The sequence below is a fragment of the Homarus americanus genome, unplaced genomic scaffold, assembly GCF_018991925.1.
Source record: "Homarus americanus isolate GMGI-L3 unplaced genomic scaffold, GMGI_Hamer_2.0 scaffold47177, whole genome shotgun sequence".
NCBI classification, from domain to species: domain Eukaryota; kingdom Metazoa; phylum Arthropoda; class Malacostraca; order Decapoda; family Nephropidae; genus Homarus; species Homarus americanus.
The window spans coordinates 1,624,581-1,696,669 of NW_024723484.1; the positions used below are offsets into that span (position 1 = coordinate 1,624,581).

General features: G+C 41.0%; 1 protein-coding gene across 1 annotated transcript; it reads left to right on the forward strand.

Moving 5' to 3' along the window:
* The first annotated feature begins 15,034 nt into the window (after positions 1–15,034).
* On the forward strand, positions 15,035–22,786 carry LOC121863489 (bestrophin-2-like). The gene is made up of 8 exons (XM_042362163.1): positions 15,035–15,237; positions 16,638–17,292; positions 17,849–17,959; positions 19,842–20,013; positions 20,528–20,657; positions 21,045–21,283; positions 21,903–22,136; positions 22,520–22,786. Exons 2-8 carry the CDS (start codon positions 17,225–17,227, stop codon positions 22,679–22,681), a joined length of 1,116 nt encoding a protein of 371 aa, XP_042218097.1. The 5' UTR covers positions 15,035–15,237; positions 16,638–17,224; the 3' UTR covers positions 22,682–22,786.
* The last annotated feature ends 49,303 nt before the right edge of the window (positions 22,787–72,089 follow it).

Below are 72,089 nucleotides of genomic sequence, written 5' to 3' on the forward strand. Positions count from 1 at the left end.
TCCTAAATGAACGGTGAAAATTAAGGCGTATATATTGTGTCTTTCCATCCACTTCTTTCGTATGACCACAAAAAAATAAAGGTGCAGTTTGTTTACTAAGCCCCATTATGTTTGTGATTTTCAGAGTCTCTTGGTATATGTACAGTACTGCTTCGTTGTCTGCACTTAGCTTTGTTCGTCAACATGTCAGACCAATCATGGCTAAGAGAGTGATATGTCGTCCATCTTCCTCTATGTGATCTGTCATGAGGTGTCTTTGTGCGCACCAGCAGTTATTACCATCAAACGGTGAAGGAGTGGCAGAAGGAAGTACAAAGTTGATAAAAATGTCTGGCCAGTGAAAAATCGGTAGAATATAATTACCAAACCCGTAATGATGTACCTGAAGTGATTAAGTAAAGACATTATCTAAATCAATCTTTCGTTCCCTGTCCTGTTTCACTTCACATCCCTCACACCACAGTGACCCCCAGACATGGAAACAATGTATTACACACTCCCAGCTCCCTTAAATGAGGCACTACAAACGCCTAACCTGAGCTCGTTCACTTACAAGTATTCTCAAGTGGTGTAATATCTCTAGTGTGAATATTCATCTTGTAATAGTCACTTAAGGTAATATTAGCATCGAGCGCTGGACATAATCCGCTCTGCCTTAAGTGGTGGTGTCGTTAGGCGAGGTAAAGTGGCAACCAGTGGCGCCTTCCACAACCTTCTTGAACGAATATATATTTTTTTTTAATTTTTATTTTGTGGGGGTAAGAGGAGGAGGAGGTGGGGTAGGGGAGGTGGGGCTGAGAATGAGGAGAAAGGGTAGGTGAGGTTGGGCTGGGAAGGAAGAAGAGTGGGGAGTTGAGGTTGGGTTGGAAATGTAGGGGAAGATGGAGGAGGGGTGAGGTGAGGTGGAGCTGTGAATAAGATGGAAGGATATAGGTTGGGTTGGGGCAGGAAATGAAGGGAGATGGGGACTGGGGACTAGGGACCTGGAGGAGACACTGGCTGGGGAAGATGGCGAGGAAAGACGTACTGGGTGTCATAGAGAGCTAAGGTAAGTAGCGGTGTAGTGTGTTAAAGGTTAGGAACAGGAGGAAACGTATTTAGCCAAAGCCTTCTACTGTTACGTGTCTCCTAAATTGAACAGTTATGAATCCACTCACACTACTTATGTCTTCGTGTATTTTATTAATATTTATTGTACTCAACATTTATTTTATTTTTTCACGTAAGGGTTTTTTGGAAGTTTATACCACTATTAATTCTAATAAACTTGTATTACTCTTCTTGTGCAATTAGTACTGGGAGTTTAAGGGAGTTTTTTTCACTGCCCAAGAACTGTAATTTCTTTGAAACTTTTAATGAAGCTTGACGAGGATATATGACCATCTGTAAATTTCTTTTAGTCTCTAGTTTACTTCAGGTTGGCAACAATTTAACGAATATTTACATTTACCAAACTACAGTACAAGGAAATTTAATTCGAATATTAACATTTGTGTTTGATCAGGGTCTAAGATAAACTTGATAATGAGTTATAAACACACATCCACAATGGAAGTTCCTCCTCCTGTGAACCAGCTATTTATCTGCTTTATTTTGTTGACGTGTATAGCCACAACGCTTATACCTTATATTCACTCTCCGAAACGTTGAGTCAAATACGAAAGAAACATTGATGATGTTTCTTTATGTGTGTGTGTGTGTGATAAGGTTGTAACGATTAATTTAATTAATGTTGAGAGAAGACCTTTCTTTTCTCCTGCGAGGCCGCCACGTTGGTCAATAATAGAGAACATGGTAGCCAGGGTACTCATCTGGCCCAGGTCGTCACACTGGTAGCTTGTAACTGTGTGGTGTTTGTCTGCGTCTACAAAGGAGTATCAATTTCAAAATGGTTCTCTGTCAACAGCTCAGACAGTTGCGGTCACTGAATGACGAGTCAACGTGATACCCATATGTAACTCACCAGACTGTAGTAGACCAAAGTGTAGTAGCCGTCAACAGCGGCTGTGTTGACAGATTAATTAATGATGGTTCGACGCTACCGCCTGGCTGTGGTCCCCACTGCCCTCCCTGGCTACAACTGTCCTCCATAGTAACAAAACTGAGTTAGCGGGTAACTAAACAGGGATTTCTTTTTATCACTGGTCAATTTTATCCAACCGTGGCGGATGAAAACTTGACGAGAGACAAAGTTTCCAGAGGCCTACACGATCCATCTTTCAGTCACTGAACAAGCAACTTTGCCTCAACACACAGGAAGTCGACCCGTCAGTGTGTACGTGTGTGTGTGGTGGGTCATGTACATGATGCAGGCGACCACGACCATTCTTCCCTCCACCCACAAACCATCAGCATACAATACATCCAGCCACACACAACCCACAATCACCCTCTTCACACACTTCAACACCTTTCCTCCTCACACAGAACAGTCTCCAAAACGCACCAGCTATTTCACATCCACCAGCACCCACTCTACCCTTAAACATACCCAAACACACAGACACATACACACCCCTCCCCCCTCCTCAAATAGTTCCCGCTCATCCAGTGGTGGTGGTAGGTGGAACAGGGAGAAGGGGGGGGTGTGGGAGGGGCAGGTGTGGCTCGGGTGTAGTAATGTTTCAGTGTTGTGTTGGCAGGAGTAATACCAGTGAGTGGGCGTCCGACACTCCTTCATTAATTTACCGCCAACAATTAAGCCAAACTCACTCTCGAAGCGTTTTATTGCTCTCGTGACGGCTCGAGGTCCTCAATCTGACGGCCACAGACCTCTTTGTTTACACTCTGGTACTGCGGCATTATTGTGTGCACTTGACCTCTCTCTGTTTTACACGCTACGTTAAAATTGTCATCCCATTTTGACTTTAGTAACCGGTTTTGTTGAAGGTAACTGGTTTCTAGAAATACTTTGAGCAAACGATCACAAATGAGGTGTACTTGAGATTGTTGATGCCGAGGCGATGGTATCATTAGTCGAGGAACACGTGACTGGAAGAATCTAACATGTTTTTGGGTGTTGTTTCCTCTCTTAATGTGTCAGGACCCGGCAGCTAGCTAGTATCGTGGTAAGAAATGAGTCACCAGGTTTCTGTCTTATCCATTAGTTGAAGCCAGGAAGGGGTGGAGAAATCAACAACATTTGTGGATTTTTTTTCCCCCCTCGGGACATGTAACCTGCCGGAGCCTACCCAAGGTTAGTAAGGCCACAGGAGTTTGATTGATGGTAGCAGTGTAGCGACCATCTCCTCCCCTGTGAGAAGAGAAGTTAGTGTTTAGTTCTCAGCATAAAAGCATATTTTAGTGACAGGATTTGAGAGATTGTTAAAGTTGACATTCCATAACTGAGGTCACGTGTGTGTGTGTGTGTGTGTGTGTGTGTGTGTGTGTGTGTGTGTGTTTATGTAATGTATATAAAAAATAATATTACATATATCGTATAATTAGTATTCCAAGTTATTAATTTCATAATACGGATCATACATCATCAGGGCAACAAAAATCACGACCACCATGTAACACAATTAATCATGCCTCCATACCCCCTGTTGACCCCCCTCCCCCATACCCTGTTGACCCCCCATACCCCTGTTGACCCCCTCCCCCGCCCAGGCCACATTAGAGGACAGTAATGGCGCCGTAAAATCCTGAATTTGAGGGAAAATTTAGCATTTTAGCGGGTCATAACTGTCCCGGGGAACAATAACCCCGTAATTACGACCCAGTATTGGAAATGAACTAACTGTGTTATGATGTCTTTTACATAATATATATATTTGTGTGTGTATGTTTGTTTGTTTTTTCTTATTCACTATTAAGAAAAAGACTCCACGTCAAATTATATTTTATAAAAAGTCTTAATAATCTGAACGACCTACAGCACACCTAGTCGAAGCCTCACACCTTCCCTCAGTTTCCTCTACAGAACACATGATATTGACAACTGTGACAGACGGGTGAATTATATTTTAGTTTCATATAGTACAATATTTGCTCTTATTTCCGGTGCTTATATAAGGTGAAAAGAAATATGTCTGAGGGTAAATCTACATCTGACGTTATCACATGTTAGTTCATACGAGCCAAGCCTACAGGAAGACAGAGAACGTGTACACAACAGTCCACTGATCTATTAGCTACAAGTGGACGAAAACCATCAGAGGGAAGGAACAAGAACTACCATCATTGAGAGAACAACAGGTTCCCACTAACAATGTAATAAACTCCACATGACATCTGTTCATCTGCTGGAAACATTAACTTTGTGAACACAGACACCTAAATATTTTTGTTTTACTGTACCGCTGTCAACTAGCACACTGAGCCACATGGTTTTATTCATATAAGTTTTCAATTGAATTACAACCCGTTATTATGGTACAGTATGGATATTACAACCCGTTATTATGGTACAGTAGGTTATTATGGTACAACGTTATTATGGTACAGTAGGGACACTACAACCGGTTATTATGGTACAGTAGGGACACTACAACCGGTTATTATGGTACAGTATGGATATTACAACCGGTTATTATGGTACAGTAGGGATATTACAACCCGTTATTTGGGTATAGAGAGAGAGAGAGAGAGAGAGAGAGAGAGAGAGAGAAACAATCCACTCAACTGGTAGATCATCCATCACTGGTGTGTGGGTCCCGGGGGCCAGGCCACTCTCACCCACGATGTGACTATCACCACCGTACTTCAATTTCCCTCCCTCCCTCCCTCCCTCCCTCCTCTCCCCAGGCTCTCCATCCCTCCCTCCATCCTTCCTCTCCCCAGGCCCTCCATCTCTCCCTCCCTCTCTCCTTCCTCTCCCCAGGCCCCTTTCCCTCCCCTTTTTCCCCTTTTTCCCAGGCCCACGATCCATCCATCCATCTATTTCCCACTCTCTCTACCGCCCCACCCATCCCTCACCTCTTCCCTCTACCCCTTCCTCCCTCAGCTACAGCCCCTCCACCCCTCCGCCCTCCCACCACCAACATCCAGGCCAGCCTATAATTGTAAACCATTTCTCGTTACTGTTTCTTTGTGTGTGTGTGTGTGTGTGTGTGTGTGTGTGTGTGTGTGTGTGTGTGTGTGTGTGTGTGTGTGTGTGTGTGTGTGTGTGTGTGTGTGTGTGTGTATTCGTGCAAATTAATAGAACACAAATAAATTGCATAAATTCGTGAAATAATAGACGAATCATTTTTGTTTCAACAGCCATCAAGCAGCGTGTAAAAAAAAAATGGTGTACTTGTAAAATTACCTCCAAGAAATAAACACAGTCGCTGGTACGGATCTGCTTCTCGTGTTGAATATACAGTACACCTAACCTACACTAACTACCCTAACCTACCCTAACCACCCTAACCTAACCGCACCAGATGATCAGTTCATATTGCTCGTCAGGTAACATGACTGGTTTACGCCCCTTTATACTGTATTATATTTCATCGTCTTTAATTATTAATTAATCTATGTATTAATTCATTTATTTTTTATTTCTTCGGTTTTAATATTTTTTTTCTGCTTCATAATTCATCTTATTCTTATGCAATATTCTGTTTCTAAAAAGTTGTGCTGACTTGTGCCAAATTAAAATTATAATTGTTAGGTGGATGCCCGGCTCACATGGCCTCAATATTCTACAAATTTCCCGTTGATCCAATTACTGTGTCGTTAATTAATGATTAATAAACGTATATGTTATAATCCTCCTCACGTGATATTATTAATGACTTCTTTATTATGACAGGCCACAGAGGTGACTCTCAGGATATGCTGTGGATAAGGTCAGGCGAGCTGAGTAAGGGAAGGGAGGCGAGCTAGTAGGCTAGGGAGGGACAGTGTGAGAGAAGGGAAGGTGGGGTATGGTGGGAGGGGAGGGGGTTGAATCCCATGCGCCCCCATGAAGAGTGACATGAGCTTGTTAGTGAGATACTCTCGCTTTGATCTCTCTGATACCAGAAAGAGAGAGAAAGACAGACAGACATACAAACAGATATACAGACAAACAGACAGACAGACAGACAGACAGAGACCTCAGAACCCTCAACGACTTCAGCTTCTTCCAAAGACTCACAAATATTTTTCGATGGGGCGAGACAGTGCCCAATTCCTTCAAGGCGGTACCAATACCTTATAAAGAACCTCCAACCCCTTCCAGATGGCCCTCAACCTCTTAAAGGGGGTCTCTGTACTGCTTCCAGGGGGACTTTTCTCCTTTTAAAGGATTCTAAACCCCATTCAGGCTGCTCCCAAGGGTATTCAATCCTTCCAAGGGAATCCCAACCTTTCCAGAGGATCCCAATTTCCTTCAGGGGGTTTCCAACAGATTCCAAAGAATCCTGATTCCTTCTAGAGGTATTCTGGTTCTTCTCGACTGCGACTTATTCATGGAGCCCTAACTCTCTCTAGAGGGCTCTTACGTCCTCCCAAGGAACTCCCAGCTTTTTCCAATTAGCTCCCAGCTCCTCCTAGGCGTTCCAAACTCTTCGCCAGGGGCTTTCATCCCGCAGGGGGGCTCCCAATCCCATCTAAGGGATCTAGCTTTTCCAGAGGACTCCTAACTCCTTCAAGTGATCCCAGTGTCTTCTAGGGAGTTCCTACCTCCCTTAGGGTCACATCTTCAGGACTTTGTGTATCACCCTGGCCCTAAGAGACATCTCCTCTATCTCACGTTATAGCTCTCCCTTCACGTTATCTCTCTCTTTTCTCCTTCTCTATGACAAAAGACGTGCCTTCCTACTCATATGAACATAGCTAGGTAGGAGGAAGTGTAGCTTAAAGGAGTAGCATAATGGAATAATTATAGTGTTGCTCCGCCTTTGATGACAACTTAGGCAAGAAATCCCGATAGAGAGAGAAGGTGGTGGTGGTGGTGGTGGTAGTAGTGGTAGTAGTAGTGCTAGTGGTGATGGGTAGTGGGCGGGAGGGGGCTGTACTATTGCTACTATTACGAATGTAATTTCTACTATTACTGTTGTTATGTTTACCGCTATTATTTCTGTTATTATTGCTACTATTATTGCTACTATTATCATCACTATGTTACTATTCCAACTTTTACTGCTACTGGGGGGAAAGCGGAAGGAAGGGAGGGAAGAAGGAATAGAACATAAAAATAAGTAAAAGGAAAGAGTGGAAGAAGAAGGGAGGGTGAAAAGGGAAGGGAGAAGGAGGAATTATGGGAGAGGAACAGCATCAAAAAGGAAAGAAGAGAGTGAGAAAGAGAGAGTAAGAAAGACGAATGAAAGAGGGAGTGAGATAAGGAAAAGAATAAAGGAGAAGAGAAGATTGAAAGAGAGTAGAACAAAGAAAAAAGCAGGGTAAGAAAGAGAGAGAGAAGGGAGAAAGTAGAGAAAGGGGGAAGTGAGAGAAGGAAGAGATTAGAGAAACAGGAAGGGAGATAGTACGCGAAGATGGAGGAACAGAATAAGGGAGAAGAAATGGAGGAAGGGAGATAGGGACGAAGGAGGGAGAGCGAGAGTGTGAGTGAACGACCTCGAGAGCTGATAAGAGGGTTATCTGAAGACCCGCTGCCATATGGTACGCAGGGAGAGTGGGGAGCAGGGAAGGGAGGAAGAGAGAAGAAGAAATAACTGAGGGAAGGAAAGATAAAAGAGGGAAAAGGTGGGAAAATTGAAGAGGGATGAATGATGGAGACGGAGGGAGAAAGAGATGAAAAGGAGAGGGAGAATGGAGTAAGAAAGAAGTAGAAGGAGGAACAGGGAAGGATAAGGAGGTTAGATGGGAATAGGGAGGGAGGAGGAAGAGAGAGAAAGGTGAGTGGGGAGGAGTCAAGAGGCAGAAGAGAGAAAGGTGAGTGGGTAGGAGTCAAGAGGCAGAAGAGAGAAAGAGAGAGAGGAGTCGAGAGGAAGAAGAAAAGAGAGAATAAGGTTGGAGAAGGTAGGTGAAGAAGAAGTTTAGGTGAGCCTTCAAAGTTTGTTTACATATAAGACCCTCGATGGTGTTGTTCTTGTCAGGTGAAGAACTTTGTAAACAAGAACTTCCTCCACAATCTGAGAGACAGAGGTGGTATAACCGTGAGCTGAGGGACAGAGGTGGTATAACCGTGAGCTGAGAAACAGAGGTGGTATAACCGTGAGCTGAGAAACAGAGGTGGTATAACCGTGAGCTGAGGGACAGAGGTGGTATAACCGTGAGCTGAGAAACAGAGGTGGTATAGCCGTAAGCTGAGAGACAGAGGTGGTATAACCGTGAACTGAGGGACAGGTGGTATAACCGTGAGCTGAGAGACAGAGGTGGTATAACCGTCAGCTGAGGGACAGAGGTGGTATAACCGTGAGCTGAGAGACAGAGGTGGTATAACCGTGAGCTGAGAGACAGACAGACAGACAGAAAGACAACCAACAGCAACAACAAAAAACACACACAAGGGGACTTAATTCTATACACGAGAGTACAATAACCCCCCCCCCCCCCAAAAAAAAAATAATCGTTTAACAACACGTACTTTACAAACAGGATGGAGTAACTAATTTACCTCTGATATCTGAAACTTCCCATTACCTCCCTCATAAGTGGCGGAGTTACAGCCAATCCTCAAACTCAACGAGGCACTAAAAACACCCACAAGCGATATTTTCATAGCCCCAGAAATTTCTAGCCAAGAGCAAAGTTTTCATAGCCAGTGTCGGCGGGGCGCGTATGACTCCAGCGGCGAGAAGGACGCCCGAGAGAGAGAGAGAGAGAGAGAGAGAGAGAGAGAGAGAGAGAACTGGAAAGACAGACTGGAAGATAGATGGCTAGATTAAGACATGTAGAAATAAACGACAGATGAGGAGGAGAAGACGGGAGAGAGAAACAGACAGAGATATATAGATAAGTATGACACACAGATACACAGACAGACAGATAGGTAGATGAATACAAACACAAAGTTAACTAACAGAGAATGATCAACAAACAGACAGACGGATGAATATATGAACAATGAGAAGAGCTGGAGGCTAAACTAATTAAGACCATCGGTTAGTCTCCGTCACCCGTCCATGAAAGTTGACTGAGCTTAATAATGTGTGTGTGTGTGTGTGTGTGTGTGTGTGTGTGTGTGTGTGTGTGTGTGTGTGTGTGTGTGTGTGTGTGTGTGTGTGTGTGTGTGTGTGTGTGTGTGTGTGTGTGTGTGTCGTCATAGGTGAAGGAAATGGGCCATGTGTTTTTATTATTATTAGTATTATTAGTATTATTATTATTGTTGTTGTTGTTGTTGTTATCCTCCTCTTGGGACAGTAATTAAGACAAAGTTATAGTCAAGATCACCCGGGGAAGAGCACGATGCCTAAGCTCTTGTTTCGTTAATTGGAAGTTCAGAGTCTAGCAATGTGTGCCCCTGTGCCATCGACTATATCTCCCCCTAACACAGTGTTAACAGCACAGCACAACACAGCCCAACACAATACAACACAGCTCAACACAATACAACACAGCCCAACATCGCCCAACACAGCACAGAAGCAGCGCAACATAACGCAAAACATGCACAGCACAACACAACCAGACAAGTAAGGTACAACGCAACACTGTTCTTCAGAGCACAACAAAGCACAGCCAAACACAAGCCTAATGCTAACCTAACCTAATCTATCCTCATCTAACCTAACCTAACCTAACCTAACCTAATCTATCCTCATCTAACCTAACCTAACGTAAAGATTAAAACACCAGTTTATTTCACCTGAAGATAAACCATCCTAACGATACCTGAGGATGAGGCTGGGTTACGTTAGGCTAGATTAGGTTAGGTTAGGATAGATTACGTTAAGTTAGGTTAGTGGTTGGATTTAAGAGTTTCATGATAATAACCTCATAGGAGAAGCCCCCTTTCCAATAACCGGTAACAACAATAATGTAATGGCAGTTTTAATCTCAGCCTCCCTACAAGATTACTCTACCATAACTGTATTGCCCATAAGTCATTTAATGTAGTTCAGTGTTATTGGTTTTTGATATCGTTCTGTATTAGGGGGAAGAGGAGAGAATGAGTAAAGGAAGGAAGGGAGATAAAGGAAGGAAGGGAGATAAAGGAAGGAAGGGAGATAAAGGAAGGGAGGGAGGGAAGGAAGGAAGAAAGATAATATAGGGAGGGAAGGAGATGTGAGCCAGGCGCCATTACCACCATCTACGCGTCATCCTCCTTCCCTCACCTCACTAACAAAAGCGTACTGACCATTGACATTGTCCCTGTACGCTCTACCTTCCTTAATTAACTCTAGTTGAAAGACCAGCTACACTACAACCCGTAAAAATGGAAACATCACTTGCTCTATAAACTGATTGCGAGTAACTGTGGCGCGTCGAATAGAATAAAGAGTTTTTAAACCTATATGTCAGAGTTCACTCGATTCTAAACTATTTAATTTACAATATCCTTAACATATGGAGTTCCTTTTATGTATTTTACTGTACTCTAATGTAAGTCCATCAATACGAAATCATTCAATGCAATTATTTTTTTTTTTTAACATTTTGGATAGATCGATTTGAAACTGTGTGTGTGTGTGTGTGTGTATGTGTGTGTGTGTGTGAGTATGTGTGTGTGAGTATGTGTGTGTGACTCTTACCTGGCATGCAAATCTTGTAATGGATTCGATCGGGTGGTACCGAACACCCCAAGAGTCGACCCACACAGTCTGACCAACCCACTCTTGGCTAATGATGTACACAGCGTATATATTAACCTCCGTCTTTCTACCTAGTGACATGCGATATGTATAGATAGAAAGGTAATATTACACACCTAACCTAACCTAACCTGCCCCCCCCCCGCAGTACTTATTGTTAAACTTTTCGTGGTGAGGTGTGGTGGTAGTGGTAGTAATTTGCCTGTGTATTATGTTATTATTAGATAGATAGATAGATAGATAGATAGATAGATAGATAGACGACTTTATAACAACGACAGGTATTATTCACTCCACGTTAGATGAATGAAAAGCGTCCATAATACATCAGTTAATCTATGTAAACGTCGATGTGTGTTTGTGTGCGTCAGTGTCTGTTTGTATACATACCGTACAGAGCTATAGGTGTATAAACAGTACAGTATTGTGTAAATCAACAAAACTATTGGTACATACAGTCTTACTTCGTTTTATTTTATGAGAAAATATGGGCTAAAATATCTGGCTAAATTTAGCATATAACACGAAGAATGACTCCAGTGTGTCATGAGTTGAGGAAGGGGTCGCCTGAAGACTGAATTAACGCCACACTCCCTAATATAGTTGTTGTAAGGTTTGCTCTTCACATAGTTTGCATTGAGTGATGGCCGTGTGTGGCTTGTCTATGCCACACGTAGCGAGTTCCCCATCCTGAGGGAACACATGTTGAATTTTGTTGCACGACAGCCCAAACTTGGCAGATAATCCATTTTGTCATGTTTTCCTGTCGACTTGCACCAGGATGCAGGCTATCAGCAGCGATTCAGTTCTCCCTTACTCCTTCAAATTTGAATAACAATCAGTCTTCCGACTTTATGGTATACTGCCCGGTCTCCCACCTCTTTTATTTCATGTCTTTAGCAGCTGTAAGTAACGTGCTCGAGAAAATGTTCTTGTCAGGGAAAGAAAATTTCATGACACTGCATGCTCATGTAAATGCCAAGCAACACAACTCACGCTCCAGAAGAAAACAAATCCTATGTAAGGGAAGACTGTTGTCCCGTCGAGTATTTTTTTTTCTTCCTGGACGTAAATTGAAGTTAACTGTTGTCGATGTAGGTACTGTATTCCCATCCCTACCAAGGTAAAGTTTGTGTGGTGCTGCTGTAGTATGACGATAGGATGATTAAAGGCGTAATATGCGAGTGAAACACTTTAGTACTCGTAATGAATATAAGCTCTGATCTCTCTCTCTCTCTTCGGTGACTCATACTAATATATTCTGTGAGTGCTGTTGCCGTTTTAACAAGCTTTTCAAATTGTGTGTATATATATATATATATATATATATATATATATATATATATATATATATATATATATATATATATATATATATATATATTGTATATATTGTATATATTTCTGCAGTCTTCACCTTAAACTCATTAAGGTCTGGGAACAACTAACGTGGGTCACCGGTGCCAAAGCGAGCACTAAGATAAACGACGAGTACCACTTGTTGTCAGTGTTTTAACTTCTTCCTATATAAGGACAGCGAGTTCCTCTGAAGACTTTAGTATGCAAAATTCAATGAGCTTTCACATGATTTTGGCTGTTGTACTACGTGAGTGTATTGTAGTATTGTTCCTACATTTATCACCATTTCACTCGAGACATTTACCACTTTACCCCTTTATACAGTAATAATAGCTACTGTAATAAATTTTATGAGAAAATATACAAATTGCATTGACTTACCATGAATTAGAGAGATTGATCCATATACACAGTAGCCACAGGTCACCATTCTATAAGTGGTCTATACGTGTCTAGTTATAACGTGAGAGGTTTTATGTACCTAAAAAAAAAATACACATTATTTCAAATCATCAAAAGCTATTTCCGGAAATTTTACTGGGAAAAAATGCAAACTAAATCTAAGCAGATATGTTAGTTTCTGTGGGCAAACGCCATCTACCTGTCTGTGGCCGTGAGTCTCTTCCTGGCCCCGTGAGATGTCTGAAATTCTAAAGATGGGTTGTTAATTCACTTACAGTTGATCCGGAGAGAATAGTATTCGTTCTTGAATCTGTAATGAAGATTAACAAATTTACAAATGCTTACTCAATACAGGTGAACAATGTATACTGGAAATCATAGAATTTCACATCCAAACAGCAAGTGCCAAAACAAGAGTCATTAGGCTCTGAAATTATATTGTAAAGTTAAATCACATGTTCCAAACTAACACAACCGTTTGTCTTAGAATGAAACTGTTTCCTCGTGTTTCCTAGCAGAGTTAATACATAGGTGTAAAATACAGCTACTACACACAAATATTTTAAACGTCAAGATACTCACAGAAGCATGAAAAGGCGAATATATGACATAACACTTGATACGGGAGGAAAACGAATGAATATGAGTTCAAAGTTCAAGCTAAGGTAACACACACACACACACACACACACACTAATATATATGTGTGTGAAGCAAAGGAATTGATATGATAGCTGGGTGGCCAAATACATCTGTCCTCTGAATTCAGAACAGGTAACACTGTCTCACCTTCCTGACTCTACCGTTATAACACATGATAATTAACACCTTCATATTCCAGTCATCAAAATCCGGTTGCTCGCTGTGTAATGTTAGTGGATATTATTACAGTGAGCGACAACAACTAATTGGCAGTGTTTTACTCTCCACCAGCTGACGCCAGACACACGCCGCTCGTCCAACTCATTTTGCTTATTATGAGCTAAATGAAGTGTGGTGGCCAGTGTCCCGTGAGGCGACCCCCTGCGCCTTTGTCACCCTCCTGCAGCGACTCTCAAAGACGCCTCACCCACCCACTGTGCTGATACTGCCTCCTCTAATATAACAACAGTAAGGAAATAATTTTAATCCCCTTACTATTTTAAGTGTAAAATTTTTTATTGTTATTGTTCTTCCTCATCTTTCTCATCATCCTTAAACATCTTTCTCATCATCCTCAGCATCGCCTCCCCCACCAGGTTGTGATTCCTTCTTAGGATGCCAAACCCTTGAGTAACGACAGGGAGTCCGGGGCTGGAACTCAGTAGATGGCGCCACTACTCCACCCCACAATTTATGCTGTGCTTGAATCATCCACTTCCTATCTCTCGTATGTAGTCTTTGGTGACTAAGGCAGAGAGAGGGAGACTGCGCTAATGTAGCCGCAGGCCGCCACCTGCTGCTCTGAGAACCGTCACTTGCTTCTGTTTTCTGTTATCGTTAATGACTTACTGATGAACAATGTGTAATATATTTCTCTATCTTCATCGGTAGGAACGTAATCGTGAATAAATTAATAACTTTGTGACACTCCTCTTGAAGTGACTTACCAATGAGATTCTAAACATGAGCAGTAATTCCTCTTGTTGTTCATTGTTGTTGGTAGTGACGTTTTATGTTCTCTATATAAAAATGAAGATCGCAATTCAAGCTACTTTGGTCATTACTGGTTTACTCCTGGACGAATGAACGAAACTCGAACCTTCGAACGATAACTGAGAACAACTCCACTAGTTATCAACAATCACTGAAATAACTTGTGGGAGACGAGGTGTCGAGTGAATAAAACAAATTCATTGTATAATTTGCTAATATCATGCGGGCTTAATTATACAAACCATCAAACTAATTATATTTATAATTATACTTGTATGTGCGCTTTTAATTAATGGCAATCTGGTTACGTATATTAAAATTTATTTATAATATATATATATATATATATATATATATATATATATATATATATATATATATATATATATATATATATATAGGAAACAAATACCAGTAATGGTAAGTAAAACAGTGTCTGGTGTACTCATCAGTCAACACCATGTAGTTTGATACTATCATGAATCAGTCACACACTAGGATCGGGAACACGGCTGACTGAATTAAAACTTTCCATTCACACCATTATACCATATACAGTAATGCGTACCAGCTTGTAAATACCACAATTTTCCGTTAATTTGGTTACTACGTGGATGCAATGGTGTATTACAGTACTGTCAGTGTTTCAGTAAGTCTGTCTATTAAGTAGTGTTAATGTATAAATGAATTCAGTGTTCATGTATACGCGCCGCATTTTATGGGAGTTGAAAGTTAGTTATAAAATATATCGACGTCAATGAGCATTATTCCGAAGAAAAACATAGATTTGGAACTTCAGCAATCAGAACATGACGACACAAACTACAAACACAAACAGTGGTAGCCAAAGGTAGGCCAGTCGTCTTAGACCACCTTCATTAACAGCTCGATATGCTGACACCACTGTGGGAACCTTAAAGCGATAAACAAAATGTAAAAATGCATAAATATTTGAGATATGTCTGAAACAGCCGAGTGAGTCCGAAACGCTTCGAAGCTCTTTGGGTCGTATGTCGGTGTGGGTACGTGGGACAGTCGCCGGTTGGTGAGCAGAGCGCTGCGCGTCAGTGACACAGGCCTCAGTGACCTAGTAACACGAACAGGGTGAAGGTGTTGACCGGAGAATTGAACATCGTCTTGCCTACCAGTGATCCTCCACCACCAGCCCCCTTCCTTCATAAGAGTAGTCAAACATTCACGTCATCGCCCTAAGGTTAGTAATTTAAGGTAATGTTTCTAAAGCTGACATTTGAAGGTATACCGAGTCGCCATTTTTATATTAACGTAGCTCTGTGGAAGATTCAAACACTTGGTTGATGAAGGCTTATGAAAGAGCAAACTGCCGAGGGTTAACAGTGGTGAGTGTGCAAACTGAAATAGTGATCCATCTTTTATGGAAGATATTTTAACGGCATCAAAATATATAAAAAAAAGTAAGGCATTTCCTGTTGTCGAGTCAGGCCATCCTCGACTTAAACCACCATACTTACTAACGCGTAACTTTAAGATTGTCTACTGAGCTTTTAACCCAATTTGGGCAACGAAAAACATATACTCTGGGACACCGTTTTGAGTTGACCAGCAGTAATGGGAAAATTTTTTGGGGAAGAAAATTTATTGATAATGTTTTGACGGTTGTGCGCATGAAACAGCAACTTGAAGCAAGTATCACCTGAAGGAACTTACGGAATTACACGAAAAATTCTATAGACAATGCACAGAACTTAATATAACCTGGCCAAACGTACCTAACTTCCTAGATGGGGGGGGGGGGGCACCAACACCTGGGTTTCTCGCCATATAAAGTGTAGCTAAATTAAGTTGCTAACGCCCCCATGGACTCCCTCATAGCAGGAGGAACTTACCTTAATAGTGAGGTCGGTTGTTACGATGAAACAAATAATGTCGGTTGAATGTCGCTTCCCTGCCACACTTTGGGCACTTACACATCCATCCAACTCCATGGCCGCACATACTGATACTTTTTAATGTTATCTTGTGAATTTAGGTAACACTAACCTAAACAGTAATGACAATGGATAACTTTAAATGAGCACATGGTTATACCACAATGAGGAAGTGTTCACTGGCAACCTACTTGAATGACCACAAAGCCCAAATATAAGCGGCAGATAGACGTAATTTGATTTTTTTCATAAAATCGTCTGGTTAAAAAAATACTGAAACTGTAATACCTGCCGTTAAGGAAAACAATTATCCTAAATATAAAACTTGTTGGAAATAGCTGGATTAGGTGCTCAAAAACGGAGAAATGGTAGAAAATGTTAATTATACAATTTTCACTAAACACACTTCCTTTCGACCCCTTGAAGAACCATTAAGCACGAAGAGGCAGGTGAGGCTTAGGTTGACGAGTGTTCATTCGACCCCATTGAACTACAATAGATTCATTTATATACCACTAACTCATCACTGGACATATTTTAGATGGTTGGGCGAAACTTTAAAATAGTGTAGTAATGTGACTTGTGTATCAGTTTTTCACATTTGAATTGAGTGTCGATCATATTTAATGTTTTTTTTTATAATACTATGGCCATATTTGTGTTAATTTCAAAGTTCATCCTCTGTGATATGATGTATTGGTTTCAGAGCCTTTGAGGTTGGAGTCGCCTGCGGACCACCAACTGAACACAATCTCTGGACGCCCTCGTGGACTGACCTCTAATAGTGTTCATAACCTGATCGATCGACTCCTTGTATCCTATCTTCCAAGCTTCTATAATCTGCATCTAACGCCATAAAACTGGATTCGAAGGACCTTGAAACCCTGATCTCTTCATACTTTGAAGTGAACTGCGTCGACGGCCCTATAACTTGGTTAATTAGAGATCGGAGCTGTAAAAGTCTTACACATGTGGTGCTTATTCTTTTGGAGTACTTATTTTCTAGTTTTATAAATTACCTGATATCTAGCGATTATAAACACTTGATCTGCACGATCCTCGGTGGTCTGTCCACTCAGCTTCTTGGAGCCCCTCGTACCTTTCAAGGGGACCTGTTCTCTTGGCTCCTTAAAAAATTGACCTGTAAACTCGTTCGGATTATTGTGTAAAAGTCCTCTGTCCCTTATCACCGACTAATTTGTAAACGATTAACCTCACCGTTCGCTCGATTTTCTTGGGGCTCCTGCAAGACCACGAAGAATATAGGGTCTCTGGAATAGGCAGAGCGCAGCAATGACCGTGGAGTATACTAAGGAGGTGGGCAACACTCGCTGCTGTATCTTCGCCAGGCTACTGTTCAGGTATGTTAAAGTGGAGTTGGGTCTAAAAGTTAAGAACTGAGTGTATTGAGTGGAAGATTTACAGGTATGTACCATTTTTCTAAAAGTAATTGTTTTAAGGGAACATTTAAGAGTAAAGAAGAGCAGACAATATCATCTTTGGGCATCAAATCCGTGGCATGAAAACATTAAAATACTGAACGTAAACCTGTAAAAAAATATAGGTTACTTGGAGATGTTTATCCCCCAAATACACCTGAATTTTAGTACAGTATGTTAAAGTTTGCCTAAAGATAGTTCATATCCAAAACACTACAAATGTGTTCATTTTGCAACTGGGCACAAAGGTTCACTAAACAGTATCGCGCCAACTTTAGATTAAGAGAAGACTTTAGAAAACAGAGGCTTGTTCGGTGCTTGCAGACTGAAAACTTCTATGTTTTTCATTAGAGTTACTAAAGCTGTCTTTATACTGTAAAAAAAAAAAAGCATACAACTCACGTTCCCAGACTGTTTAAAAGTCTTCCAAAACTATTATTTACAAACCTGTTTGTTTATAATGTGCGTATTGTGGCAGGTGGCGAGGCAGCGTGTACAAGTTGTTGTGGCGGGACGTACTTGTGTACATAGTTCTCTACACCATCATCTCCTGCTTCTACCGCTTCTACCTCAAGGACCCTCACAAGAAGTAGGTGCTGGTTCCCTATCCCTAAGGGCTGACCTGGCTCACATACATAAAGAATATCCATTACATAACTGGGCATTCTACCACTGCTGTCACTAAGACTTTTTTTGCTGCATTGCGGTAGTGATTTTCAGATGTGCTTCCTTGTGTGGCTGTAACTTTGCCCGCATGATTTTGTATGTTTTGTGGCATGTGTGAGTGCAAGACTGCATAAGCTTTCAATAATTGGGTCTGTTTGAGGGCCCGTTTTGTTTATGCTTGTGATTTTTCTTGTTTGTTGGTATTTATGATTGTGTGGTATTCTCGTGTTTGTTGATAACAGTGCTAGCCCAAACGACCTCCAGGAGATTACAACGGAGGTGTATTCCTCATTAGGTATTCCCGTATGGCCTGCCCAGGCTTCACAACGGCCACTAGAGGCTGACGAGTCTCACACAGCCACCTGTCGTACCGAGACCCCAGTCAGTATGTGATAACTGTCTGAACCCCCTGGCTATGAAACTTTTGCTGGTTGTGTGTTAGTCTGGGGGACCTTAAAAGGTAACATATCTTCTGGACTCTGGGAATGGAGGGTTACTGCCGCCTATCCTTGGGTCTTAGAGCTCACCTTCTTTAACAGAATACCCTTTACTTTCTTCTTCGTTTGTCTATCATAATATATCATGATAATGTCAACTCTTTAATCGAGTTAATCTACATGAACACTGAGCAAAGTGAAAAGAGTTTTTATTCTTTTCTGTAACGAAAAGAAAGGTTTCTTCACATTGTATTTATAAAGCGATGCAGCTCCTAAATAATAGAAAGTTTAACACTAAAACATGTCAGCTTTACTCCAACGCTGCTGTAAAATAAAAGAATGCCTCTAAATTTTTTCAAGCTGCTTCCCCGTGTACCCCAGCATCACTACTGTATTTCGAAACTTGTATGAAGACTTTATACACCTTACTTAATGCTGTTATACCCAGGAGACTTATTACACAGCCGTGGCGGAAAGAAGGAATTAGGCATTGGATGTTAGTAGGAAGTATTGGCAGTAAATCAATAATGTGTAGTGGTGTAAATGGCAGATTGCAGGGTGATGCTGACTGCCAAGTGTTGTGTGTGTGCTTAGGTAAAAATGTGATCTCAACAATGCTGGATAAAACCAACACGTTATTTATCCCTGGATTGTTGACGAGTTCTCTCTGGGTGATGTCAGTGTTGGGTAGAGAAGTGATGATGTATGACAGTGAAACATGGACGGTTAAAGAGGATGACATACACAGGCTTGAGCGAGTTGGAATAAGAATGTTGAGGTGGATGTGCGATGTGTCACTGAAAGATAGGAAAACTGGTTTGAGTTAAGAAGGCAGCTGAGTATTGACAGTATTGGTGACGTCTTGCACAAAGGTACCCAGAGATGGTTTGGGTCAAGAGGTACAGGAATCTAAACGAAGAGGGAAAAAGAGCTTGAGGTAGGTTAAGAATTATATGGGGATATTGTAGGAATATTATATATATAGTTGAGAACCTGACTAGAGGCTGCAAGTGGCAACACTGCTCAGGGAGTTTCAGTTAAGTAATCAGGGCTGACTCAAGCAAGATTAGATAATTTTAATAATTATTAGTTACCGATTGTAAGTAAGTTTTATGAAGTGGATAATTACAACTCTTAGGTATACAATTGATCTGCTGGGTTTTTTAAAGATAGAATTTCCATCAGGACTTTAACGCATCCAACAGCTAAAAGTAACATCATTATTAATACTAAACATGAAATGGTATAGGAAGTCATATTTTGTTCTTGATTCCAACCAAACCATTTGAATGTGATCTATATAGTAACTTCCAATGCCTGTATACTTAAGGGTAAATTGAACCTGATGTGACCATTTTCCTTCTACAGGATTTTCGAGGAGCTGGTGATGCACAGCGTGAGGTACCGTAACCTGGTGCCTGTGTGCTTCCTGCTGGGGTTCTACGTGTCGCTGGTGGTGAGCCGTTGGTGGGGTACTTGCCTCGCCCTCCCTGACAACACCAACACCGCTGTCCTCCTCGCTACTCACATCCCTGGCAATGTTAGTATATGTATCACTTTTCGTTCTTGTTCCTGGCTAGTTCTCTCGCTTTTACTCGACCTTTCACTCGCTTAAATCACTTTTTTCCTGGTATCAACTGGACTTAGTGTGGTAGAGTTGCATGTAGTCAGTGTGAACGATAAACTGCAATCTGGATATTTAGCAACAGAAAGGACCTTGAGCTCTTCCTCTGGTGTCCAGATACCATTGCTCTCTCTTATCTGTGCACATATTAGTACGCAGTTGCCTTTCTACAATAGGTGATCTCTCACAACAAAGCTTAAACCCCTGCTCACTACAACACATTTATATCTTAAATAACTTCTTAGTGGAACCATGTTTTCCTCATAGTAGATTTTCATTACTATGGGAGCTTCTACAAGAAATCCTGGCTATTGTTTTTATTTATGCTGGCAGACTTCTCGGTGAATAAACAATTACAGGACTTTTATTGTCTCTTGTTAAGTTGATTGCCAAGTTTCTTAGACCTACTGATGGAGTCCTTACCCTACAGGACCGACGAGCATTCGAGATACGGACGAGGATTGTGCGATACATCAACCTGACCTACTGCATGGTGTTCTCCCAGGTGTCTGCCCCCGTCCGCGTCAAGTACCCAGATGTTCAGAGCCTCGTGAACGAAAGTAGGTCCCCACACACCATCATAGGTTCCTACCACTACCTTAGATTTTGACACACATCCAGCGTGAACCAAGTGGGGTTATGTAATGAACAAATTGTGATGTCTTGTGTAAGATATTACCTTAGTTATTTTTTATTTAACCGGCAAGACGTGACGATACAACGTTTTTGTGGGACATGAAACGCTAGATTTTTCAGCAAAATTTATTAAATGCATTTGTGGCAATTAGTTTAATGTTGTTCTTGATACGCATTTGGACAAGATTGTAATTGCTCTTACTCTTAACTTATTAATCCAAACCACTAATAACGATAACCAAGCCAAACGATCACTTGTAAGTATTTATTACCAGACATTTTTAGAGATAATGGTTTACTACTGCCGGCAGACTTGGCGACGGAGTTGGAGGGGCGGGTGCTGGAAGACGCAGAACGTCACGGGTGTCGGGACAACAAGTGGCTGCCCATTACGTGGTGCTGCCAGCTGGTGCAGTGTGCCAGGGAGGAGGGTTTCCTCATCACAGAGACCGCCAAGGAGACGGTCGTCACGGAGCTCCTTAACCTCCGTCGGCAGTGTGGGGCGCTGCTCGATTGGCACCAGTATAATATTCCCCTCGTGTACACCCAGGTGAGAGGAATGACCTAAGGAGGATGGATGGGGGCTGGAGAAAGATGGATGTAGGCAGTTAGGGGCTGGAGGAAGGGACTGGATGTAAAGGGGTAGAGCTTCATCCGAGATGGGAGGGGGGGGGGAGATTTTGTGATGTATATATAAACCATTATTACTAGGACATAATTTTGTACATTATGACTTTGATGATGGTTCTATGGCAACATGTCGCTTAATTTATGCTCTTGGTATTCATGAACTTAATCTGAATGATACGCGTTTTATGGACTTTTATTAACGTATACAGAATAAAAAAATAGAAAACTAAAACAAATTGACTCAGGACTTTAAAGTACAAAAATATGTGGTGAAGCAGGTGTTGAGGAAGTGCCCTGTCGCGTGCCCCTTCCACTCTTCCATCCATTCCCTCCTCTCCCCTCCAATAGTCGGTGCCACACACTGCTCCCCGTTCCTCCCTCTATATCCGATGCCCCCCTGCTCCCCAGTACAACTAGTAACTAACCCCCCATCTGAAGATGGTGTCCTCAGCTGGCCAGTAAACCATTTTCACCCACAGGTGGTGGCCTTCAATCCTCTCCCACACACTAATGCTACAGCAAACCTTCTTCTCCCGCAGGTGGTGACTTATGGGGTTTACACCTACTTCCTGTTCTCCTTGATCAGCGAGCAATTCCTAGACGAGGCGCGCCATTATCGTAACTACGAGGTGGACCTTGTGGTGCCAGTCTTCGCTCTCCTCGAGCTCGTCTTTTATCTTGGCTGGCTTAAGGTGGCGGAGTCACTCCTCAACCCTTTTGGAATAGACGACCACTCCTTCGAGTTCCTCAATATCCTGGAGGACTCACGCTATGTAAGTTCCTCCCGACTGGCAAACGTACTACATCACAAGTTGTTAAAGGGAAATGTTTTCCTAGTTTATCTTTAAAAATTTATTGCTTCAGGAGCATCTAATGTGTGCAGTAGGCACAAATGTGGGAGGCAAATGCCCTCAAATTATTAGAAAGTATATAAAAGTGCTGCCGTATAACTTTACGCTGTTACGTAGACAATATAATTATTTAAACGTAGGTCGCAAAAGGTTTCCTTCATAAATCCTGGCTACATTGTTATTGTAGCCAAAAATTATTCTTTCTCCATCCTCCCTGTCAGCGGTGGTCAGTGGGTGTCCAGTGTCAGATTTTTGTTAAACCTTTTGTATCCTTTATTGAGGAGGTTCTCGTGTCTCCCCTACAGTCAGCCTTCGTGATAAGTCACACCCGCTACGGCCAGTACTCGCCCGAGGCACAGTGGAGGCCGCCTGACGAAGACCGCCTCGAGATCGTCAACCTGGGGGTGCTCCCAGGGATGATTGGCGACATAATCACCCCCGACACTGTGTTGGGCAGCTCAATTTAATTAAGGGAGCCGTCATTAGTGCGCCGTTAACAGAAACCTAACTTGTTTACTTTTATTCAGATGTATATATCGTATATTTTTTATAATTTATAAATTCAGCGGTTGTGGTGGCTGTTGACATAAATCAAATGATATTTCAATGATATTTTAATTACCCTGTTATAGTAATATCATTTACAAGTGTTTCTAGATATGATCAATCCCGAGTCCTAAAGCTGAGAACGGAATATTTTTTTCTTTTTCTGCTTAGTACAAAGACTGTCGCAGCTGGTCAGTTTTTTCCTCGGTCTGCTGTTCTTTTCACTTTGGAATATATCACCACACCATTCGCATCTGTTGTTGGTGTATCTGGTTCTAGTTGTTTCAACACCACAGGAGAATTATCCAAGATTTTGCCTCGTGTTGTGTTCTCTGCATTCTCCCATATTCAAATACTGTTAAATTCGCCACCGTTCTCGACTTGGTCTATATGTTTGCCAGTGTATTTGTTTTCGTGCGTTAGTCTGTTGATGCTTATCATTAAATGTTCTCACTGTTCTCGTGAATTGTTGGTATGTAAGCATCGCCAGAGCCAAGACAAAATACAGGTTACATCAGGCGTTCGCGTATTATACCGTGAACACCTTACCAACAGCTCGTCTCTTGTCAGGTTTTTCCTCTTCTGTATAACATGGAGCAGACTGTGAGGTGGAAACGTTATTTTGCCGAGCCATTTACATAGTCATTTGTTTTCCAAGTAAATATGTTGAACAGACCGTGGTACTTGATACTCGACTGCATACTACATTATATAAATGTTCAATTGTTTTAAAATTTTGAAGCAACATTAACAAGACCTTATATACAATGGCGAACTTCTCCTAAAATGTTCCTTTGTAATGAATAGATGACCTGACGTGAAAACTGTTGAGACGTAAAAGTACCGATTTACATTGATTTCCTGGTCGGTTATACTGCGGGGGGTAGGGGGGGGGTTATGCAAGTACTCCTTGTCTTATTGTCTTGACATGATCGTTGAGGAAGACCCTTGTCATAATTTGGTAGTTAAGAGTCGCCTAGAAACCACCTATTCTTTATAATTTCACTAAGGGTGCCGTTTTAGTTAAGCTCAAAGTATTTTAGTCTACAGGAAGGATTGCTAAAACACATCAATAATGATTACATAGTTTACAGATTTTTTTCTAAACGAGGGGTTCGTTTTTATTTAGTGATAAAAGCGATAACCACAGTCAGTAAAGCGATAACACAGATAAGATTCGTGAATTAAAACTCATGGTCATTCAGCTGAACAGATAAGGTGGAATTTGTTTATTGGCTTAATATGTATTAACAACTCTGCTTATCTTTAATAAAAACTGCGCAATTATTATATATATATAAATATATATATATATATATATATATATATATATATATATATATATATATATATATATATATATATATATATATATATATATATACACATGCATACATACAATATTTGGTGTTGGGATGCAGACGAACACTAAAACATAGGGACCGAGTATCACAAACTATTAATCAACCTTTTATTAATGGAAAATCCCGTAAATAATTAATTTAGGTGTTATTATGGAGTTTATGAATCACTTTTTACGTTATTCAGAATCTATACTTATGAGCCACAGCTAGAGAGGGTAGGCAGGAAGGGGTCAAGTGGAGGAGTGATGGGTGGGTGAGAGGGAGATGATGGAAGGTGTCACTGGTGGGTCTGAGAGGTTATCTGAAGGATGTACTCCCGTTTCTATGTCAACAGGTGTACACAAGCTAATCTATCTTATTTAATCCTTACGTGCAGGTGTTTGCTCGAGTCGTCTTATTCCTTGTCTTCTTCTACACACTCATTCCGTTTCTTCCTACTACCTGTCTTTTGTTCCCTCATTATACCTATCCCATGACCTACACACACCTGCCCAGTTGGCCATGAATATTCCTGCTATCCTTTCAGATGGACATGAAAGTCCCCTTCATCTCTCCAGCTGGCTCAGAACTCTACCTGTCCAGACCAGAGAGTTCCACCTGACACTACAAGGTCGAGGACATTAGTAGTGACTGTAGTCGACCCTCAGCCATAAGGGGACCATTGGCACCTCCGTCTTATGCAAACTCCCCGTGACCCACATTGGTCCGGGTGATCCACGGCAGGTGTGAACGAGGCCATCCTCCCCCAAATTATGGAAAAGATACGACCCTATCGGTTTTCAGCATAACCAACCACTCCCGTCGCCTGGAAGATGAGAAATTGGAGCATAAATCATGGTATATTTGATAGGAAATTGGATATAAACTGGAGGCGGGATGAGGGCTCTCGTTTTCTCGGGGAGCGATAAAGAAGAATAATGATAATGTATGTTGGTGGTCGCCAGGGAAGAGTTAGCGGCGTGACCGTGTCTCCTCCTGCTGCTGCTGGATGTTGTCGTTACCAGGAAGTAGAATGTGGCAAGTGGTCACAGGTGTCATCTTGGTAATATAGATTTTCAAGTAAATTTATCTTTGGCTATCATAGAAAGTGAGGCGACAGGTAATTACTGCTGGTGGTGGTTATACTATTGTGATGGAAGGCGAGACGTCAGGTAACTATAGCAAAACTGTCACCATGTTTTCTTTACAAATGTCCTCTTGTTAGTTACCACTGAGAGCAGGACGTTAAAGTCGCTGGGAATGTTGACATACTGCCTCGTGCTGGTAGTTGCCAGACACCCAGTACCTACAGTAGGAGTTTTAATAGGTGTAGTTGTTACAAGGTATTCCATATACAGTACACCTTGTGTTTAACATAGAGATAAAAGTAGGTGTAAGTCGTAGATGAAAAAGTAAACGTAAAGGTAGAAGCAGACGTAACAAATGTAGAAGTAGACATGAAAAGTGGAAGTAGAGGCAAATATAAACGACAAGTAGGAAGAAAGAAATAGTATTAGAATTAAACCGCAATAGATACAGAAATACACAAAGGTAAAAGAAAATGAGACAATATTAAGAAACCGACACAATATTAAGAAACCGACACAAGTAAAAACATAGAGTAGGAGAAGAAGTAGAGATTGAACTGGAGGAAGGAAGGGGTGGGATGGGGTAGGGGGGTAGTGAAGTACTCCCTTGGGTGTCTTACAAACTTGTATATGGTGATGGTCAAGGGAGGTACTTTTTGACCCAGCAACACTCACACGGCTAGTTTACCCAACACTTTTTATTTAACGGTCGTGATGGTGTAAGGGGTTGACTCTATTTGTTAACGAGACTCTTTATCTTAATGGTGTTTAGAATCTCTTAATATACCTCGGTGAAAGTCGAAGTCTTTTTATGGTGATTGACTTAGGGTTTATCTTCATAGCGAGATACTCTGAATAAGATCGGTCTGAAGGACCTCTGGCTTCATGGTGTGGTTGAAACTAGCGGGATTGTTTTCATTCAGTTATACTTAATATTACACACCTTCAGTAAACCAAGGGCAGTGGCAGCAGGTTAGAAAACGGCAACAAGACGCTAGAAAGCAGTAGCAACATCAGGAAGTAGCAGTTGTTTAGGAAGATCAGTAGTAGGTTAGAAAGGAGCCGTAACAGCAGCAGCATATCAGGTAGCAGCTACGACAACAACAGCAGCAAAAGCAGGGGCAATAGAAGAGGAAGGAGCAGTAACAGTAGCAGCAACACCAACAGTAAAGCGGCAACAGCAGGAGGGCGAGGCAGGTGGGCGGTACTTGGTATGCGACCAGAGAGTCAACTTGTTAATTAAGGCCAGGAGTTGTCAGGAGGCACGAAATAAATTCAGTGAATGTTGTGAGTCGGATTCACAGAGCTTCGTACACATGAAGAATCCTCGGAACTAAAAAAATTTATAAAATTTTGTAGATTCTTTTAGCTTAAAAGCTAAATCTACAAAAATTAACACCCCCCCCCCCTCAAAAAAAAAAAAAAAAAAAAATATCCTGAACTAAATACATTTGCTTACCAGGCGAAATTAAGTAAAGAATATTATTTAATAGTTGCTGAGTGAACGTAACTAGATAAGGTAGTCTTCGTGTAATGTTTATCATATAATTTCATTCAAGTACATTCTTAAAACTTCATTTACGAGGTATTTCTGATGTACGATTTTTTTGTGAAGGGTCGAAAGCTAGCTGATTCAGATTCTCATAGGTTCGGAAGTCAAAATTTTCTACCATATGAAGAATGTAAGGACAAGTTCTCTTTAAGCTACGACACAAAATTATCTTGTCAAAATAGGGTCGTTATAGCGATGAGAGACGATTGATGTGTGTGTGTGATCGGGGGAGGGGAGGGGAGTGTTTGTGTGTTAATGCGATTATGGGTGACGGAGGGTGAGAAAAACAAGGTATGGGAGAGAGAGAGAGAGAGATGGTGGAAGTGCTAGGGAGAAAATAGAGAAAGAAAAAGACAACGCGCTAAGAAAAATGGCGTTAGAATGAGGAAAAATATAAGAGGGTGAAAGAGAAAATCGGGGAGAACGATAGATAGCAAAGGAGACAGGCGGTGAAAGCATGAATGAGGGAGAGAAGATACCGAGAGAATCCTCCTCCTCCTCCTCCTCAGTAAGTTAATATCTTGCATCACAGCACAGGCAGGCGCGTCCTCCTCAACTTACACAAGAAAAGTTATTAAAGACAAAGTTTTACACATAATTACATACAGCGAGGGTGACAGAAGACGCCATCTTGCTCTTCCTGGTCGGCGTTCCGGGATGATGCGAGAATTCTCCGACTGGTGAAAATTCTGACCTATGAAATGACGGACTAGAAACAGGCAATCGGAAGTATCATTGAGACGCATTTGTATAAAAAACGAAGAGATTGAAATGGTGTGTAAGTGTACTGTAGTTAGAAAGATGAAAATTAATGTGTGATGTCGTGAAGGATGTACTGTGTACTGATGTGTGTGTGGTGTTACATGCAAGACCTTCAACCCACCGAACGCAAGGTCAGGTCGTGTGTCTACATTACACAATATCTATCAAATATTATGTGAAATATTCGATTCCCAGACCATCTTCACCTAGGCTACTCCTATTGTGTGTGTCGCCTCATTCGTCGCAGTTTTTCGAAAATCCATTACATGTTTACTGCATTATTTATAGGTTGGTGATGCTGGAATATCTAGTAGTGATTAATCTTAATTGTGTTGTTTTTTGGTAAATGTTTGTTACGTATATAATGTTACTTTAATGTTATTGGAGTATTTAAAAGTTTATTATGTAATGTTACTTTTATATAAACGGGAATACAGATGTTTTTGCTTTACTTACATAACTTTTTGCTATCTAAACTCCATCACGATTCGACCATTGATATAGATTTACGGAACTCCTGTCAAATACACTATAAAACACTCCGTATATGTTCAGGAGAAGCTAATCATTTTTTTTACTGTTCCCATAAATTATCTTGTTTAATGATACACTAAAGCTGACGAACAATATATTATTAAATTTAAAACAAAACCTACACAAAACAAGTAATTAATAGTCACATGTTTGTCATGATTAGTTTGACAGAGTTAATATATTAATTGGAATTATATTTTTTGTGTTTAAAATATATCGAGTCTATTGTCCATTTATTGGTGTTTTAAATTAAGTAGCCATAAGTTGTGTATGTGTTTAAGCAAATAGAAACATTTTCTTTCCCGGCTTTGGAATGAAACTAATTGTCATCTTAGTCGTTTTTCCTCTATGTTGTAAAGGACAGGGATGGATAGAGGAGGAGGAGGGGGTGGACAGGTGTAAGACGAATGGTAAGACTCTCAGACCTTTTGATGGATACTGATAAATCTTTAAACCCTGATCAAGTGATACTAATTTGATCAATAAGATTCTCAGGAGATTTATTATACCTTATGGACTAAACCTGTCAGTGTAGAGTCAAACGAACACTCCCCAGAACATGTAGTGGCCAGGTATTTATACAGGATGACATGAACACTTATGAACATCCAGATTTATTTTTTAGGCAATTTGGAGCTTCTCGGTATTTTCTAAGCAGTATGAAACTTGCCCATTAATAAAAGGATTAGAAGTAAACTCAATGATTTCGGCATCCTAGGACAGAGAAAGCTTTAGTAATCTCGTGTCCAATGAAAAATCAACTTTCACATTTCTGAAACAATGAGAAAAAGAATAACGTAACGCAGTTGTGTGTAGCCAATCACAGAGGTGGACTCGGTGGTGACCCATGGCCATTTGCCTCTCATACCCTTTCCAGAACTTTCTGTGATCTTGAGACTGTTTCTTTTTTTCCATGCGTCAGTTCCTTGAATTGTGTCGTGGTGGGCAGACGTGTACATGCTCAGCCATTATTGTAACGTGATTGTGAGCTGCAAGTTAACAAGGATTATAGCAGCGACGACAGACACTATGAACCAAGTACTGAAGGGGAACTTTGACCACGGAAGGAGAAACTCGAGGTGTAGACTGTAGTGGTAAGCGAGTAGCCCCAACGATGGACCGGGAGACTACATGATTCTTGGTATGGTTCATTTTTTTTTTTATTCTTGGTGAAACTTAATAACAGCCTAGGAAATTTGACGACTAAACTAAACTCTAAAACGAAAGTGACAAGAATCGATGTTTTGGCTCCAAGTTAAAGTAGGAAAAAAAAAGAATCGTTTCCTATTGGCTCGATGTGGTTGGTCATTTTGTGAGCTGTGTTAGTCCACTAGTTTAGGAACGATAGGTACAGTGTAAAGAACTACCAGTAATTTAAGTTTGATTCCTGCACAACTGCCAGTTACAAGGTAGTTAGGCTGTAAACAAGTAATTAACGTTCAGGTCATAGCAAGAGAAACGTTAAGTGTATGACCCTTACCTGATAAGTTTAATCATCTTATCATTATATTGTCTTGAAAATTAGTTGTTCATTTTAAGTCGTAGGAAACGTTAATTAACTGTACAAGCGACCAATTTCCTCCCGCTTCAAAAAAAAATACTAATTACCTAGTTAGTTATGATTCACAGCCAACAATACCTTATAAATGACTCCTAATTGCTATGGGAGTGAACGCGTTAACAATTGATATTTTGTATTTATTTTTTTTATTATTCTATCATATTTGTGTTGTTGTTTTTAGAGAAGTTGAAGTATTTCTTTGTTTTTATAGTAAAGGGAGATTATATCACTTGAAGGATTATACGTTTAAGAAAAGAATAAATCAGCTGAATAATCATGAGGAGGGGAGTACGCCATAGGAGTGACCGTGGAGGGAGTAGGTGACACAAATGGAGTGATTATGTGGAGGAAAGTACACTTGTGGAGTGATAGTATAGAGGTGGACAAAACACCATCCCATCTTGACCAGTGCACCTAATACCACCATGTCACTTTCTTACTGTACAACACCCACTCAGATAGTCAAGAACAGGAGAGACTTTGTTGTTTTAGATTTGACTGGGTTAGGCTAGTGAGGTTAACCAAGTGATGTGATTCGTGCGTAATGTTAAAATATATGAACAGGATAATCTGAAAGAGGGAATTAGTAAACAAAGGCGATGTAAAGGGATACTAATATAAAAACAATGGCGAATCGTACTGGAGATCGTCTTGGGTTAACTCTATTGAGACGGACTTGAGAATGTGTGTGAATTGAGTGATGGAGTAAAATGGTGAAGAATGTGAAGAGAGGAGACGAGAATCAAGAAGGGTACAGGTGGTAACTCTACACCTGCACCTGATTAGAGAGTTGAAAGGACGCCATTTCCAAGAAAAATAGGCAAGTCAATTTATCTCTCGTCTCTTTCATCAATTGCTGGAAATGAGAAGCAGCGTTGAGTCTAATAGGCAGTTGGCAGCAGCACTTGTAAGGCTAATGGTAGTATCGGATTTTACATCAATAAAGTACCGCTCCACTTAAAATTATCCGAGTTCTCGAGAGACGACCTGGGGAAGCAATTTCGGTAAAAGATAATATACTACAAATTATCGATCACTGTCCAGACTCGGAATAGCACTTACGTGTTAAAGAATAGACATAATTACTGCCATGCTATTACTCCCCTGTAGCAGTAAGTAACCAGACTAGAGAGGACGTCGCTTACACCACCTAACTTACATACTTACTGTCACTCTTGTTGTTATGACTGTATTTGACTTCTACCAATCAGACCAACTCCAGCACGAGAAGACAGCATCACGGGGGCGTTCTCTCTTCCTCAAGAGACTTAACTTGAAAGCTCTGAATAATACAAGAGGCAGTAAGATGTGGACTCTAGATAATAAACAGTGTACTACGAATAATAGACTGAGGACGACAGGCAATAGAACTTGAACAAACACAATAGAACTTAGACCAACACAGGAATTAAACTGCGACACTTTAATTAGTCTTGTAGATGGAATTATAAAGCCGGCCACAGCGGACATGACAAAGAATACAGATACATGTAGACAATGATGTACATAATGTGTTGTTTACGTAACATACTCGAGAGAAGGTAAACAACTATCATGGGGCTTGGTACAAACGCTGCAAACACATGTAGGTCTGAAGGTTTGGAGGATATAACACGAATTAAGACACAAACAATCAAACACCCATAGCTGAGAGATAAATATGTTAGGTGAATTTTCTCCCAGACATAATCTGTGGATTTAACCTAAATCTGACAGCGGAGACGGTGGGTGTGTTAATTAAAATGCTGAAGCGTAATCTTGACGCATCTCTCTCTCTCTCTCTCTCTCTTGCTGCATATTAGCAACATAGGAGCAATTTTACACCAAAAATTCATTACCTAAATACTTTCCCAAAAAACAAATTAAGGTGAAAATTAATGTACAAACCTTTGAAAAAAAATAGCGATGATATTACACCCAAAATTCCCGTATCTAGATAAGTTCCCTTAACTTATTGTATTCGTGGCGTCTCTTTTGCTGATACCGTGGTAAGGGGGCGTGCAAGACCCGATGGCGTTGATAGGGCAGCTTAAGGACCACCAAGGGCTGCCCTGGTTAGCCGTACCACTCCTTTTGCTGCCTGGGGGAAGAAGGGCATAACACTGTGGAAGAGGGAATGTGTGTGAGAGGGGAGAGGAGTGAGAGGGGTATTCTTTATCTACCCAGGGCTGATATAGTATGCTAAGCACACATATTCGGGCAAGCATACACTGTATTTTGTTGTTCACTTACTCACTCTTGTCTGTCTCACCAAAACCTCTATTCGGTGCCCACCTGTAGTTTTACCACAGTCTTTTAAGCAGGTAGACTCAATAAACTTTCGCAATTTGATGATTTCTCTGCTTGCAACTTCTGTATAGAGACTCGTAGGCTTTACAGGTTAAATTAATTGAAAGAATTATATTTATTTAGGTCTCTTGCCAAAACACCTGATAAATGAAAATCTGAAAATGGATCACAAATGCGTGGAGACTCGCGATTTGTTAGGGTCAGCGGGAATGTAACTCGTACACAATGAAGTAATGTGACTGGCACTGCATTTATTTGCCTTCAATTCCCTACAAGTTGGGTGTACTAGGAATGCCCTTGGCGTGAACTAGCAATTGTTAGGTCAGGAATCGAACTCTTATCAGCCACCACACACTACCCGGAGAATTAAGGTTAAACACAAAATTGAATAGCATTGAGTATCTTTTGTTTCACCGAATATACCTATATGGTTTAAACAAATACACTTTGAAGTATATAAGATGTTTTAATGTGTTTGTTTACATCATTTGGCATAAACTACCTATTCTTCTGTAGGTCCACCACAGCTATATGGGCAACTCCCCCTCCCCCCTCTGTAGGTTCGGTATTCTCATCACGATTATCTGTAGCTATATTTAAAGGCTGTAGACTTACCACACATAAAACTATAGCTTTTACCTTCATGATCAGACTCCTATAGCTTTTGTTCTCCCTCTATATATTCCTGTAACTATATTGTCTCCTTTGTAGAATCCTATGCACTTTTAACCTTCACTATATATACTCCTGTAGACTCTCGTGAGGCTCAGGGTAAGCGGTGGTGGGTCGCCTGTTTTACATTAATTTACATTCTTGATTGACATTATGCAGTCCTAAAAATAAGGCACAGCAGAGACAGATTTTTAGGCCATCTGGTAATTTTAGAAGTTTATTACGTTGGGTTGTATTTTTGTCCTCTATGTGTGAATAATAATAGTGTGTCTATAATAGTTATAATAATGATAAACCGGTTTATTAAAATAGCTACAACAGCCAAAAGGATGAAGTTATACATTGAACAGAATTTACTTAATACATACAATAACATGGGGCAGGTGGGGGGTGGAGGGGTAGCTAAAACTTTCATTACAAAAAGGAAAAGGAGCATAAAGTGAACATATAGATTATTGTTTACAGTGGGTGGCAGGGGCTGCACTCATGCCCAGCAGTGTGAGGTGACGTAAGCCACGTGCACTGAGATGTTGAACAGCAAGTACGTGGTGCAGTAGTTCGTTCACAGGTGGTGTTATCAGGAAGTTCACATGATGTAGCAACTCGATCATTACGTCACAGTGTCAAGAGGACACCGCATAGCCGTTCCTCTCTTGGGTATCCTGGGACCTTACTGGTGACCGTTAAGGTTAACATGGCCTCAACTCTTACTGCTTAGCGTTAATTTTACTTCCATTAAACGCTGATCCCACTCCTTTCCGAAACGAAATTGTCAACTTTGGCCTAATTTTGCTGATATCCAGGTGGGAAGGACGGGCTGAGGGGTGGGGACCAACAGTCTGTCCCAGGCAGCCCCAGGAGCGGGACGCCGATAGGTCCTAAGTCTCTCGTGGTCAGGTATATATATATATATATATATATATATATATATATATATATATATATATATATATATATATATATATATATATATATATATATATAAATAATATAAATTACGCCCTGTAGTAATTTTGCCCAGTTCGTGAAATGGACTCCTAAGCTAACTTAAACCAACTCAACTCTACCAAGCATAACCTATTTTAACCCATCCAAGTCGTACGTAACGTAACTTAGGTAGCTTAAATTATGTTATATTAGGTTATGTTGACTGCCCGGGGTATATATGTGTGTATGTGCATTGTCGTAATGTGCCGCTGTCATGGAGGCGTCGCAAACCTGTCATAGTGGTGTGTCAGGAATCCATCATACGCCTCTCACGAACCTGTCATGAAGCTGTCACCAGCCTGTCATGGAGGTGTCATAAACCTGCCATGTCGTAATAATGAACAAGCCAGTGTAGACAGCAATGCAGGGTACGGAGAGGACCTCCCTCACCCCGTCAGGCATAAATTACCAGAGTTACCCTCGCCCCGGGGGCCTCAACCCTCCAATTGGTGATCACACATGATTAATCGCCGAGTATTGGCATATTGGCAACTGCAATGGGAGGTACACCCAGGCTATATACTTTATATATCCCGGCAACGATGACCCCACGCCAGTGTTGCTTGATGAACGGCAGGGAGAGACGCAGGGCCTCGCTCTTGCAAACACCTGTACTTCACTTAGTTGTAACTGGATGATACTCGTAGAATACGTTTTTTTAGTAAATATTCTCCGTGCTTTTTCTTCACTATTTTGGCGGCCTAAATAGGTATTAGTTTAATTAGCTTAGCATATTAGATGAATGCTCCTTTCTCCGGTCTGAAGAAAAAAATGTTAGACTGAAAATGCAATTTCGTTTTTCATATTACTTCAAGAAATTCTTAGGATAGATGAAAACTAATTTGCTGAGTAAGATAAGACTAAAAAATGGCGGATAAAATGGTGTCAAATTACGTAGAGACTTTACTTGATCCGAAGGTTAAAGCTGGAGGTGTTGATGGATACATGATGCAGGTATATCATGATGTACACTTTCAGTACACTACCCTGATGATATACACAGCTATGGTACATTGTGCTGGTGATGTACACAGTTCTAGATCAACTAATACATTAACCTGGTGACGTACACTCCCCTAGTGATGTACAGGCACAGAGCTCCATCCTGGTGATCACTGTGTAATGACCCCGACTGCTAGCAGGAAAATGATGGCTAATTGATGTGAAGGTGGACTGTTAGCGTTGATTGGTACGTGTAAAAACTTGGTAGGGTTGTTGTGTTTACATTGGGAGACGGGTCCATGTGAGTCGTTGGATACTGACGTTATTGACGTATTTGTTATATGACCCAGAATCGAGAAGTGATTTGAACTGTAGTCTTTTTTTTTTTACTGACATTTTATTTTCTATTTTTTCTCTATGTATTTACCCTTTGTCTTTACTTTTTGTGTGTGTGTGTTCAGTCTTTTTACTTACCATTTTTCCGATCTGTACGGTGTTTTCTCCATTAATTTTCCTGTTTCTCTGTCCATTATTATGCTGCTCGGGTACCTTAATTATCACTGCAGCGTTGCCACATGTGCCAAGCTGCCTGTAAGGAGACGGACATTGCATATTCACCTTGTTCCCCTCCCTCCTCCTTCTTCTTGCTTTCCTCTCGCCTTCCTTCTCACCCTCCTTCCATCACTTCTTCCCTCTCTACCCCCTCCTTCGTCTCCGCTCCCACATCCTTCCTTGACTCCCTCCCTCCCTCCCTCCCCCCTTTCATCACTCACTCCCTTTAATCTCCCTTCCTCCCTCCCTCTCCTTCATTCCCTCCCTACCCCTCTCCTTTCATCTCATCTTCAATTTCTTTCACGCGAGAACCTGCTGAAAAACAAAAGTAAAAAAATTTCTAAGCTATATTTTTGTCAGCAAGGTCAATGTGGGTGACCTTGTGAACCTTGGCCCGAGGAACACTTGCCCCTTCCCTGGTATATGAGGTAACGACGGAGAGAGAGAGAGAGAGAGAGATCAACAAACTCATATCGGAAACTTCGTTTTTTCCCCCCCCCACCCCCACCGTCCCCTCCCTACTTTTCCCTTCCCACCCTCCTCTTGGGATTATCACCTGGATCGATGTATAAACAAACATACGTGCATATAAAATACATTTTCATACATAAATACATACAAGCCGTACATGTATTCACATAGGCGTATTGATTCTTTACACACGCACACACACACGCACACACACACGCACATGCGCGCGCACACCAGACGTACATATAAAATACATACCAATCTTTATCAGCCTACATATTAATATACATACATATGCTACACTAACACTACCAAGACCAAGCAACAATGAAAAATATATAATATTACTCTTAACTGCTGGTCAGTCACCTCTCTTTCGTAAATGGATTAAAAGTTTGGCTTCTGTCGTGATAATAAATTTAACCGAGTGAGGAAGACGACAAGAGATGTATATATCTCCTCCCGCTCATTTGTCTTCTCGCAGTCACTCGTCCTCCCTCAGGATTTTCACAGGTTCTTTGTGTTCAATTTTCCCCGTAACTGCAGGGTGTGTGAACGAATCTAACTGGCACAATTATGTTCGTAGGCAATTTTTCCACTTAACTAGCAGGGTCAGTTTAACTTCTGTGCAACAATTTTTTCTCACTAAATGGCGATGAATCTACGCTGAGACTCTGCCATCATTAGAAGTGATCATTTTCCAAGAAAAGAGGAAATAATTGACTTAGGGATCAGTTGGATTCCGGACTGCCTCGGGAGGGGGGAAGGTAGGGGAGAAGCTTCACTCAAAATCTGTGATTCTGGTGACTGGTCGCCACTACCAAGTGTGGAGAGATGCCTGGGAGTTTCCTTATTTACTAATCGTATATATTTCCCATTGCATAACACTGGGGTGTAGCTGTTATAGGCGGTTTGTGGGTATTATCGTTTGTGTGTGTGTGTGTGTGTAGGCAGTATACTCGCCTCACAAGCAAGTGACTCTGGATTCCATCCCCGTTCCAGATGTAACCATGAACAAGTTTGTTTTGCGCCATTTGCCTCTGTCTACCCATCAGTGACTAGGGACCAGGATGTTATTCGATTAACGGATCGTAATCCGGGCTAATGGTTAGCCATTGTTGTTAATGACTTGTCCGGTTTTCCTGGGTTACACCGGGTCATACGCCTTGCTAATCCAGGGTGTGGTTCTTGTAACAGCTTATACACACAAAATAATTTCCCAGGTAGGCGTACCTGTGACCGACCATACCCAAACACAAGGAATAACCACGACTGTACAAGGAAGCTAACATTTGGGAACAATAGTACCACGATGTTTTGGCCAAAAAAAATACATTATTTTTTTTTTTTTTTACTTATATTGTGTTTATGGCGTGAGGGGCTGCATACACTGGACTCGCCACTACTGTACTTATTTTATAATTCTGTTCAATTACTTGTTTGTGGAAGTGGGTGGAGTTTGTGTGTGTTTGGCGTGCGAGGTTGCGTGGATATAAACATCACTGTCAGGGATACAATTTCTAGTTTTCGTTCTCTCTCTCTCTCTCTCTCCTATTGTGTCTTAGATTGTTTATTGTTGTTTTTTTCTCATTTTCTTGGAAGATATTTGACTTTCTTGAGGGTTCTCCGTCCTTCCTCATCTCCTTTCTTATTTTAATCGTCCCTTCTCTTGCCCCTCCTTTACCTCTTTCTTATTATTTTTATTTTTCTCCCCCCCTGAGTAACTCTTCCTCCTCTTCTTTATCCTCTCTCTCTCTCTCTCTCTCTCTCTCTCTCTCAACTCTCTCCTCACCACATCCTTCCTGATTAATGGTGTCTATAAAGTAAATTTCCGCGACGAGGGTGGAGACTAAACTTGAGAAAAAAGGGTCGATTCTGGCGCTCATTTGCCGAGTGAGGAGACTTAGAGCCTGATCTCAGCCGCTTTTATTTTCCACCTTAATTGTGATCGAGATGTTCCCGAGGCTGGCTGAGGTGCCCTTGTGCTGGGGGTTGGAGGAGGAGGGGAGATGAAAGGAGATGGTGGTCCTGCTGGCTCCTGAGGGAAGAATGGTGGCCCTGTTAGCTCTTGTAGCGTGGCTGAGAACTCTGTGGGGAGAGTAAGGGTGTTGGGGAGGAAGAAGAGTCGTCCTGGAAAGTCCTAAGGGGAGGATTGTAGACCTGGTGGATTCCGAGGGAGATAATAGCTGTCCTGGTAGGTGCTAAGAGAGGTTGAGGGTGCAGAGTTTGACCTTGAGGGGTATGACGATAAATTTTGGAGGAATAAAGACGACCTTTGATAAGTCTAATGAGAAAATGCGGCCAGTGTTAAGGGCCTGAGGAGTCTGTGGGTCCTTTTACTGCCTGAGGGAATCTTGGGGTCTTTGCCAGGTCCTGAGGATTCCTGACCACAGGTGGGCTTTTGAAGAGATTGGAAACCCCAGGGAAAGCTTTCGCAAAGACGGAAACCCTTTTGTGATGCCCAAAGGAAAGGATGGAGGTTGATGGAGGAAGGAATGAAACAAAAGAAAAAAGAGTTGGGACATAATAGTTATTAAAGAGAAAAGTCTGTGGGAGAGATTTCAGGAGGTGTTTTGGGAGTCTTGGAGGAAATACTTGAGAGGCACTGAAGGAGGGACTGGGGAAGTGTTCTTGGGTGCTGAGAAGAGAGTTTGAGGGAGGTGTCTCATTGGGTCTTAGAGAAGATACTGCTTGAGGTTTTCTACATTATAAGAGACGGGGAAAAGAGACGGAAGAGGAGAGGAAGAATTCTTGGGAGGGAGTCAACATAATTCACTGAACAACGGAAAGAGTAATGAATGGGGAGAGGGAGGGAGGAAGGTTCAGGAAAATCTGGGTTCGTTCCTGAAGAAAATAATGAAGGTCTTGGCGGCTGCTGAGTCCGTGAGTGAGCCAAGAAAACCCATGAGATACACCTTTGTTTCTGGATCCAAAAGTGAAATTTATTCAGCATCTCATCACTTCCCGAAGAATTAGTAGAGCTGCTGAAGCCTGTATCGAGGAGAGGCAGTACTCGGGTAATAGTAAAGTAGGTAGTTCTTGTTTACGTGAGGTTCAGCTTTTCCATTTAGCTTCGGTAAAAACACATGAAGGTTCAACGTGGATCAATATCTTCACACGAGATGATGTCGGCATCAGGATCTATTCCAATTAGTTTCAAGGAAATTAAAATGTGATGGCTTGTTTCTCGACTCAGACAAAGATCCATTGATGTGTGTGTGTGGCACGGTGCGAGGACCTCCTGGGACTCTGTCAGGTTACCAGAATGCCTTCGTAATCAGTATAAAGAAAGTGACGAGACTAACTCCCTTGACTCTTGAAAACCAAAAAAAGTTCCTGGGAAAGTCGACGGCGCCAGGAGAGGAGAGGAAGGCTGGGGTAGTTTGTTTTAATTTCTTGAGGAGTCCTGTAGACACAACCTGTATCTGGGAGAGACGTGTTGTCCTTTAGAGGCGCTTCTCGTCTTGTGGAAGGTGTGTGAAGACGTGGAAGTTCCTGCTGGTGCTGACTAGAAAGTATTGGAGGCCAGGGGCGTGTAAGACAAGATTCTCAGAAGATGAATGTTACATAAGTAAAGATGGAGGGAGGAACACTGGTGGTGGGAGGAACACTGGTGGTGGTGGTGGTAGGAACACTGGTGGTGGGAGGAACACCGGCCAGAGACAACGTAGAGTAAGTGAAGTCATTGACCTGAAGTATTTACCGATTTTGCCAATAATATGGCAGTAATTGGAAATGTTTGGTACGAGGGAATAATTAAATTTACCAGTAGTTAGTTTACGGATAGATTAAGGTTAAAAGTGTTTCATAAGCGGAGGTAATTCAGGCCAACACCGTATGTCTTATTTATATTTTTAATTCACTTTATATAGAATATTTATATACAATTGGGCTTCGTGTTTGGATGCGTTTTATTGTTGTCTTTAATAATAATAATAATAATTACTGTAATATTACTTAGTGTTAGTACTATTATTTTATCATTATTATTATTATTGTAATTTTTATTATTTTTAACCTGAATGCTAATAACAGGATTGCTGAGGTTGAAGTATTGACCAGCCAGCAGAAAGCATCCAGCTGGGAGCAGGTCGGAAGTCTGTTGAAAATAGATGAAAGCCTTTGTGAGAATCTGAGAGACGACAGTAAAAACATGAAGAGTAGGTGGGAGAGGAGATGAGGCTGTAGAAGGAAAGAGGAAATGAAACAAACGAAAGAAAACCGAGTGTGTGTGTGTGTGTGTGTGTATGTGTGTGTGTGTGAGTGTGTGTGTGTGTGTGTGTGTGTGTGTGTGTGTGTGTGTGTCGTTTTTCCTGTTCTTGACTCTTCCTCCACTCCATCAGGAAGACTCGAGCTTTTATTGTTCTTTATTGCTTCCTGCGTAGTGAGGCAGCTGGGTGTGGGGTGTGTGTGTGTGTGTTTGTGTTTGTGTGTGTGGGGTGAGTGGTGAGGCGGGTGTCAGCAGTTATGTGTTGTGTTGGGCTGAACGGTGAGTCTGAGCGAGTCCATGCGAGGCAGTGTGTGGAGGAGAGAGTGTGGGAGTATGAGGGAGAGAAAAGGTGTGAGGAAACCTTGTGTACGTGAGTTTGAGGTGTGAATGGGGACAGTATGCTGGATGTGAGGTGAGGTGTTTGCCTGAGGTATGAGAGTGTAGGGTGTGGAACATGAAGTAGTATGAGCGTCAGAGGTGGTGTGTGTGTGTGTGTGTGTGTGTGTGTGTGTGTGTGTGTGTGTGTGTGTGTGTGTGTGTGTGTGTGTGTGTGTGTGATTATAGCATGGAGGTGTTAGACATATGTGTATGGATGTGTGTGTGTGTGTGTGTGTGTGTGTGTGTGTGTGTGTGTGTGTGTGTGTGTGTGTGTGTGTCATTTTTCTTTTCTATAAATATAAATGTTGATAATTTACTCCGTTTATAATATATTTTTTATGGTTTCAAATGTTTCATTATTCTTCTTCTTAAAGCATTTTAGGGTTAGTTTAATTTCAAACTAGGAGGAACTTTAGATTTATATAATTTAAATCGACAACTTTTCATTTACTAACACCCTCCTCTCTCGAGTACAGCCAATCCAAAAAGTATCGAGACCTCAGGCGTCCGAAAGAATATGAAACGTCGGACGAACACCATCACAACCCGACCGATACACGAACACGTCTGAGGTTATCGCTTGTTTGCTATTCCACAGGTCCCCGGGGTCTCGATACTTTTTTGGGACTGGCTGTACACCTGACCAGTCTAGGCTAGATGGGTGATCACCTTCGGGCAATAAAGGTCACGTACCGGTTATGATTTCACAGTGGAGGGAGTTTAGCCATGAAACATAAAACTTTCAGCATAATGATTATTTTCAATTATTTAAAGTGATTAATTATATAAATACATTTAATATACTAATAAGGTATAAGTTAATAACAACCAGAGGAGCAACAGTGCAAGAAACAAACCTTATTGTAAAATATTTCCTGCGTTTCAAGTTGTTACTCATAAACTTTCAAAAATGACGTTTCTCCGACCCAGGTGTTTTGTAGTTGGCTCTTGTCTAATTTAATATAAAGACGACCTAAACGGTTTAACTCCTAAAATGTAACACTAAAACATTTTCGAAGGTTAAGGCTCCAGGAAATGTGTGATGTGAAAATTCTCACCTTTTAAGAAATTATATTTTTCCTTGCATGATCTGAGAATCTTTCACCGAGGCAACAGCTACATTATCGCTTAAAGTTATCATTCAACCTTACGTGTCAACAGCTGTCACCATGTTGTTGTACGAGTAGAGTAACTCAGCGTCATATGATCTCGCATGACAACAACTCAAGAGAAAAATAGTAAGAAATCCCAAAACATAAGGATCTTCATGATATGTAAGAATTATTATCGCACAAATTGGTGACGACCATCGTAAATGTTTGATGCTGTCGTCAAGTCACCATAACTGTCAAAAAATAAGACAACTGGTGGAGGAGGAAGGACACTATACTCTGGCATTCGTCAGGGGCGCCTCGCACGTCCGCCTGCAACTTACTGCAACTTGGATACTCACTAACAAGTTCTTGTTTAATTAAAGGATTCCCGTTGTAGCTGTGAGAAGTTATAGCTGCAGTAACTTGTAGTTTCTGCAGGAAGCAGTAATAGCAGGAAGTTGTAACAGTAGTAAATTGTAACAGCAGAGGAAGCTGTTACAGTTGTATGAGTTGTGATACCAGATTAAGTTGTGACAGTAGAACAAGTTGTAAATTCGAATATTGTAACAGCAGCAAGAAGGTGTAACAGCAGGAGACTGCGGCACCTAAAGTCACTAAAATTTACACCTGGCGGAGGACATGTGACAGACTTTACCGGGAGCCACGTGTGTTGCGGTGATCTGCCGAGGAAGAGATTACGTTTCTTCAAGTCTAGTATTACAACACCACGAGTTTTCATTACACATTCTTGCTCAAGCAGGAGATACTTGGAGTGTCCTTGTTCTCTCTCTCTACCTGAATAGAGAAATCCTACCCCATGCTTAGTTTCCAGTTATTTATTTATTTTTTACACAGCGACCGACTTCACCACCTGAATTAGAAGAGGTGGGATGGTCAGTGTGGTTCTTCCTTACGGCCTAGAACAAGGAGTGGGAGGAGGGAGAAAGTTAAATGTTTTAGTGGTGGTGGTATGCAAAGTTTGCTGTCCCATACACAACACTTACACCTGCCCATAGAAACCCTCCCGCCAGGCACGGTAAGGCGAGTGTACTGGAGAAGGCTTAGCACATACTCTCTCTCTCTCTCTCTCTCTCTCTCTCTCTCTCTCTTTCGTTTCTAGAATTTCTGTTTCTCTGGCTCTCACTTTTCTGTTTGTGTTTCTCTGGTCTGTCTTTTCATCTTTCTTTATTTATTTCGTGTTTTCATATCCTATTGCTTTCGAGTTTTTTCTTGTATTTTCATTGGCTTGTTCTATTTCTCTTTCTTTTTTCTTCTTTCGTATTTTTACATTCTTTGTGTCACTTTCTCTATTTCTTTTCTTGTTTAATTTTTTTGGGGGGTCAGTTCTTTACGTATTGTTTCATCCTTTCTTGTTTACTTTTTCTTTTATCTCTCTCTCTCTCTCTCTCTCTCTCTCTCAATTTTGCAGCTTTTCATTCTTATACCTTGTATTTAGGTAAAACGTTGTGGTTCATAAACAAACAAATAAAGATTAGTCAATAACAAACACCTAGTGACTCAAAAAGTGACTCGTAAACAAACACCTGGTTAATCGTAAACAAACACCTGGTGACTCATTAACATCACTCCTCTCCTCCATGTTACCTATAGAGACATACACCTGAATTTTAACTTATTTCTCCAACCAAACAGAAGACGTTGTGTGTGTATATGTTTGTGTGTGTGTGCTAATGAATATTTGTAATTATATACTGATACATTACGTTGAGTAGTCAAATGATCCCCCGTCTTAATTGACCTTGATTTAACCTGATCTGACCTAATTTGACCTGACCTAACCTAACCTGATCTAAACCAACCTAACCTAATTTAACCTAATCTGACCTAACATTACCTGACTTGATCTAACCATAACTGACTAAACCTAACCTAATCCAGACAAACTTAACCTTGCCGAACTTAAATAACCTAACCTAACCTAACTTAACAAATTAAAACTAGAGGCCACTGCGATTGGGGTTGTTAGAGCTACTGCCCATTATGACTGGGTCAGTTCAGACTGGGGCCCCGTTAGACCTGCAGTCGTGTTCACCTGTGACGATGACACACTGGCACAAATGACGGTGGCTGTCAATATGTCACGTCTCTACCGTCCTGACAACACCTTTTTCATATGACGTATAGATTCCCCAACACTTCTCATGCAGTCACCAAAGGCTTCACCATCCCAAGGTTTACTGTCAAATTCTTGGTGTACATGTGACTGCCTGAGTGGCTGATTGGTTGCCTAGCCAGCTGATTGGATGGTCGACTGACTTGCTAAATAGCTGACCGGTTGACTGACTGACTAGTTGACTGGCTGACTAGCTGGATGACTGGCTAGCTGGGCAACCAAGCCGTGGTGGCATGCGTCCTTCACTTCCAATTACACTCTCCCCCGCCCCGCTTGTAACTTTCCCCCGCGCCGCCTCCCTTCTCCCCTGTGATCCTCCTTTGCTATTCCTACCGCCTTCGTCCGGCACAAGTTTCTCCCAGGCGTAACTTTGATAGCCAGCATCTCGAGGGATATCAGGAGGGAGTTTCTCCAAGTAATGCTGTAAGTAGCAGTCGTCTGGGCGGAACTTTGCTAGCCCCAGGAGGATTGGTCTGGGGTCGGGTGGGGAGAGAGGGCACTGCGGCAGGGGAAAACTAAGGGGCGTGGCTGGGGAATTCTTGTTGTGTCTCGTTTGGTTTTGGAAACAGATGATACGTCTACTGGGACTCTAGACGGAGAAGGTGAGGGCTCGTAATGAAGGATGTTGAGTGGTTTAAAGGAAAAAGAATAACACAAATAAAGAAAATCGTAAGGAGGAGGTGTGTGGGGGATAAAATAATTAAACAAACCACACACGATGATTTTAGGGAAAATAATTATATATTGTAGTCTTTCTGCCACTCCGATACACACTCCTCCTCACCTCATATATCGTCTCTCCACCCTCTCCCCACTCTCCCATGTCTCTCTTCAGCCCACTCATCTCTCTCTCTCTCCCACTCTCGTTTACCCCTTTCTCTAATATACAGTCACTAAAAAAATATATATAAAAAATTGTGTTGAAAAAATATGACACAACGGACGAAGGATTTTGACAACCCTACCGAGACAACAGGAGTCACAGTGTTCATTTTGAAATTCATCGATCATCCCAAGTACAGATAGTCTTTTGAGTAACTGTACAGAATCCTCTTCTTAACCCCCCCAACCCCCCCCCCATATAAACCTCTTTCCTCCCCCTCAAGACCTCCTTAACACAAACCACCCCTCTACCTACCTTCACATGCCCTCTCCTACAGTCACACGCCCTCCTACACACACACACACACACACACACACCCTCACTCCCCCACACACCTCTCACCTCAGACAGACAATATATGTATGTCAAACACTTATAAATAATATCCATCCCTCACATATATTTTCATTTCTATATCAAATAAAGTGTATTTAGTCCAGTCCACAGTTTAATTGGTTAGCAGGGGAGGGGGGGAGGGGGCTCTTTGACCAAACCACCATTACCACACAGGAGCTAAACCCTGAACTGGTCTTGGCTCACCACGCCGACGTTTGGTTTGGAAATTCATGTTAAGTCTACGTCAGGGATTGTCTGTGACGCACCAAACCTGGCACCACTTCACGATAAACATTACCCCTGTTACACACACACCCCCACCCCACTATACACCACCCACTACAACCCCCAACCCCCCACTACACACTACACGCCATAACAAAATTCACAATATAACAAGACCTAACATCTCGTTTTCATTTTAACTTCCACTGACCCATGATAACCAGAGCTTGATATTCATCATAACAAAAAAAAAATCATAAAAATAAAATCATAATGAAAACTTCTGAACAATGAAGTTATGTGTGCGGCTCTATTTCTGGCTGTGATGTATCGCTCTCAATACTAATTGGTTAAAACAAATGAGGAGCGTAAATAATGAATTAACTCTGGGACATTGTATAATAAGGCAGTGGACAGGTTATAGTGGTAGGAAATATTAACATTATAAGATCATTGTAATTCTTAATTGTATGATGTTGACAGTGTTTCTTGTAGTGTTTGTATGAATAGGATATATTTAAGGCAGACTGTCAAAATCTATTGTCGCGTCTGGTTACCTGTCCTTCTTCATCCCCCTCCTGTGATAGCCAAGCCTCCACCTTCACCTCCCACCTACAACATCTTCTTCCTACCCTCACCTACCCCCTACCTCACCCACCCCCCACCCTCACCCATCCCCCACCCTCACCCATCCCCCACCCTCACCCATCCCCCACCCTCACCCATCCCCACCCTTACCTACCCCACTCCCACACCTTCTCCCCTTCCACATGTTATCTTATTTTGTTACTATTCCATATTTTGATTTATCTTTTAATTCCTCTTATTAAATATTCTTTCCTCACCCTCCTTATTTACTTTTAATTCCTTGTTTTTGCCTTTCCCTCTCCTCTGTCTCTCTCTCTCCCACCCGCCTTCCACTTCACCCACACTCACCCACCTCCCCCTCGTCCCCTCCCATATCATCCTCACTTTCTCTCACAGCAAACTCGTCTCTTATCTTTAGAATTCTTTTTTTTTTACACTTCCTACAAAACTTCACTCATCTCCTACAACTCATCTTTGTCTAACTCTACAATTTCCAAGAATCTTCCATGACTCAACTTTCCTCCTCCTCCTCCTCCTCCAACTTATAAAGCCAATTTTAAGTCCTTTTGGTTTGCCTCAAGTTACTCCTTCAACAAAAGCAATAGGGAGTATATTTTTGTCCGAGTTTCAGGGTTATAATACAAGGAGTTGAAGGAACGGTCTTACGGAAGGGAGAAAAAAAAAGTTTCTCAATGCAAGTGCCGAGGTTAGGAGTTTGATCTTGTGTGTGTGTGTGTGTGTGTGTGTGTGTGTGTGTTTTATTATGGTTACAGTAGATTTTTATGAATACAGTAAAGTTTTTGTGGGTTCAGTAAACTCCTTATGGCTACAGTAAACTTCTTGTGGATACTTACTGTTGTTCTTGTGGTGACAGTTGAAATTTTGTCGCTACAGTAATGTATTTGTGCATGTATTAATCTTGTTCTTTCTTCTAACATTTAAAGATCTTGACACTACAGTAAATTATGTATTATGACTACAGTAAAATGTGTATTCTTGCTGCATTTAAGTTATTTAGGATACGTCATTTTTGTTCTTGTGGTAATATTAATTTATTTATTTTATTCGTGCAGGTTAAAATATATAATTCATATCTAATTATAAAAGGGAAAAGACACACACACACTTAACGTACTTTTCGTCTTTGTTAATTATGATGTTGGAGGAGATTAGAGTTAGATTAATTATTACAGATACGACCCTGTGTTCTATTTTGTCTTGTAGTTTTTAGGGGGTCAGATTTTTCAGTGATTTTTTTTTCTCCAAACTAAAGAAGCAAAGGATTTTTTTCACCTGATTTTTATTAATAGTTTTAATTCTTATTCTTGGTTTGTTTTAGTTTTGTATCTCATTTCTTTGTCTTATTCTTCTTCTTTTTTTAAATTGTGGTTTTTCGTTGGGTTTTCCTTCGTTTATTTTTATTTTCTCTGCGTGGATAAAATAAATATATTTAGGTTGGGTTTGGTTTAGGTTAGGTTAGGTTAGGTTAGGTTAGGTTAGGTTAGGTTAGTCCATCAATTGTTGCTGAATAGCTTTTTCACAGATTAGTAACTGACAGCGTATGGTAGGAGGGACAGACAAACGCTCGGATGAACAGACACTCCCCAAAACATCATGTCTCGTGATATTGGACGGCATATTGTGATAATAAAAGAAACAAGGAAAATGTACCACAAAACAACTGGGAAAAATGGAGAATGTCCCTTTAACGTTCAGCTTTAAAATATCATTTTCTTTCATGTCAATGGTACACTTGCGTATTTTAGCCTTTTCCCCTCCACCATAAAAAAAAAACATTTCGATAAAACTATTTGACTCTGATCCTCGTACCACACCCTACCCCTCCTTCCTCTCTCCACCCAACCTCTCACCACCAACCCTCTCCCCATCTCTTCTCTCCACTCAACCCCCTCTACCTCATCACCTCCCAACCTCTCCCCCTCTCCTCACCCAACTTCTCCCCGCTCCTCACCCAACCTACCCCCCTCTCCACTCTACCCCCTCCAACTTATCACCTCCCATCTCCCCCATCACCCCATCTCCCCCAACACCCCCTGCTTTGGACGCCCCAGTTTACAAATCAAAATCGTACTGAAGAACATTTGCTTTTCTATTTTCGCTTTTTTTTGAGGTGGGGAGGAGGGAGGTACTGGGGGAGAGGGAGAGAAGGGGGGATTTTTTTTCCACGGTGAGGCTCTGGGCCGCCTGTACTCCAGCCTCCGCCTTTGAAGTATTCCCGTGTTTGATATCTTTCCACCGTGGTCCAGTGCTGGGGCTTGGCTGACCGTGTGGGTGTATGTGTAGTTTGGTTGTCTGTGTGTGTGTGTGTGTGTAGTTTGGTTGTCTGTGTGTGTGTGTGTGTAGTTTGGTTGTCTGTGTGTGTATGTAGTTTGGGTGTCTGTGTATAGATTGTCTGCTTGTATGTGTATATGAATAGTTGTATGCTTGTATAATAGGTAGCTAAGAGTTACCACGACTAATTAAAGGTGTTCTTGTGTTACCTGACCTAATTACAGGTGTTCGTGTCAGTAAAGGTAGTTGTTTATTATTTGTTGCTTAAAGTTAGTTAACTCATTTTGTTGTTGTGGTAATGTTAATATCGTACACACACACACACACACACACACACACACACACACACGTACGTTTCAACAAAATGTTAAGCTCACTATTACAAGCACACTCATAGAAAACCCCAATTACCCATTAACAGGTAAAAAAAAAACACACAAACACCAGAAACAGGTAAAAACGTTTCTAGCGCTCCCAAATAAAAGAATAAAGGGGTTGAATAGCCAGTGACCGACAGTCTTTTGTTTAATCAACGTCCGCTGGCGGTGGGGAGAGGCGGGAGGGGAGGAGGGGGGGATAATGGGGAGAGGAGGGGCTTCGGACTGGCGTTGGAGGGAGGGGAGATGTGGTGAGGAAGAAGGGCAGGGAAGAGAGATGTGGTGGAGAAGGAAGGGGAGGGAGGAGGGATGTGGTGAGGAAGAAGGGCAGGGAGGAGAGATGTGGTAAGGAAGGAGGAGGAGGGGGAGACAGGAGGTGCTGAGGGACACATGGCTTCCTGGGTATAATTAACAGGAAATAATTATCATTTCCTTCCGTCTATTGTGAAGCAGCGTGACGTCATTACTGTTTCCATTTATTTTTTTCAGGAATATATAGATTGCCCTACCTACCTGGCCCACCTATCTTGCCCCGCCCACCTGGCCCGCCTACCTTGCTCCACCCACCTTGCCCCGTCCACTTGACCTACCCACCTTACCCCGCCCACCTTGCCCCGCCCACCTAACCCCGCCCACCTGGCCCCACCCACCTGCCACCTTCTCCAATCTGTGACTGCACTGGTTGTCATCCTCCACCTTACAATCTAAGATACACCCACCGGTTTCCTCATTGGTTGTCATACTCCACCCTGCCCTCATAAACCCCACCCACTTCAACTACTCTGTTTCCTCATTGGTTGTCATACTCCACCCTGCTCTCATAAACCCCACCCACTTCAACTACTCTGTTTCCTCATTGGTTGTCATACTCCACCCTGCCCTCATAAACCCCACCCACTTCAACTACTCTGTTTCCTCATTGGTTGTCATACTCCACCCTGCTCTCATAGCCCCGCCTATCCCCACCAAACAGCCTTGAGTGGTCCATCATCTTAGTAGGAATTATTTGTAACTTGGTTAAATTGTTCCCTGCCTCGAATTTCAGCCAACAATTTCCTCCATTAAGCTCATGAGAGTTTGTTTTATGAGAAGTTAAGAGACATTTATTTTCATTTCTATTTTAATATTTGTTGTAATTTGTCGTTTGTTTTATGTATATTGGTACTTCTATTGCCAGGGATTTTAAGCAAAGTGTTCGCTAAATCTTAGTTTCTACTCTTAGACATCCTGTAAACATTAAGAATATGATGTTTCCTTTTATTTCTTGGTCTTAACTCTTACTTGCTGTCGTTAATATACAGTACAGAGGTAGTGTGTTCATGTAAAGTGATGTAGTGGAATTTTATATTATAGTTTGTCTTTGTGCTTGTGTAAATGTGTGTGCGTGTGTGTGTGTGTGTGTGTGTGTGTATTTCCAGATTGTATACACCTCTGGTCTAAGTACGTTTATATACTGTACACATATTTCGTGTGCGTGCGTAAGAAGTTCTTCGCCTCCACTGAGTAACAAGAACGTTTGTAAAGGATTAATGTTAACTCGCTCGGTATACACAAATAGGGAGGTAGACTTTAAAATCAGGAATAAACACCATGGGAAATATAAACAGTATAATAGACTGGTGACCAAATAAACATACATTGCAACATGTGATAGAAATTACATTGTTAGAGAATTAGTCTTTTGGTATAGGCTTGTTGGTTAGAATATTTAGGAGAATTTAATATGAAAATGCATGACAAGGAAGACTGAAGCAACAAGTAGTTATGAAGAGAAACAGAGTGGTTGCTGATTTGATACTGACACACATCCTAGTAATATTGACATGCCCTAGAAACTGTGGCAAGTCGCAGTAACCATGGCGACTTCAACCAGATAGAAGACACATGGTGGGCTGATGGTCTAACGCCTCATCAAAGCTGTCGAACTCTATTCACTGTTGAGGGAAGGAGTCAATTAATTTGGACTTGAACATGTGAAAGGCAGTGACCTATTCCAGCCTTAGTAAACCTGCGTCAGGATGCAGGTGGGCAGAACAATTGGTGCCACCCACGAGATAAAAATAGTTTTAGTTGGTTACTATTTTTAATTCATTATTTAACTGTATGGTGGCTAATCAAGTTTCCTTTGTTATGTATAAGGTATTTATATTTTGTAATTCTTGTTATGTGAATCTTATTGCATTACAAGAACACAAAAATAATCTCCAGTCTTTTATTTAATGTCTTTTTTATGTAACGATGATGATGAAAAAATATATTATTAAAAACAAATAAACGCCGGAACTATCATCAGTATTCGAGGCGACCACAAACGACCTTATTCTGTCTTCCAAACGACTCTGTACATCATCCTCCTCCTCCTCCTCGCCAAACTTTATTTATTAATCCTGTTCCTTTATACCTTCCAAAACGACGAGAAATATATAAATATATAAAAAAGACGAAAATCGAAGGTTGTTAATCTTGGTGCAGCTCCTCGCCTCGGCCATTAGCATATGCCAAGGCGTTCCAGGGAGAAAAAGATGTTCGACAGAGAAGCAGATGTTACGAGGAGCAGAAGGGAAGCAAATGTTCCAGGAAGGGAGAAAGATACATTTCAGGGAGAAGTACACGATCCAGGGAATAGTATACGTTCCAGGGAGAAGTACATTTTCCAGGGATAAGCACTCGTTTTAGGGAAAAGCACTCGTTCCAGGGAGATGCACTCGTTCCAGGGAGATGCACTCGTTCCAGAGAGAAGCACACGTTCCAGGGTGAGGGAGTCATTTCATCACCCTGTTAGCTTCACCCTGTAGCACAATACGCGTGACTCTTTCATCCAGTCAGAAGGAATAATAATTTTTACCTTACAGTTCATTTATATGTTAGAATTTAGTCTGTGTCAAGTAAATTGTTTTCATTCATATGATTTATACATTTCTTTATGAATTCAAAGTTCTTCAAAATTTTCATTACTTCATTGTATTTTTTTCGCGTAGTTATATTTAGGGAAGTAATCTGGGTCTTTATTTCTATACTTTTGACCAACACCTACGACTCTTAAAATCTCACTTGTCAACCAAACACAACACACCCTTGAGCCACCTTAGCAACGGTACTCTCGGCGCTACTCGTCTTCAAGGGCTGTAACATCAACACCTTTGAATTATCATTTATAAGCAAAACTCCAGCAGGACAATATTTACATCTGTCTACCATCACGACATTCACAGTGAAACATAAGAAAAACAAATTAGAGTGTAAATAAAAGCTCCTGAAACTTTTGTTAGTCATGAAACTCAACCTCCAACTTGAAGAAAAGACTGAAGGGGGGGTGGGGTGATATGAAGAGAGTAATTGTCCACAACATGCTCGTCAGTATTCACTATCCCCTCTCGTCATCTTCACGACAGGTTCTTGAGTCAGACATAATGTGGTAATGTTATATATGTGTTGACCGCAGCTCTCTCTCCTTCTATTAAGAATATTATTTTTACCTTCCTGTCTCCTCAACACATGACAGCTCGCTTTGTTCCTCTTTGGCCATGAAGAAAAGCAGTGTCTTCTTCCTTCGTCATTTGCATTGGTGTTATACGACGCCCTTTGAACTCTGCTCCTCGGCGTTAGTTGTTATTGTTATAAATAGCCTCGAGAGTTTCTTAATGGAGAAACCCTTCTATTCATGTTGTCACTTCATGCAGATCGCCAAAGCCATGACTCGCGTCGTCTTGCCTTGACAGGGATGCCAAACATCGACCAAATATGAACCACTGAGCCACAATATTGGTCCATCTCTTTCAGTGGTAGATATCTTGGCGAAATTTATCTTACCCTTCAACAGCCAGAAGTACCTGTAATACCTGAGGACCTTTAGGCTAATTGGCAATTTCCCGACGGAGATAACGTCGCAAGGTTGGTTGATCAAATACTTCTCCCAAGCAATCTTTGTATTCTCCTCCTTCACTGATGGCTCATTGCTGTCACTCGTTCAGTCACTGCCGATTGAACATACAAGTGAAGACAGTGTGTTTCTTAGAGCGAGACCTAAAGCTTCTACGAATAACTGGTCTTGTGTATACCCGGTGTCGCTTACGTTCCCTCCGGCAAAATGTGTCAACCGGCTAGAAGTGTTAGTGTTAAAGCTAGACGTGTTGCCCGAAGACCTCTAATGGATTGTTTAGTTGATATTTCTATGACGTAAACCATGCCCAATATAACGATGATAATTATAGACAAACAATAATAGAAACATAGCTACACTGGGACAGACATACAGACAAATTTCACCGGCCTTCCATGGCTCCCCCACCCCCCCACCCCCCCAAATGTATATGTATATGATAAAAAAAAGGAAATTAAATGAGAACTCCGAGTGGAAATAATATGTAAATATTTACTTGAAAAACACAGGTCTATTTTCTCTGACTTGTTGAGTGACAAACATTCATTCGCCGTCTCTGTCTTATTGTCTCATTGTTTGTTTATTCTTCTCTCTCTCTCTCTCTCTCTCTCTCTCTCTCTCTCTCTGCTCCACGCTATCTATCCTACCGTTTTCTCTCTCCATTCCTCTTTCCATCCCTACCTCCCTCCCTTTCTTCTCCACACCATCTCTCCTTCCCTCTTCCCCTCCCTCCCTCTCATTCCAACGCCATCTATCCCAGCTCTCTCTCTCCCCCTCCCTCCCTCCCTTCCTCACTTCCATAGAGTCACCTCCTGGTATCGGATAAAGAAATACGCCGTGGAGGGAACGTGTTACTTGGTGTGATCAGCTGTTAATGGCGCAGCTATTGTGGCGCCTGACAGCCAGACGAACAGTTAGGGTCGTGTGTGGGCGAAGGGGAAAGAGGAAGAGGGTGAGAAAAGTGTTTTTAGTGGTGAGAGGGGGAGGAGAAGTGTAAAGAGAGTGTGGGGGAAGGGAGAGGGTGAAGAATGAGAGAGAGAGGAAGAGAGGAATGGTAGAGAGGTGAGAAGAATGATAGAGAGAGGGGGAGAATTGAAGGAGAGGGCAGAATGGTAAAGAAAAATATATGTAGAGAGGATGTGGATGAGGGGAAGAGAAAGGTGGTGAGGTGATAAAAGAAGAATAAGGAAATCAAAGATAGTTACTCGAGAGAAATGAGAAAGAAGTGAGATAGGAATGGAGGGAGGAAGTAAGAGTAAAAAAAGCAAAAATAAGAGAAGAGAAGTAAAGGAATGGAGTGAAAATAGAGAATTAAAAGAGAGAGAATGGGAAAAGCAAACAAGAAAATAAACAAAAGGTAAGCAAAGTCAGATATTTTCCACGCACTCGTATGTAAACAAGGTGTGTCAGGACAAACTAGAGTGTGTTATTCCCTGCAGCACAAGCGAGGGATGTGTTCTGTGTGATATATAGATTCTTACCGTAAACACGACCAGACGTAGGGAAGGAGAGAAGAGAGAGAAAGGAAAAGGTGGGATATTGAGAGATAAAGAGGGAAAGAGGGGTTGTTGGGAGGGAGGAGAAGGAAGACACAAGGAAAAGGAGAGAGGAAAAACGTAATGAGGAGATAGCAAAACAAAGTAATGAAAAGACAGAAAATTAAAAAGAGAGAGAGAGAGAGAGAAGAACAAAAGTCAAATGGTGGGAGAAGAGGGGGGTGGGGAAGGGATGGGGATACAGTGAAAAAGAAAGGAAGATCAGGAAGATGTAGAGAGGGATGACGAAAGAAGACATGAAGAAGGACGGGTGTACGGGAGGGAGGGAGGAACACCAGGACACAGGACAAGCTGGCGTGGCTAACCTTGTTACATCCACAAGTCATCCTGCTGGGTTAGACCACAGGCTCGTCGTGAGGAGGGTAGAGAGGGAGTGGTGGGATAAGGAAGGGGTCTCAATATAGGGGGGGAGCGTTGCTATAGAGCGGAAAGAGAAAATTTTGCGTGTGTGTGAGAGAGAGATAGGAGGTAGGGACGCGAATTAATAACGAGTATCGCCATAATATCACCAATATTGATTAATGTGTCGGGTATATTTTGCTCTCTAATCGACTTAACGTAAATAGCTTACTGTATTATGTAATAGAAATTAATTTCACAAGCTTACAGCCAATCAGATTAGCCTATGAACGAATGAAAAATGGTATAATCAAGTCTATTAGCCAATCAGAAACGAAGAAGCCGATCTGAAAGTCAACAGTAGTTAAGATATTCAACCGAAGTGAGTTTACTCCCGTGGAACAACAACCTACGTCTTGTTACAGGTAGTTGCGACTGAATAACACTATAACATCTTGTTCTCATCTCCCTCCAAAGGCCCCTTCCAACACCCGCTCCAAGGATGAATATTTAGCCATGTTTACTTTGTTTACTTCGATGATTCTAACCAAACAACCTCGGTGAAAATAACAAAATATGACCGCCATCCGTGTTTTCAGTCTAAATAAGGAGAGAAGCGGGCCTGTTTTGATTAGCTTAGAAATATGTCCCGGGCCAAACAACCGACTCTACGGAATTACTTATGCTTAAAGAAAATATATTTTTAAGTACATCCTCAAAGGAATTAGATATGAGTTGTTGTTTTTTTCACTGTTCTCTCAGAGTATTTTGTTGGAGTAAACAGCCACGAGTGACTTTTATTCCAGAAGTTCGCGCTACGACCGCAGTTTCCAGTCAAGTTGCTAGAAAATAAGTCCCACGGTAAACACGACACTTCACGAAAATGTTGGCGGCCAAAGAGAAACTCGTTCTTTGAAAAGTCCCTTTCCAACTTCCATAACCCTACTTACATTTTTGACCACCCAAAACTTTCTCCGCTACTTAATTTTCTGAGTGAAAGTACATAGACGAACGCGACTTTTTTTCCTTATTTTTCAGCGTAATAACAGTAGCGAAACTTTCACTTCAAAGGGTATGATAATCACTCCACAATATTGAAGGTAAAAATAATGTTTTTTTTTTTCCAGGTGTCTCCTGGTCACCGTTGTCACTTGCCTTGTTCTACCTAGCTTTCACAACTACAGTAAATTGTTTAGGGTCGTGGTACCTGCCTTCTTAACCTGGATTGATGAATGGGTGAAGGACGGGTGGATGAATAAATGAATGGAGGATAGATGAATGGAATGATGCTGAATAGAGTGGGAATGGATGGATCGTTACTGATAGATAGATACATAGATAGATAAACTGACTGGATAGGGAGACGGATGTTGGATAGATGGAAGCTGGATGAATCATCTCCCCCTCCCTCCGTACACACACACACACACATCGATTTTCGCCACCCACAGAAAATCTGCTCTGAACACACAGGTGCACATGCCTCCCCCCCCTTATATTCCATTTTTCCAGATACACTAATTAGGGACCTCTGACCTCACTGTTTCCTCCGTGTTAATTTTACGTCGACTGATCCAACACACAACAGCTGAATTCTGGTTGACGTTAATAACACAATTTCACTTTAGTTCATAACTTATATCATAGTCTAACCTTAATTTGTCATAATATAACTTATTTTATCCATACTTTACCTAACCTTACCTAACCTAACCTAACCTAACCTAACCTAACCTTACCTTACCTAACTTAGCCTTAATTCACTTAACCTAACCTAATTTAACCTACCTTGACCTAATTTCACCTTATCTAACCTAATCTTATATATCCTATCCTAACCTGGTCTTGTCTGATATGATCTAATCTCTCCTCCCACTCCCCCTCTCTACTCCCACTCCCCCTCTCTACTCCCCCTCTCTACTCCTCGTCACACACAAACTTTACTCTCCTCTTACGTCATAACTGAGAGGAGTATCAGGCTTCTGAACGCCCCTCCATCCTACACTCATCCCTCTCCTTACTCTGGATCCATTCATAATCCTTCCCCCTTTCCCCCAAAAAACTTCCTCATTCACCTTTCCCTCCCTCTTTTTTTTTTACCTCCTCTCTCTCTCAATTTTCCCTCTCTTCCTCTCCTCCTCCTCTCTTCTTCCTTCTCTTTCACCTTTTCCTCTGTCCTTACCCTCCTTTCTCTCCCTTATTTTCCCTTCTCCCCAAGTCCTCCCCATAATCCGTCTGTCCCTCCTCCTCTCCCCCCCCTACACATCGCTCTCCCCCACACACTAGCTCCTTCACCCCCCAAAGAAAGTAACAGCTATGAGGAGTTAAAAAAAATAGGTCAAAGAGAAAGGGCGAGAGTATTATTTTCCCGTATATAATGACTTAGTATTATCTTATCTATTATGATTAAAGGAAAAATTTAATCTAGATACATTTGCCTTATCAATAACCAGTCCCTCACCTACTTACCCGCGCCCTGTAAGTCAAATGATCCGTCTTTTCGTTGCCTCTTTACTGTCGTTTTACTGTCGTTTTACTGTCGTTTTATTCAGAGTAACATTACCAGTGAGAGTTAGGTTATAGTCTCCCTTCCTTTACCTCCCAGTCACAACACACGTCATTCATTAACCTGTCATCAATACCCTGTGCTAGTTCCCCCTTACCTGAACTTTATCATCATTCACCCTCTTCATTCCCCATACTTCTCGTCCATGATATTTCCTGCTGCTCTCTTGTGTCACTCCATCAACATGCAATAACAACAACGACTCCTTGCCCTCACGTCACTCCACTCACCTTCAATAAAAAGCAAATTTACTAAATATAGAACATAAACTCACCTATTACTGTACAGGTAAAAGGTGCATATTTTAGTCCGTGTCTTCCACGGTTATGGCAGCCCAACTAACCCAGCTTGAATATAGGTCACTCGTCGGATGCTCGTTTGAGAACACACTGTTATATGGAACTCCCAGATTCCATTGTGCAGTTAGGGACAGACGGAGGGAGAGGGAGGGAGAGAATGATGGAGAGGAAAGAAGAGGGAGAGGAGGATAGCAAGAGAGAGAGGGAGGGGGGAACAAGAGACAGGGAGAGGAGGGAAAGCAAGAGAGAGAGAGAGAGAGAGATTGAGAGAGACGGAGAGAGAGGCACCTTACAGTAATCCCCCTGAGATAATTTCATTCATGTACGTACAAATATTAGAAAAACAACAATAAGAGTAAGAAACCTGCTACTCATTAATAATTCTTAGTTCTTGTTGCTTAAACCAGAGATATGCGGGACCTTGTACAATAGGGAGGCACTACAGATGCTCAACACACCAGTAAAAGCTGTAAATATGAATGAATGATAACAATAAAGTGTGTGTGTGTGTTGATTTCAGACACAGAATTGATAATTGGAATAGATTTAAAAGACTGGAAAAACATCAACACATTTATTATTATTATTATTATTATTATTATTATTATTATTATTATTATTATTATTATTATTATTATTTAAAAGTAATAGTTGTTGTTGTGGAAGTATAATGATGGTAACAGATAATTAACAGGTGAGACGATAAAGACGTCGGGTCATAGTACAGTAGAAAAGGGGAAAAAATATGATAAAGGAAATATTTAGGAAAAAATCAAATATTAATATAAGAAGAAAAAAACCTTAAATCCACAGTAACAGATAAACAAAAATACACCACTGAAAATGTCAATAAAAAAAACCGGGAAAAAAAACTGAGGAGACGTAATTCCGATAACACAGCAACAATAACAAAGAGGGAAAAAAACTCGGAAGGAGGGTAATTACCACGAAGAAAATGTAAAGAATGAAAACAAGGAGTTGGAATTTATAGCCGGGGTCCCTGGTTCACCTTTGTTGTTGTTGTGGGTCACTAATTAAATACCGCGCCACGCAGCAAGGCTCAAAAGAGGAGGGGGAGGAGGATGAGGAGGATACCCCGTATGTTTCTTTTTATTCTAGAGAAACACATTATTTCTCTAGGGGGAGGAACTGTCGCCAGAGAATTTTAATTTGATGAAGAAACGCCTCAAGCAGGGAAGGGGGGGTAGAGAGGAGGTAACGGTGAGGGAAAGGGAGGAGGAGAAAGGGAAGGGGGAAGGAGAGGGGTAGGAAGTAAGGGAGGAAAGGAAGGGGGCGAGGGAAGGAAAGGGAATCAAGGAAGGAAGGGGAAGAAAAGGAAGGGATTGGATGGAAAATAAGGAAGAAACGAGAGGGAGAGAAAACATGGAAGGGAGGAAATGATGGGCAAGGAGGTAAGGAAAGGATAGGGGAAATGAAGGAAGAATGGAAAGGGAAAGAAGAGAGAGAGAGAGTTAAGTGGCAAGTTCCCTAGCCTGTGTTGACGTGGCCGCCATGATTGAATTTCAGAGGAGCGGGGAACAGTGTGGAGACGGCAATACAGCCCTGATGCACCACTCACGGTATAATACTTGTTATTCTTCTCCCTTATTTAGGCTCTCAGTTGACTAATTTTTCTCACGGTGTTTTCCCTACTGGAGAGAAAACCAAAATAAAAAAAAAGTAATATAATTAATAAATGTTTGCCCCTCGCGTAAGATATTTTTTATTACCGGCATGGTGCGATTTTTAGGGGTATTTTATTTTTATTTTGTTACTTTTTTCGTAAATTTGAAGAAAAAAAAACATTACGTGATACCTCGTCTAGGATTTAAATTTTCGTACCTGGATGATTAATATGTGAATACAATTTTAATCCAGTTATTCATTAACTTTTGCATCATTTCCGGGAGGTAGAGGGTTCACCTGCAGGGTTTCTAGGTATTCCATCAAGTCATCTCTGAGGAAATTTTATCACAGACCTGGCAGCATGTGGCCTTATATCCCACTACTCTGTTTCTTCAGGTTGAAAATCTCGGCGAGGGATTTTTTTTTTTTAAGAGTTTATGCAAAGGGAGAATTTGACCTCGATAACTGTGACGTGTATGACCCCAGGATGACCTTTACTCCTTCCTCCCTCGCCCTATCCCTTCCTGTCTATTTTTTATCCTCCTATTCCCTTTTATTCATTCCTCCTACTTTTCTTCCCTTCCCTTCTCCTAATTCTCCCTTTTTCCCTTCCTTCCTTCCTCATTTTCTGACTCCTTCCCGTCATCCTACGCCTGATCCTTCCCTCCCTCCCTCCATCCATCCATCCCTCCATCCCACTAGACTGTAAATGCCCGACTTTAGAAGGTAGTGTGTGTGGTGATACAACCGCCCGCCGCAGGGGTCCCGCCAAATTGGGCCGCTATGAACAACAACGGTGGCTGGGTGGCGGCCGCGAGGCGAAAAATAAATAAAAATAAAATAAAATCTCCACGTCGATACGGGCATGACGTGCGCTGATTGGTCTGTACATACAGTGATATCTATAAGTTTCTCCCGTCACCAGATTTAGGTTAGGTTCCGGGTGAGGTTTTGGAAAAGTTTGGTTTAGTCAGGCCGATGTGTTTGATGTGGAATGGACACAAGCTGACGTCATGTGGGCAAGAACCAATTAACTGGCGACCTAGTTCACCCATTCGGACTCCAGACGCTCAGTTGTTCGTATATTACATTTTGAACACCAAGTGAAGCTGCGAGAACACACATAACTGGACCACTTTTACTGAGACACAAAGATGGCGATCAAAATGTGTTGAGAGAAAGAGGGATATTATCTATAAACATTTGACGATCTAGACCCAGGCAGGATTGTTGGGGAGAGGAGTATCTCTCTCTCTCTCTCTCTCTCTCTCTCTCTCTCTCTCTACTGTTTTTGTATAAGCTTTTATGTCTCATCGTAAAAGAGTTTTATCATGATTTAAAATAATCTGTAAAAATTGTATCATTTACGAAAGACGGTAAACAAAAATACTCAAAAATTTACCTTCAAGTGTGAGACCGCTACCTTCGTCTCCCAACCTGTTCTCTTACTCCTCGCTCTCCCTCCCTCTCCTCCTTCCCTCTCCTTCTCTCCCTCTCTCCTCTCCCTCTCTCTCCATCTCTCCCCCCCTCCCATCCTCTCCCTCCATATCCCTCAATTCACTACACAGATATTCAAATTGTGTTGAGGTGGAGACAGACTCGCTGGTTTCTGTATGTTCACGTATTTCCCCCACTTGCCGTCCTTCCTCCAGGCTGATGGTGGCGGAGATACTTGTGGTGGTGGTTGTGGGGGTGATGGTATTGCGGTGGTGATGGTGGTGACGATTAGTGGTGCTGGTGGTAGTAAAGATGGTAGTGGTGATGGTAGTGGTGATAGTAGTGGTGGTGGTAGTAGTAGAGAGACTCCAGTGATGTCTTGTGTCTCTTATCAACACAGGAGCTTCATAACTCAGTCTTTAATATAGTAACTTAAAGATATGTTACCCAACCACAGCTATAATGTCTCCCTTATAATCATGCGGGCCTTAACTACCATCCCTTATATGTGATAATTATAATAACCATGTATGTAAATAATGGTGTTAATATTATAAAGAAAACAAATATAATGAATTGGTCAGCAGTGAATCAATCAATAACATTAAGTAAGATTTAAGTTATATTTAAAATCATTTCTCATTATACTTCTATCATTATTACATGTCTTAAGTACAATGAGTTTCTTCCTTAAGGACTGAGTATATATTGGAGTAAATAAGAGTTTAAGTGGCAGTTCAAGTAATAGCTCCGGTGGCGTCAGTTCCAGCTATTGCTTCGCTGTCACTTTCGAGCGTCGGTCCACACAATTCTGAGAAATAGTTTAGGTGGTAACTGGTGTGACAGCTTCTGTAACACACAACAGTCAGTCAGCCTCCCCTCTGAGAGCTCAAGTTGGACCGCTTAAGGTGGGTCTGGGGAGGGGAGGAGCACCTTGTCCTGGCAGCTGTGGAGAAGTGTTGATGGTGTTTGGTGGTAGAGTGTGGGGAGATGGTGGTGGTGTCTGGTGGTAGAGTGTGGGGAGATGGTGGTGGTGTCTGGTGGTAGAGTGTGGGGAGATGGTGGTGGTGTCTGGTGGTAGAGTGTAAAAGATGCTATATGATTTGGTAATATCCGGCAGATAATAAACATTACCAAAAAGGAACACAGGGACACTTGGCCTTTATTGATACTAGACTCTTAGAATAAACAACATACAGCTATAGGCTACGAAGTATTGATATTTACTCTCTCTTACTTATCGTTACAACTGGCTGTAAAATGTTGACTAAGCAGTTAAAAGTTAATATTGAATTTTGTTGTTAAGCAGTAACCAATGATACGTGGGAAAAAGGTTTATCAATGGCTCTAGATAATTATTATGTTAATTTAGGGGAAGAGTGATATCATACTTAATGTATCTATTTCTAAGTCTGGTGTTGGAGTAAAGTAAATCCCTCAAAGTCTCTAAATCCTTGATATTACATGAAGCAGATCCCCGGGAGGCAGTTATCATTGAAGGGTTCTTGGTAGGGGAAGGAATGGGGGAAGGGGGAAAGTAATTTTTTAGAGCTGCTCGTAAGTTTTCTATAGTCTTCCGCCCTGTCCTGATGGTAAGCACTTATGTACACAAAAAATTCTCGGTATTACATTTATTCGAGGACTTCCGTAACGTTGTTGTTTTCTGTTGGTGATTGTGTTAGTATATCAGTTTGGATGTTTGCAGGAGTGTGGTGCGTCCTAATCGACTGTCTGGTGTTGGAGGGCAAAATACTGTGTAACAAATATTGACCAGACCGATTCATCTTTGATACCCTGGAGTCGAATGGTGAGGAACACATTATATAACAAATATTAGTTGTTTGTTTTCAATAGAATTACGTAACAGATCTGATTATACAAGACTGTAGTTTATCAGTAACATGTTTATAGATATAGATAACATTTGACCGAGCCAGCTAGAATCGCCTTATTTTATGCTGATTTGCGTATGTAGAGTAACAGTACTTTGATGATGTTCGATGCCTGGCTCATGTATAAGACCGTAAGATATGACCGGAAATCTATGGTCGATCCCTCGTTACGTCTTTTATCTGTGACTTCCTTAGTATTACCCCGAGGAGGTCTTCATGGATGGTCAGTTTTTTGTTCATTCTCATCTGCTGTTCCTCTGCTCTGATAAAAAAAGATCTGGTGTGGTCAGTGTGTTAAATACCTCGATACTTTGACAGAAAGGAATTGAAACAATGGAGTTTTTAAGCACTCATAAGAATAAAATAATCCAACTAGATAAAGAAACATATTTTTTTAGTACATTTTTACTAATCTCAGGAAACAGAATACGCTCACGGCTCAGTATACCAATCAAGGGAAGGTAGAACTAGTGTAGCAACATGTTACTGGGAAAAGCCAGAGGGGAACTTGTCAATTAAATCACGAAAAATATATCATATACAAAACACACGCACACACACTACACAATACACACACACACACACACACACATACACATACTGATCAGTACACCGAGTGGAATACGTTACTACGCCTTGTTCCTGTACTGATAAAGGTGAAAACCATTTCAATGTTATTCAAACTGTCTCTCAACTGTTGTAGCGACGTGCTCACAATGTTGAATAAACATCACACTACAGCATTTTGCAAAACAATTGTCGAGAATAAAAGTCTTGCCGATAACTACATAAAATGCTTAAATGAATCCGTAACGATGTATTCTTTTAATATATATACATTATATATATTTAACACATTTGATACAAGTAAATTATTTCTAAAACGGAATAAACTTCTGCGTGGTTATTCTTTTTTCTCATGATTCTTTTCATAATACTCCTTCTACATCTGTCATGCTCAGTAATTAGTCTTTAGTGTACAGTCTGATGTAACCTGGATGTTTCTTCTTATATGTGCAGTGAATAAAAATGTCATGTGATTACAAAGAGAAAGTGATGGCCTCTCTCTCTCTCTCTCTCTCTCTCTCTCTCTCTCTCTCTCTCTCGTGGGTACCAATAGTTTTGCCCCATCATCACCTACCTGGAGACGGTCGTTCATTCCCCTTGAGTCGGTAATAGACTTTTCTTCACCTTTCATCAAGTCATTCCAGCAGCTTTGATCCGTAATGACCTCGACCTAACAACTCTAACTTGGCGTGACCTCATTCAAGAAGTTAAACTCTTGCTGTGATTTTATTTACTTTTTCCCTTTGGCCTTCTTGAGGCTGTGTGAGACAAGCTTTCATCTCTAGCAAACGTTCTCCAAACATCATTTTTAACACACTGTGACGTAGTAGTTCCTCAATGCTATGAAGATGTAGTTAATTTTGACCTTTTACGTTAATGTCCATCTCGCTTTTAATGGGATTCATACTATGACCTTTATGATTAGTCTTGGCCTCATATTATTTCTTACCCTTACATATCTTGACCTAATTTTGTAGACTGTGACCTTTACGGGTGGCAGTTTTGACCTAATTCGGTATAGACTATAGACTATGACCTTAAGGGGTTACTCTTGACCTCTTCTCATTTACTAATGCTAAACTGGGTCATCCTCAGCTCACACAACCCCCTAAAGGTTGGTTGTCTTCATAAAACAGTTTTATATATTGCTGAGATGTGTTATTGTTGCTGTTTTTTGTAATGAGGATTTGTTGTTTTTGTTATGGTGTTGTTTTTGGTGTTGTTGTTTTGGTGATGTTTGTTGTTGTTGTTGTAATAATTTTGGTGGTTTTGTTGTTTTTGTTTGCTGTAATAAAGTTTTTTGTTGTTGGTTATTATGGTCCATTTTGGTCCAAACTTTTGATATATTTAGATGAGTCCATACCTGCTGGCCACACCTAACACGTATATACTGTATGTACAGTATCCAGTTTTCCTCTATATCATCTGGACCTTGAAATACACACATACTAATTAGACTCTCCATAATGTATGATACCTACAGATATATTGAAGGTCATTGTGTGGAGGGAGACTCTGTTATAATGTTATTTTATTTAATATTCCTGCCAAGCCCAGCTATTATCTGAGTCTGGTTGTATTTGAAATTGTATTCTGTCTCATACTGTATAAGAGCTGTCTATCTCTACTAATTATGTATGAGCTAATTATATTATATTGCCAGACTGTGGTAAAAATTTTATCAGAGAAACGTGAGCTTTTGACAGGTGTGTTTTGATACGTGTGTTTGGATAACGCTGGTAACGAAATGCAATACGAGTTCGATTTCCTCAAAAATAGTTTAGCATTATCATTGTTTATGTGGTTGTCATAGATATAAACATAGTTACTTCTGATATGGTAGTCTTGTCGCTAACTGTACTGGGTATCCATCGTCGTGGAATATTGTTTCTTCAAGGTAGACAACAATGTAGGTCGTAAAGGAATTCATCCTCCCTTAGTTCTACCTGACCCAAGAAACGAAATCAGGTTCTCTCGTCCGTAAGTATAAAACATTACAACAAACACACACAACCATAAACCTAAGAAAAATAGAAATTAATAAATAGTCACAATAGTACGGTGTACCGCTCCCACATCTTCAATTCTCTCTTTTTTTTCATATTTTCCGCTCCGTTTATATTACGACAGCAGATGGAAGTAATTTTCTATGTAAATCGCTGGCCGGTTTACTGTTATCACCGGGGAAATGAGTGCTTCCATGTTCACACTACAGTTCTCTCCTCAAAATGGCATTCCCATTACGAAATCTTTAATACCTTGAGAGAGTGACGTTAATATTCCGAAACAAAGACGTAAAATTATCACATACATAGATGATATAACATGAAGCTCCAGCAATGAGTTCATCTGTTTTTTGCACAATTTTCTGGTAACTCTTCTGTCGATAAAAAACACATTTTCAAACGTTTCTGAATGATGGACTCGCTCATTTATTCAACCTATTGTGTATCATAACTGGCAAGAAAAGTATACGATGCATGGTGTTTTTTTTTTTTTACAGAGGTGAACGTGTATTTGTGTAATGTATGATTAAGTGCACTAAGAGTTGAGCCTTTCCTGGGGATCTAGCAGGTACCTGTTTTTCGCGTGACCTGAATAGATAACACATACATCCACTTTAGACATACAAACACACTTACAATATGAATAAACATTCATAGCACACACACACACACACACACACACACACACATCGTTTCTAATTTTGTTGATTCTCTCGATCTCTCTCTTTTTCCCTCTCTTCCTCCTCCTTCCCACCTCCTCCTCACCCCCACTCCTCCTCCTCCTGTCTTCTACTCCTCCTGTCTACTCCTCCTTCTCCTGTCTACTCCTCCTCCCACCACTCCTCCCCCTCCTTCTCCCCACCACCTCCTCCTCTCCCACTCTCCTCCTCCTCACCTCCTCCTCCCCACTCCTCCTCCTCCCTCCTCCTCCCCCTCCTCCTCCTCCTCCCCCACCTCCTCCCACCTCCTCCCCTCTCCCTTCCCTGCTGTTCCCCATCACCACCCTGACAGTTACACTCGTCATTACGTATATCAAGGTAATGACAGTCCTCGTAGTGACCACCGACTCTCCATCGTTTACTTATCAAAAAGTTTACATCTTCAGGAGAAAATTTCAGATACCCGTAGTCTGCCAGAGGCGAGGGAAAGTTCGACTGTCGTAGTTTCCATAATCCTACTGAGGGGGGATGCCAGGCGCTGCTGATTGCCCGTGCTGACACTGTGTTTTCTTTTTATGGTAGGGTCCAGAGGCACTCAGAGGCCCTCCACAACCCTCAGGTTACCGCCGACGCTCTCCCATATACGGCCGATACTGTCCCACTTGACGTCATTCCGTCCCATTAAAGGCCGATACCGTTCCTTATAAGGCCCATTCCTTCCCCACCACGGTCGATATTGTCCCATAAACAGCTGATACCATCCCGTTACTCGTCTACAGCCACCAAGCGTCGCTGTACCCTTCCTGGCCCCGTACCGGCGGCACCCCGCACCTGTCAACTCCACCGCGGGTGACAGGTGTTTGTGATTATACACCAGATGTTTGTTTTGTTCCTAGCAGTGAGAAACGTCCATTATTGTGCCCCTCACCTGTAGTTTACCTTTGTATATTTGTGGTTTAGTGGTGCTCAGTTTTGGTTTAATGGTGCACATTTGGGATTTTTTTGTTGACGTGTTTAAGTTACGTACACATATTGTAATCCTCGACAGACATACTCTCTAACGCGTCACCGGTAAAATTATAAATGTCCTCGATTTTTACAAGGTTTCAAAAATTCTAAATTTGGTCAACTTTCGCTTAGTTTCTCTTCCCTTCACTCAACATTTTCACCGCTAAGGTATAGAGGAGGAAAAACCTAAAGCGGAACTCTTGTACAATTTATTGGAGACGACATCCACCAAACTCGTCAGCTGTTTTTGGGCACTGAAACTCAGGTACAGGTGAGGATCTACCTTAAAAAGGCCATTATTAACATTATACTTAAATATATCTTTAGGAAGTTTCTTTACGTCGAAAAAGTCACTTGGATAACCAATTTGGATGATCTAGTTTTGTAAGTGTTCCATCCCCCATCAAACTGTTTACAGCGGGTTCGTTCACTCGGAATAGTGGTGATCGTTGTGTGAGTTGCAATATTAACTGTGTGGGGGGGGGGGAGGCTCCTTAATTGTACTCCTTATTGACTGGTGTGTTAGTCACGTTGTCAAGGTAACTCATGAAAAACAAAGTCATCATGGTCGACATTCCTGGATATCAAAAGTAATTTTTTCCATTAATTTTAACCTTTTTTTATATACGTTAATTAAATGGAAGAAACACCTATTTTTGCTACGCTTTTCAAAATTGGAACTCAAAGTTTTCTTTATTTACTAGTATGTTGGTTGATAGGGTTGAAACTTGTAGAGGACGTTCTGCTTTCCAATACGTCCAAACTGAAAAATACAGAGGACACTCAGGCATTGTTTTTCACGTGATTTTACAAAGAATCGAAGATAAAAGTCCGGTAACACTTGAGCATTTTTGACCATCACGCCTTTGAAAGTGAGCGAGGTAGTGTAGGTGTCTCTGTACACAGGTACGGTTGCGGATGAAATTTCGTCAGGATTTTGGGCAACGTCTGGCATCTCAATGAACGCCATGTAAGGACGGGGAATTGGGGTTTTATCATCAATATACTCAGTGTTTGTTTCGCGTCATAGAGTAATTTTAAAGGTTGTTTTCTGATATAGTTGTCTTTAGTTTTAATTTATTTACTTCATATCTTCGTGAAAGGGTTAAGTGAAGATTGATTAGCGAGTAAGACAGGTGTAGAAAGACCGTTAAGCAATACCTTTAATTATCGTATTTAATGATATTATAGTTACACCTGGTGTCTCTTGATAAATGTTATGTAAACACTATTTTTCGGTATACTGTATATACAAATTAAAATATAATCCCTGTTTTTCTCTTGTTGATTGAAGCCAACTCACGGAGATGACAATTATTTCATAAAAATAAAAATAATTTCACAACACTATCTTGTTCACGTTATGTCTTCGCCCACCCCGACACTCCTTCCACTGTGTCTCCTCTACAACAGCCCTGATAATACCCACCTGATTTATACCCGTTATAGAAGAATCCTGAGTTACGGCGACGTTAAAGAGCCAATCAGGGCACATAAACGACTCTCCAGCAGCCAATTAGACTGCAGGATTGGCGCTCAAGTGAGATAGAGACCTCAAGACGTATTTAGGTATTCCGTAGGAGCCCACAGCCCGGGAGCCACCACTGTTGCCCCGGATATTGGGTAAAACTTTTTCTCTTACATCTGAATCATTTAATCTTTTTTTTTCCCCTGGAACCTTTACTTTTTTTTTCAATTAGGTTTTTTTTCCCTCGAGGGTTCTTCCTTTTTTTTTACGACTGGCCGAAATTTTTTTATTTTCTTTTAGACTTTTAAATATTGTAGTTTATTGTTTTTGTAGTTTTTCATCCCGCTGTAATTTGTTTTATAGTTTTAGTAGTATTAAGTGGGAAAGTAGGAAGAAAAAGTATTGCCTCTCCTCCCAGATATGTCCCAGGCTATCTGTTTACCGATCTACCACCTGAACAGCCTCTCATCCTCTTATTATCCACTATATCAGACTCAATGCGTTACACCCATGTCGAGTCAATAGTTCCTGTCTACTTCTTTGCCTTAGCTTCTTTTGAGAGGAATATTTAGAGTTAATATGAACGCAAGGAGACCATTTTTATCATAGTTCCCTCTCCCCTCATTCCCATCTTTTTTTCCCTTGCTCTCCTTCTTTCATTCCATTGTCTCTCTCTCTCTCTCTCTCTCTCTCTCTCTCTGAAAATAATGTGGTGGTGACTACTACTGGTGAAGATAGTGTTAATGGTGATTGGTCCAGGTGAAGGTAATGCTAATGGTGAATGGTACTGGTGAAAAACATAATAGTGATGACGAGAAGAATAAAATGAAACAGAAAATGGTCAGCTGTCGTGAGGTGAAAGACTCTACTGTACACTAACACAAAGGACCGGTTAGTGAACTACAGAGACAAACCATAATTATATTTCTATTCATTTCTATTAAAAATTTTCATGAAGAAATAAATCAGTCAGGAACTTTTTATTACGAGAATGAACTGATTTTTTGAGGGGGGAAATTAAATTGCTTTCAAATTTCACTCTCAATTTTTTGTTTTGTCCAACCAGAGTAAACGTGTCGTCATTAGTCAGCATTCGTATAGACAAATATTTATTTTATTGTGTATTTATATTTATACACATTTATAGTGTTTTCCTGTATAGTGATGCTATTTGTGCTAGTTAATTTTTATTATTATATTATAACATTCTTATGTATTTACATACGGGAAATATTCATCATTCAAACCTTTGAAAATCTGTCTGTCTGTCTGTCTGTCTCTGTCTATCTGTCTGTCTGTCTATCTGTCTGTCTGTCTGTCTGTCTGTCTCTGTCTATCTGTCTGTCTGTCTGTCTGTCTGTGTCTATCTGTCTGTCTGTCTGTTTGTTTACCTGTGACGTTTAATATAATAGACTGACGCGTTGGTGTAAATAACAGACTATACCATACTCAACAAAAAGAACACAACTGTGATTAATCCAGATATGAGACAAATCAGATTAATAAAAACAATAACAAAACGAACCAGTTTAACAAAAGCTCAGCCAAATAAACAAAAGAAATATGACAAAAGGGAAAACAAAAGTAAACAGATTATGAGAGTTTATCCTTAAATAAAATTAACTTGAATAATGTACTAGATGTATTACGAACAGACGAAACTACTGTCGTCCATTGAGAAAACTGGATTGAACTCCGGGATCATCTGGCATCAGCTTGCATTGAATAAATCCGGATGACTAAAAGGCGAACGGGATCAAAACTTTTACTCTGATTTACATCGAGTTTTCTCTTTGCTGATTTTATCCTGTGAGAGAGAGAAATGGGGAGAGATAGGGAAAATACGGAGAAAGAGAAGGGAGAGAGAGAGAGAGAGAGAGAGAGAGAGAGAGAGAGAGAGAGATCCCTAAGTAAATGCGGAGATGAAACACGAAAGAAAACGTAGAACTAATAAATTAATGAAAGAAAATAGGAATTGATTGATAGATGTACTGAATAAAATATAGGGTGTATGAATAATGTATTGGATTGAGTGTTGGATTGAGGGAGTACGTGGTGGAGGGAGCATTATTGTTGACATGTGATGGAGGATATGTGTTGGAGAGAGTGTGTTGGAGATGTGATGGAGGAAGTGTGAGGGAGATGTGATGGAGGATGTGTATGGTTAAATATACAGGGTGAGCATAAAGTCTTTCCCTGATTACAAACATTTATTACACAAAACATATGCTAGGTACAAACATTCAGTTTCTTGCAGCTTAAAATATGCACGAAAAAATCTATGAATTCGTCTACACAATGCTACAACATTCACGTTTCTATCTAGAATGATCTTCGAGATATGATTTTTCATAATCAGGGAAAGAGTTTATGCTCACCCTGTAAAATAAAAATGTAAAGAAAACCATAAAAGGTAAAGAAAATGGTGAATGGCGAGTATGGGAGGAGTGTAGACCAATTATTTTATGTATTTATTTTCATTATTGTTCTAGTTTTGTTTTTATGTACCAACAGCTTGTATTTATATTTTACTTTCATTTTTATTTATTTTTTTCTTTTTGGGGGGGAGGCCGTGGGTTTTGAGGCCGTGGGTTATGAGGCCGTGGAGTATGAGGCCGCCCACCACAGTATAAGTGTGGTGGGCGGAAGTAATCGCCATGGGAGACACAACTTAACTTTTACTTTTTTCTCGGTAATGATAGTCCCATGGGCTCTCTCTCTCTCTCTCTCTCTCTCTCTCTCTCTCTCTCACACACAGACAGGTAATAACAAAACCAAAAATACCAACTAAAACAACCAAGCGACAAGAACAATAACAACAACAAAAGCACCAATAGCAACACCATAAACAACCCCACTAACTATAAGAGTCACAACAACAACAATAACACCTCCACAACCGTCACCTTTACAACAACAACAATACCACCTTCATCACCAGAACAACAAAACTAATAACAACCACAACAATCAATAACAACAACAGTAGTCCTATTTTATTATGAAATTTTAGTGTATCAAAGGAAAGCGTTTATGTTAGTCCTTCCTGTAATTGGAAATAATATTCTTTGAAGTAAATGCTATTGCTGTTTTTAGTCGGAATTAATGAATTGGCTGAGGACGTGTGTGTGTGTGTGTGTGTGTGTGTGTGTGTTCAGGGGTTTAATTATTTGGATGTGTCACAAGTGTTGGTACTCCTATACAGCTTAGCGAGAGGGTAATTCAAACACCAGCATACACTAAGTAATATTTGTAATAAATATCACTAAGGCTGTGTCACTAGTTGTTAATTAAGTTTAAAGTATTGTCCCTCATTATAGTAAGTATCGTCATTCTTAAGTATTGTCAGTCATTATAATAAGTATCGTCACTATAAGTATTGTCAATCATTGTAAGTATTGTTAATAATGGTATCTACAGCATTGCAAGTCCTCGTGTGTTCGGATACTGAGCGAGACACTAGTAATAAATAAGAATAAAAAGTAGTTAAAAAGTATAAGAATAAGTAGTCGATTTTGATGAAGTAAATAAAAGTAATATTTGGAAGCGCTTTTATCATCATCATATCTGGAAGAATTTGTTTAAAGAAAATATTTTATTTTATTTTATCTTACTCTTTTTTTTAATATCGTGTAAGGTATTGTAAAAATGGCGGGAAATTTTATGAATATTTAATTGTTGTTTTTAAATCCTACAAAGACACAGACTCCTTTTAAACTTCAAACATATATAAATCGTCATCTATTCCCTGAGGAGTAACTTTTATTTTATGCTTTTTGCTGCCAAGTTTCTTTTTCATTCACAAACTAAAATTTTGTCACATTGTTTTCATTTTTTCATAAGATTAAAAAAATATGTTAGAAAAACTCTTACGAAAGCGAGGAAACGTTCATAGATCATGTTCTCTGAGTTACCTCGACCACATTGTCACCGTACTCAAGGGTTTTAATCGTCGTACTCAAGGGTTTTAAGTGTCGTACTCAAGGGTCTTAATAATTTTACTCAAGGGTTTTAATCATGGTACTCAATGGGTAAAATCATCGTACTCAGAGGTTAAGGGTTCGTTTAGCCGATGAGAAGATATTCAGTATATTGAGAAAAAACTGACACTGACCATTTGTTCCGATGTTGTTGTTCATAAAAATATTCCCCAAAATACCAAAAATTATTGATGAAATTAATCCCTTCAGGTATATACTTTCATCCTGGAAATATTAAAGAACTTAGCACAATTTGAGAAAGAACTTTTCATTGCTATCGTGACTAATAATGATGATGATGATAAAAGTTCTTCACAGAGCTCTTGTAAGGGGCTCTAATGGCTGTCATGATGGACGAGAACCAATCATAGCTCGTCGTACCCGCATAAACGTGGATTTCCCTTCAATAGAGGCGGTCAAAGAGATCTGTCCGCTTTAACCTTTAATTGTTGATGAGTAGCGTTATGTACTGAGGTAGACAACGAGCTTATTGGTCTTAAATATTGAAGGGCAGTAACACACACACACACACACACACACAGGCGAGGAGCGTCTCAAGATCACGCGTTACCCACCACAAGCGTTTGTTTACATTGTGGAATAACATGGTGTCATACTTCCCAGGGAGATTACCGAGGCGATCATCCTCCTACCCTGTGGCGTAAAAGTTTGGAGGAGAAGCTTTGGAGGGAGAGGAGGTGGAAAGTTAAGTAGTGGTGGTGAAGAGAAAGAAGTTTTCCTTTCTTCGAGGCAGTCTTTAAGGGAGCTGTGGGGAT

What these genes read in the sequence shown, in the direction of transcription:
- LOC121863489 (XM_042362163.1), top strand. Translation starts at nt 17,225, where the DNA reads ATGACCGTGGAGTATACTAAGGAGGTGGGCAACACTCGCTGCTGTATC. An exon ending in TTCGCCAGGCTACTGTTCAG is followed by an intron (nt 17,293 to 17,848) that starts GTATGTTAAAGT and finishes GTATTGTGGCAG; the next exon opens with GTGGCGAGGCAGCGTGTACA. An exon ending in TCCTGGAGGACTCACGCTAT is followed by an intron (nt 22,137 to 22,519) that starts GTAAGTTCCTCC and finishes TCTCCCCTACAG; the next exon opens with TCAGCCTTCGTGATAAGTCA.